The sequence below is a fragment of the Photinus pyralis genome, unplaced genomic scaffold (genome assembly GCF_008802855.1).
Source record: "Photinus pyralis isolate 1611_PpyrPB1 unplaced genomic scaffold, Ppyr1.3 Ppyr1.4_unclustered_Scaffold4909, whole genome shotgun sequence".
Taxonomy (NCBI): Eukaryota; Metazoa; Arthropoda; class Insecta; order Coleoptera; family Lampyridae; genus Photinus; species Photinus pyralis.
This window is the reverse complement of record NW_022171676.1, coordinates 29,212-101,300: the sequence shown is the minus strand read 5'-3', so window position 1 is coordinate 101,300 and position 72,089 is coordinate 29,212. Positions and strand designations below refer to the sequence as shown.

At 35.7% G+C, this 72,089-nt stretch overlaps 2 protein-coding genes across 3 annotated transcripts; both read right to left on the bottom strand.

The window, feature by feature from the left end:
- Positions 1 to 27,623: 27,623 nt before the first annotated feature.
- On the bottom strand, positions 27,624 to 43,703 carry LOC116182355 (sodium-coupled monocarboxylate transporter 1-like). Of its 2 annotated transcripts, none has more exons than XM_031502885.1 (9): positions 43,590 to 43,703; positions 43,269 to 43,546; positions 43,006 to 43,225; positions 42,817 to 42,957; positions 42,556 to 42,774; positions 42,241 to 42,511; positions 42,045 to 42,196; positions 41,877 to 41,998; positions 27,624 to 27,733 (listed from the first exon to the last, which is right to left on the bottom strand). In XM_031502885.1, exons 1-9 carry the CDS (start codon positions 43,625 to 43,627, stop codon positions 27,723 to 27,725), a joined length of 1,452 nt encoding a protein of 483 aa, XP_031358745.1. In that variant the 5' UTR covers positions 43,628 to 43,703; the 3' UTR covers positions 27,624 to 27,722. The 2 variants fall into 2 exon arrangements, with proteins under 2 accessions (XP_031358745.1, XP_031358744.1); XM_031502884.1 differs by having other exon boundaries at positions 27,645 to 27,733; positions 41,881 to 41,998.
- Positions 43,704 to 47,876: 4,173 nt separating this feature from the next.
- LOC116182354 lies at positions 47,877 to 49,607 on the bottom strand. The gene is made up of 2 exons (XM_031502883.1): positions 49,099 to 49,607; positions 47,877 to 49,056 (listed from the first exon to the last, which is right to left on the bottom strand). The coding sequence occupies exons 1-2, from the start codon at positions 49,605 to 49,607 to the stop codon at positions 47,877 to 47,879; spliced, it is 1,689 nt and encodes a 562-aa protein (XP_031358743.1).
- Between the last annotated feature and the right edge of the window lie 22,482 nt (positions 49,608 to 72,089).

The following is a 72,089-nucleotide window of genomic DNA, read 5'->3' as shown; positions in this document are numbered from 1 at the left end:
GTACCAAAGAATACTTAATTAGATATACTCTTTGCCCATAAGATAGTCGGTACGTTTTGAGAACTGGTAGGCGCTTTTACTAAAGCTAACCCGCTTAATAATAACAATATTTAAGTGCCTTCATACACTTTTTCATTATTGTATCCATTTCTCAAAAGTGAGGACTGTTTGTGGCACTATACTTTTTAAAACGCCTTTCTGCGTGTACTATTTGCGTTTCCTAACGTAAAAGGATCCGTCCAGCGAGAAGATTCTATGCAAAATATACGTCTTTCTTGCATTCAAAAAATATATTGGTATTTAAATATCTATTACATTTGCAAAGCTGTTTCTAGTCCGCGTCCTGCGACTCACAATTACATTGTATTTTAGGTATCGGGTGTTTTACGATTTTAAGCTTACACCCTCATTAGAAGATAGGGAGGGTAAAATAGACAAAAGAATCATAAATTATAAAATTCTTTCGGTACTTTTACCAATATTATATACAGCCTCCGTTTCAATAGTCTCATAGAATGCCAATATCATATTTGACAAGATGCTCAGTTCTGAAATTCTAGAATTGGGAAATACTTTATTTGGCCTAAAGGTTAATGTGACATCCTTACATTGAATCGTAGGCAGGTAATAATATCTCATTTAGTCATCATAGGTCTCTCAGAAATAATTACATTGTGATTCAAAATAAGATAAATTGTTTATACCAGTATTTGCAAATTTCCAGTATTAAGATTTTCAGATAAAGTCTCGGATAAAGTAAATCGATTCAAATTTTCCAATACATAATTCAGCACTTTAGTACTGTCAATACGTATTCCTATATGAAAAATCGATTGTGTCCATCTGTGAAAAAGGTACAGGTTCACAAAAATAAACAAAACGATGTAATCTTCATCAAGTATAATATTGTTGAAAATATGAACAATTACCTCGAGCACATGTTTCGACCAAAATACAGCAGGCCATTTTCAAAGCTGTCCAATAGTTAATATTTGCTATATTGTTGAGTCAGTGGTGTCATGGCAAATTTGGCAGTGTCAGTATTTATTATACGAATAGTTTTATTCTTACTCTATGCCTGAGCGTACGCGCTTGCTTTGACATGAGCTAACCATTTGTCTGTTTAATGTCGACGAACTGTAGCCCTTAGTTAACTGTTTCCGAAAACGGAATTCAAAATTCGCCTTTGTTTCCGAATTATGGCGCGGTAAAAAGGACGGACACAAACGTAATTCAAGATTATGGAATTCAGAACGTAAGGTATGAGTTGTTCCGTATAGAGCTTTAAATTTTTTTTATAAGAAGGTTTATTATCTGACATTAAAACACAATGATTATGAAATTTTTGAGTTTTCGTACCATTTTTATACGAATAATATTTCAACACAGTTTTGAAGCAAATTTTGGAATTCTGATTCGAGTTTCGGATCGATATGCAGAAGTTTTGCTCTAAAATGTATATGTATTAAGTAAACTATAAATCATAATAAATATTGAAAGCGACTATCAACACGGAAGGAGATCATACATATTTTTGTCTTATGTATGAAGGAGAGCTGGGGTCTCTTGCCGTTATTTCTTTCATAAAGCTAACAGATGTCATTGAAGTCGTCATTATTTGCTGAAACGCTTGGACTCCGCCTTATCATTTAATACGACTACCTGCTCGAGAATCTGAGTCATATTTACATGTATCTTTAGCCGCCCACACTTTGTGAAATTAAATCCGTCTACATCCGTATATAAATGATAAGATTTTAATTGCATTTATTTCAGGTTACGTAGCTACCTTCTTATTTTTACGTTCGTTCCAGTTTTGTGAATTGATATTTTTATATAACAAAATACTTAGTGCTTTCATGACACCTTATTTTGTTTACGTATTTACGGACTTTCTTACTTAAATATTAAATTTAGCGCTGAAGCTGAACTGTAGTTTTTTATAATCACCACGTTAGTAAAAGCATTGTAAAAGTATACATATGGGGAGTTAGGTATTGCATTGGGGTAAAAAATGACCCCACACTTTTTGGGGCATCAGAAATCCGAATCAAACAAAATTCTTAGACATAAAAGGAAGAGCTGGAAAGCTTTTGGGCAGAATGGCGTATGCGCAAATGTGTGAAAGTAACAAATAATTGTCAATTTTTGTATTATGACTAGACTAATTGCATTGAATGGAATAAAATTGGGTGCGTATGTTCTATAGAAAGTTTATTTTTTTGAAAAACGGAAAATTATAACTAAAAGTATGAGCAGATGCAGTATTTTTTTCTCTAAAAGAAACATATTTAGACTTTTGCTCTAAAATAATTAGGGGAGCTAGTAATTGACTATAAAGAAATTACCATTGAAATCCTTATGCTGCGTCGCGCTAGGCACCACCCGGTATATGGTTGGAAAGAAAAAAAAACATGTATCAAACTATGAGCATTGAATTTATAAGTTATAAATTCAATGCTATGAGTAAAAATCCAATACGGCATCCATTTACAATGATGAAGTTGATGACAATATCTCGAAAACCGCCATTTTGAAAAATTTTTTCTGCGTGCATTGAATTTATCCCATCGAATCTTGCAACTTTTACTCTTTGTTACTAAAATATCTGAACTTTTTAAAAAATAACGATTTTCACTTTTTTTCAAAATATCGCATCGAAATATCCCTCCGCATCAAAAACTACACAATTTTGCCAATTTAACTGAATCTGTAAGTATGGGTAATAATAACAAAGATAGATATTATCTTACTCAATTTTAGACACCCTATATAGAACTACTTTAGGTAAAAAATTAGTTTGTGTAAATAAGAGTATAGTACCTAAATAAGCGATCATTAGATATATATTCATAAATTACAAGATCGTATAATGTTAGAGGTTCCTATACCGATAGCAGGTACCTATCTACCTATGCACCAATAATAAATAGGTTTTTACATTAACTTTGAGATAAACTAAATATGGTAATAAAAATATCCAACAGTTTTATTCGCAAATACGTGGAGATCAAAAATGATTAACCGTAAAGAATCGATTTTAAAGAATTCTACATGGTGCAGTATGTACGGCAACGACAAAATTATAATGGTCCTTCGATGCTTAAAATGATAACCATACCTTTCTAATTACAATAAAATATCGATTGTTGAAAACCTCATCTAGAACAGAATTGTTTCCGTTCTCGATTTATCGTATAATCTAGACCAGGTTAGGTACATAGAACGACATAAGAATTTGATTTTATGATTTCTTTGGAAACTTTTTGGTAATTTGTAATTTTTTCATATTTGCGACCGTTGTCGAGAAATAAAAATACAATTTTCGGTAGGCACCTACTTAGCCAAATGAATGTATAATTTTTAAAATGACCTTAGCTTTATTTGGATAATCTCTTGATTTTATTTAGAGTCTTGACAGTTCGCATTTGAAATTGTATCTTGTGTTATATACAAATTACAGGTTTAATTTATAAAGTGTACGGTGAAGTTATAACATCCTGTAGATCAGTAACGAAACGTTTGCGGAACTATGAATGTTTATATAAACTTTTAGTCATAAAATAAACCAAGAATTAGCCCCTTCCGTATTTGCATCACATTTAGGAATACCTTATGCAATTATACGTACATTGCGAAAATCAGGTAAAGTACCGATGAAGTAACCGATCTCGATAAGGGGAGGTGGATGGTGTTTGGTAGAAATCAATTCTTTTCGTTGAGACTTTTCATTAGAATACCTACCATGGATAAAATTACTTTCCAAAAAAATGCGCAAAAAACTGTTAAGTAATCAATAAATCGATTTAATTCAATCAAACGCCATACTATAACAAAGTTTGGGTTTTCAATTCGGTAGTGTGTCTTTTCATTTCTATTGATAGCCTGATACATAAATATAGAATAAGGATCCTACCAACGGTAAGTACATAGGTATAAATGAATATAAAGTATAATTGTGTTTTATATATTATATAGGAAGTAGGTGGGTATTTCTGTGTAATACGAGTGCAACATGTATCTCCACATGAACTTTACATATCATTGGACGATGTTATAATTTATTATGTAGATAAGAGTGAAGGTGTGAACCTTTAATTATTAGAATTTGCGTTCCTAATTTTCAGGAAAACGAAACGCCAAAAAAAGTTTTGGTTTTCATTGGCGTAATGTAGGTGAGTAAACTTACATATTGAAGTTTTTTTGAAAAAAAGCGGTTTTTTGACTGTAATTCCCAAACCAATTGAAATTTTTTTTTCAAAATTGTTCATTTTGTGTAGAATTATATTAGTTTACTACACTATAAATTTCAACAAATTCGGTTCACTGGTTCGCCTGAAAATTAGGCACGCAGTATCTCCATAACGTTATAAATGCAGACTCCAACCTTAAAAGTCTGCCAACAAAAATAATCAAATGTGTATACAGAATTTATTGTAATCTTATATAGCATGACATCATCGCATACCCGCGCTCATGAACAATAGCTTCATTGTGCTGTGTACCTTGCTATAAAAGAGCGGTAATTTAATTGTATCGTTCATGTTGCAGATTTCTGTACAGTAGTAGCGTTGAGTAGCGTAATCATTTCGAGTGAAAGCATCTGTATTTTTTTACCGACAATCTTTAGTGGATGGTAATATTGACACGCACGCGACATCTATAACTCTTAAATATGCGGTTTCCAAAACGTACATGGAGGTTGTCTCACTATTCTATTCTTTACACTAAGTTACGGGTCAATCGAACAGAGCAACATCACACCGATAATCAACTCCTCACGAATAACAGAAGTAAATACTTATTTAAACAAAATAATGGCATAATCATCTGTACAGTATTACAAACAGGATTCATCTAACGGTACACGAAACAAATGCATGGAGTACGCCATGATTCAGATATCGTAGTTTATGCAAAATCAGCAAAATGTAAATAATATCAAATTGAGGCAAGAATTCAATGATTAAATAGCTAGTACAAGAATGAATAAAATGGTTACTACCTGTAAATACACCTTCAAAACACCATCACCCAAAATAATCAAGAATAATAAAAAAAAAACCGGGAAAGCGTCTCCTTCCGTCGGCCTCGTCGCCATCTTCTCCTCATTCTCCCCTAGCTTCGTTACCAAAATCCCCTAGTATTTGGCATCAGCGCAAAACGGTCGTTGGTTATATACAGAGCATATTATATTTTTGTTTCGGATGTAAACGTGTGTTGCCTAACCATCAGGGTGGATTATCACAACCTTTAGGCTATACTAACTTGATCGAACATAAAATTACTTCTGAACCTATTAAACAGCGATATTATCATCTTTCTCCAGCTTTACTACAAGTTACAAACAAGTAATTAGACAAGATGCTAGAGTTAGATGTAGTTTAACCCTCCACGAGTCCTTGGTGTAGTGCAATAGGTTAAGAAGAAAGATCAATCCTATCGGGTTTGTGTTGAATATAGAAAAGTAAATGCTACATACAACTAAGAAAGATGCATATCCTTTACCCCATACCTTAGTTCCATTTTAGATCATTTGAGAGGCTCTAAACTTTTGACAAGGATCGATATTAGTCCCCCTTACAAATACCTTTATCCCCTGATTCTCGACCTGTGTCAGCTTTCACAGTACCTGAACACGGTTTGTTTCAGTTCACAATTCCCCTGAAATCTTCCAGAGATTGATTGATCGTATTCTTTTAGGTATTCTTGGTGCTGATCTTGAGTTATTGTGAAAAGGTTTTACAACGATTACCGTTTGTCGTTTTTGTCACTCAAAAATCAGAATGCACTTACTTGAGCTATATATGTTGTCAATAGCGACGGTTTGTCTGCTGTTACCATACTCAATATTCCTCCTCCATTTAATGTTTCTGAAGTACGACGATTTGTTGGCATGGTAGGATCGTACAGACGTTTTATTCCCAATTTCTTTACCGTGATTGGATTCTTATCTGCTCCTACTCGGAAAAACGATACATTTATTTGGTTTACCAATTGTGACTCTACTTTAATACTTTGGTTGAAATTGCATTTTAATGTGGAACCGTCATTTTGAGTTTCGATTTGGAAGACATCACGTGATACATTTGTTCCAGTGACCTACATACAAATTATTTCCATTTGAAGTATTACGATACTTTTTGAAGATTATTGCTATTCTAATTTCCGTCACAGTATCCGTAAATAAATTGAATATCCGCATATTCTTGATCTGAAAACGTAGCCATATCACTTTAATGTTAAAATTACGTCAAAGAATATACGATTGTTTGGTCGTCTCTTGTAAAAGAGAAAAAATGTTAATCCCGTCGGGATCAGCCTTGCTTGGTTGGAAACTAATTTGTGACATAATTTTGTTTTCAAAAAACGTGTTTTGCATACCAGTAAAGTGCTCTTTGGGGACGAGATACGCCTCGAGATACGCACAAAGAGAAGTTGTTCAAAATGAAACATGCAAAAGGTCAAAGTCCCAGCCCTACTTTGATTTTTTCATGTTTGTATTTTTTTCCTTGATTTTTTCAGGAAATCCCAAAAAATGTAAAAAAAACTGTTCAAACGTTACACGTTTACGGAGTTCTCTGCCGCTATTTAAATGCCGAGTCAGTAGAAATTCGACCAGTTTTGTTGTAATAAATCAGATGTTCTAAAAGAACTCACATACAATGTAAATTTATCCGTGACCAATGCAAGGTTGAGTTGAGTCTAGATGCCCGATATAAATAAATTTGTTGATTGACATAAATTGCGTGCACGCGAATTCAATAAATGATAAACTTTTGTTAATTAGTTGTTTCTTTGGACAACGATTGTTTAAATTGGTCCACAAATTTGATTTTCAACATTTCATGCAGCTTTTTGTTTACGTATTTCGAAGCTTTTTCATTTAACAATGAAAATATGTCTAGAGCTATAGTAATTAGTAATTATATAATTATATTATATTAGTTTTCCGAAACGTGGTAGTTGAGCCAAGAGCAAGTTTCACCCGAATTTAGAGGAAAAGGTGACATGGGCAATTTCATTACTGACTGTGCCACTGTTAGTGTGAAGATATTGATCACTTAGAACCAGGCTTAGAACATTTGAATATTTAATAGCTACTTTTTCGCCATCATGATAATTGTAATAGTGCTTAACAATTACACTCTCAACTGCTCACTTTATTTAAACAGATGAATAGGATGTGTAATGAACTTGGAATGGTTGCACTCGGGGTATACTATTCAGAATTTTACATCGGGTATGGTGGGGTAAAGTGGCAAGGGAAACAAATGAAAATCACCATCAAATATTCCCCATGCCACATGTTCATATGTTTAGTGAAAACCGCATGACGAGTTAGGTGCATCGAATTAAAAGGGGGTGTGCTCACTGTAACAAGAAGTGAAGAAAGAAGTAATTTAAACGTTGCTTTTATCCACCATTTACTTTTTAGAATACATATTCGCAACGTATGTCCGCAGGGTGCGAATTCGTTCTGTGGAAACCGTTCATTGATTTTGTTAAAATTAGTAATTAATTTTGGAGTTCTCCCAATCTGTATTCTGGTTTATTGTTTGATAGACATAGACAATTAAAGTGTAAGCGCCATTCGAATATTGTTGGTGGCCTTTTGTATATAAAAAAAACTTTTTCCATTTCCTGCCCTTATTTTCTTGTATTCAAGTTACCTTCGAATAAAATGATCGAATTCCATTTCCCCTCTTTGTCGTATTCGGCAAGGCAAAAGGATGTAAGCAGATTACGACGCTAGAAATAACGTGGATTTCTCTAAACACCGTCAAAAGTAAAAGGTAGATATGCGGCTTATCTCTGCAAACTCCCGTGTCTTGCTCTAAATTTCGTTTTTAAAACTCCCAAACTTCATGTGGACTATTTGTTTCGAGCGGGAGGAAGCTAATTAAACGACGTAATAAATGGATTTGTTTACGGATTAATTGCAATTAATATTCACCCTTTCTACCTTATTGCGTGAGAAACTAACACCATTATTAAAATTAATTAAAACGTTTTCGCAAATCCTCTATTAAGCGTATCCCTTTTTTAATTGCCTTCTTAAGTGAATAATGCATTAATGCAAAGTTATGTGCTCTTTGCGCTCAAGTTTTAACCACCGCAATATCTCTGTAACGATATTAGGTACGTAAGCTGGCACTTACCTTAATGAGAACTAAATTTAAAAATTATATTAGAGCAAATGAACTGATAAATATGCTACCCCTAATTACCAACGCGAAACTTACCTAAATCCCCGGGAATCGGAAAACCGATTTACGTTATAGAATCAATCACGCTTCGTGGACCCATGTTAAAAAGTTCTACACGCAGGATACGCCATACAATACATTCGTTTATTGAACGTCGAAAAAACCGCTGTGCGATGGAAAAGCATAATTATTGTTTAATGTAATGTTTCCTTCGTGTATATGGCGCCACTTTCCCAGCCTACTCCAGGCTTGTTCGGTTTTGTATGGACGCTTTTAGAGTGGATTATTCGGTAGAGTAAAGTACATCAAAGAGGAAAATTAATAATTATTCATTGAACTAATTTACATTTAAAACACTTCCGCCCATAAATTAGATACTGCACTGCAGTTTTTCAGCAGTATTCGCCGGATGGATAACAGCATCTGATTTTTCTATTTTCTGTAGATTAACAACACGATTTATTGTCTTGCTAGACGTCCCAGTTTGACCGGGACAGTCCTGGTTTTCGGGCCACGTCCCGGCCAGTTTGTTATTTGCCCCAGGTCAGAAATTAATAAAACAAAAACTTTTTAATTAAGTTATTTTTAGTGCATTTTTGATTCTCAGAAAGGACCTTATTGTTTCACTAACCGTCGGTGTTCGGTCGCCTTTTGTAAATCAATCGGGATCTCGGCAACGGAATATCGTAGAACTTTCGGGTTTTCGGAATTATATTCGTACTATCGTGTTATTCCTGCATTGTTTAGTCTGAAAGCTGAAGTTCATAATTTATAAATTTTATTTTAAACGTGTTAAAATAAGGTGTATGAATGTCAATTTTTTGGTTTAATAAAATAGTTGTCTGATCGTATCTAATTCACGTTCAAATACATATTAACAACATATTAAAAAATGCAACAAACCAATTACCAAAAGCTAAATAATTCGCCATTTCGCACTAAACATTTTCAAATTTTCCGAGTGGTGGTAGCCAAACCACGCCCCGGAAGTATTCCAACGCCGCCCCCTCTCACTACTAATTTACACATTCTCCATAAGCAGTGATAAACGACATACCTACCTTCATCACTTGCTTCGATGATCCACTTGGTTTTGTGACAGCAGCTTATTAGAGGTTGATTTTTTTTAAGATTCCGAAAGAGGTTCTCAACTTTTTGCGTTATTTCGTTTTCAGCCGCAGTCGAGTTTGGTTGGTACTCGAGGCGCAACATTTCAATATATTCGGGAAGAGGCGTTGGGAAAAGGCGTCCTGTTAAATATTAAATACGATTCGATTCGATTGGATGGACAATATAGTATTTTATTTGTTACTCAGTTGTAAACGTTGATTAACAAGACAAAACGCAAACGGGTAAACGTCATGTTTAAACGCTACTGACTTGTAAAACTGACAGGACAGCAGACCTGTAAAAATTTTACAAGTTAGTAATCTAGTAATTTCATTGGCCAGAATTAATGCGAAGTCTCTGTTACATGGATCACATGATATTTTAGACATTTCTTCAAGATCAATTTAAGAACTAATTATTTACGTTTACAAATGAGTAACAAATAAAATAGTGTACATTATACGCCAGGTAATAGTTTTTACTGGCTCTAGGAGATGACAGGCTCGCCTAACGGCTCGCCAGTCAACTTCTCCTATCGCCAGTAAAAACTCACTTACCTGGCTAATAATGTAAAATACTATTATATTATTAGCCAGGTAAGTGAGTTTTTACTGACGATAGGAGAAGTTGACTGGCGAGCCGCTTTGTTTCGTTTCCGTGGAGCACGTGTTTTTTTCTTCTCTGCCCTTAATTCAAATGGGCCATAATTTACGATAAAAGTGTCAAACATAAGGCGAGAAGAGGGCAGTTAATGATGCATATCGACCGACGACCGCGCGTCGATATTTACAATTTTCGTCTAGGATTTGGGAAAATTGAGGGAGAGGTATTTGTTCTTTTTTTGAGGGCAGAAGTAATTTTTATGTTTCGAATAGTGAGTGTAGCTTCGACAATTACAAAGGTGACGTATTCCTTTTTCTCTTTACGTCTATTGCAGCTATCTATTAATTATATGATCGTGTTATATTATTTGCCAAATTAACGGCGTTCCCATACAGCAAGGGTATTGTCATTTATAACTCATGCTTAATACAAATTGCCCTGATCATACTTTGAATTAAATGCAAGGTTCCATTATGTTTTCTACGTAAGTATGTTGTTTTTCAATTTGCCGTATCCCTTTGTTCGTAGTGTCGATTTTTCCTGCTAACCCGCAATATGAATTACTGACCGATTTACGTTTTTTATTTATATTTAGATACAGTATGTTCTCTTAGGGATGATATTCAATACGAATATTATGCAGAATTAAACGATATAATAAATATTATAGCGATTCGTGGATGGGTCTGTATTTGGAAACACCGATACTACATTTTTAAATTATAATTGAATTTCTTGCAGCACATTTCATTTTTTTGCATGAATATGTTACTGTTTATTTACAGGGTACTTCGTCTGGGGGCGAGTGACGTACGTTTGGGCGTTGATTGTTGCGTATTGCACTTGGCATTGAGAATTAATTACTTTATAAGTACTAATGTTTTGCCACGACATGTTCCTTTGTTTTGTTGTAATGTGTTAACGTTATGCTCCTGCTATGTATTTGAACCAGGGTCCAGGTGATTATGATGATTATTAATATTTGGCAGGGTGACTTGTTTCGAATGTGTACTGTGTTATATTTGATACCGATATTTAATCTCGAATTGACGTAGCAGAGACTGGCTAAAGCTCAGAACTGACATACGCAGAGATATGTTTTATGTACTGTTTTTTGTGTCTTAGAAAAGAGCCATCTTGCCGACATTGCTAATCAATTCGTCGAGTTGGCCCTTTGACATGTAGGTAGTGACCGAATATTGTGTTTGTGTCAACCAACCCAGGCAAATATGTCAACTGGCGAAGCCTACATAAATGCTATATATTTTTTTGTTTATGATTAGGTATGCGTGCGAGTTTACCGATGGTTGCTCTGTTATTTTTGTTATGTTATGATTTGTTTTTTGATCAGTTACTGTCAGTACTCATGGTGGAGAGTCTGGAGTTCGGTCTTTTATAACCCGGCACTTTATAACTGGTGGGTTCTTCACTGTACGTACGTATGTTGGTTACAGAGGACTAAGATGTCTTAAGGTTTCTTTAGATAAGAGTCTCCAATTGATGCCACGTTGAATTAATCTGCAGTTTTGGTCCCTAATTGGCCAATCGATGTGTATGCATTCAATTTATATACGAAAACGTCGGAACGCATTGCGTTATTGTTAAGCACCTTCCACTTTGATATCGATTGATAAATTTAATGCTTTTAATAACGTTTGCCAAGGGTTAAGCATTTTTGTTTATGTGAGGAACAGAGACAAATTGTTATTACAGAAAAATAGTTGAATTTAGATCCGAAAAATGTGGTATTGGTAGCTACTTGAGAAGGATAATAGAATTTTTGTCAGTATCTTATCTGTAAAATTTGCCGATCATTTGACGTCAGGGTTTTCTGCCCCAGAGACCGTTCTCAGCCAGTTTGGTACTTGGGCATGTGTGCAGGAAGGGCATAGAGAATAAAATTAACCTTGAAAAATGTTAATTTCGTAATCCAAAGAGATGTGATTCATTAAATTTATGGAGATTTATTGGTAGGGACTTCGCGCACCAATTAGGTACCGGTAATTAACTAAGGAATGTTACCGGTAAAATGAGACAATGAATGTGTTGTTTTTTCAGCATTCATTGTAACAATTGCTAAACTAATCAAACTTTTCTTTGTGCAGCTGTTTTAGGAGACTTCGTATTACTTTCTCTAATCAAGAGATGCCCGCTGAGATTAATGAAGTTGCTCGGTTAAAAGAGGGTTGTCTTAGCAGAAGAGGGTCACCGAAACCTTTTAACACAATAGGTACATTACGTTGTTAAACTTTTTATCTTCGGGCAATCTAATCAACTCGACTACATTATGTTATCATTTGAAAGTAAAATCTTAGTCAGCTTTACTATCATCGTACCGTATGCAATGGGTACAATTACTGAACGCACCTTTGTTTGTTAAATTGATAACTCGAGATTAAACGTGAATTTCCGAATTGCGTTTTCGGCCATATAGCCAATGGCATACAATTTATAAGCGTATACGGAATATTGCATTACTTTCGAATGTGGAATATCGGTAGATTTACACAATTATTATTATCATTAGTTCACTATCACTAGGTCACTAATTCATTATCATTTCACTGTATCATTTACCACACCACCGTGATGGTGGGTTTATACAATCATCAAAAAGTTCACTACCATTGTGCGTCGCTAACCAACGAAACCATACCTTTGTTTCTATCGAGGTTTCTATTGACTATTTATTAATGATCTAATGATAGCAAACTAACAATAATGATCTTTTCAAGAAAGGTTTGGAGGTGGTCGATTTGGGAACGACATTGTGAAGCCCATATTATTTGACGCATCTCTTACTTCCCAAGTGTTTTTAAAAATGTGGTAATAACAATCGATGAATTGATTGAAATTCTACCTCTTGCTGAAATTGTCAATATTTATGTTCAACAATATGGCGCCATTTCGAGATCTATGAATTAGGATCAGTGGACCAAAATTTAGACGACTTTAAAACATTAAATTATAACTGCAATTAATGTTATTATTTCCCAAAAATGAAATGCCCTTCGAAAAATGGTAAAACCGGAAGTAGCTCTCACATTTTTCAATCCTATCGTTCAGAAAAGTTTAATTTTTATCTAAAGTCTTTTTAAAATGTGAACCTGGATAGCAATTTCGTTGTTACCCGGTATATTTGAATGAAACCGTATATAAAATTTATCCTTTTAAAACTAAACCGTTTATTAGACGGATATATGTGTTGACTGGACGGACAGGACGAGTGGTGAAAGTGTATTCTTTACCACAGTGTTAACAGCGTACTTCGATTGGTTTTTACCAACCGCACGTTAGTAAAGGAGGTATTACATAGGGTTAAAAATGAGGCCCCTTTTTTCTAACGACTATACATGTTTTGAAGCACCAGGATTCCGAATCAAACAAAATCTCGACACGACACAACTGACTTTAAGTCTGCACGTATCTATGAATTGCTTTACTGAAAAGATGCTAAGTAGAAATTAAGTAGAACACACCCCTGTAAAAATGTGTAAACACATAATAGCAAACGAACTCATAGAAAGCGCTAACGAGAACCGTCCATTGCCAACCGTTTAAGCTAGGGAAAATGCAAAGGAAATTTGACATTTTCAGTTTTTCGGTGATATCTCAGTTATTTTCAGATTTTTCAAACATTTCAAACGCGCTTTTTTCAGTCACAAAAAGGGGCAACATTGCGTCCATATAACCTACACTGTACCTTATATCATTACGGAGATCTCAATGGTGAGTCACGAATTTGGACCACTCTGTACATCACTAGATATAGAAAGTACCGCAATCATCCGCCATTTTTGGGCAAATTTGCTGCCAACTTAAAAAAATTGACAAATAAAATCTGAATAGCTGTAATTTTTTATAACCTAACTTCATAGTACTGTCATGTTTTATAAAAATATATACAGATATCTCCAAACAGGTGGAACAATTTCTAACATTAAAGTTACTAGAATCTGGTAACTTCCGCCATTTTTGGGCAAAAATCATGCGTTCTCTCTCTAACACACGAGCCCAATGGATTGCGGTACTTTCTACATTTAGTGACTTTAACATACCCACGACTACAGTGCCCTCTATCCGTGACCACCCATTTTGTATTGAAAGCATAGGGCGAATAGCAGTCCATGTAATATGGTCTAAGCATTTTACTGTTAAGTTTTGCATTACATTTTTCCCGACATCTTTTTTTTTATATTTATGTGTCAGTGTTGACAGGAGGCAGGGCAAGTAGTGGGGTAAAATGTTAGTGCATCATGAAAACAAACATTTCATAACAAAGTAGGCATGAATTTCAAGAACTTCGTATCACCTGCTCAGTTTCTCGTCTTTGATGTAGTATGAATAACCCCTATAATAGCCCCATTAAAAAACTATTGTACCATGTACGCTCATAACGCGGTGGAGCGTAGACATTGCAATATTATGTTGCACTTTATTGGGAAAATTAATTTGAAAGTTACCAAAACATGCGAACTGCTAAAGTAATTTACGAGCATGTTAAATTAAACTGAAGCTGTTAGTTATCTCCTTTTGTTTGCTTGTCTTGTAATTAACTTTATTTTGATTTTATTATTTATTGATTCATAGAGTCATTTTAATTAATTTTGCAAGGTGGTTCTAAGGATTAATTACAGTTGACAGTGACGCCAGAAAAGAACCTCGACTTTGGTTCTGTGAATCACAGAACATTTTATTGCAACTGTTGGTGTGGCAAAAAATGAGCCCTCAAATGTTGGTTCTGTAAAGTGGAAGACATTCCCTAGTACCAGTTCCGCGTTCCTGTGGCCTTTCGGTCTCGATTACTGTCAGTTAGTAGACCGAAGAACGAAAGGGAGTGAGCGAACCCTTACCTTCAACTCCACACCGCCCGGGAAACATAAAATGGCATACAAAGCCAATAAAATCTGGCCCCAAAGGTGGAGGGTTGAATGTCGTTGCGGGTGGTTCGATCGTCGGGTTAATCTATCGAGGTTGTGCAAGTACTGTAGAAAACGCTTGGTAAGCACCTACCTAAATAAGTGACCAAAATCTCAGAATCATTGTCTACGTTCGAAGAAACCTAACACGATTTCAGGCACTCTGGTATGTAACCATCGCGATAATTTAGAACGCGTAACATCAGGTTGTATTGTCTATCAGGTTGCCTTTCCTTTTAGGCGAGTGCGTGGTGTGTCACTTTGGCTTAGACTAAAGCATGAAATGCAGTTCGGTACAATGCACTGACTCGTTTAGTATTTATTCATTCAACACCTGAACCTCGATCCGTGTTGGAAATCAATAATCCTGTAAGCCCACGAATCTATCCTTTGAATACCAATTTGACCACAGCTTGTTCAGTTTATTTTATTCAGATGAGAGCTACTAAAATTGGTCCTCACTTGAGTAATATCTTTGAGCATAAAGTTTTCCAAATGACAAAAGCTTGAAATTCTTTAATTTACTATTCTGGAACACCTGTACGCTTTCTAATAAATTGCCGAGTTAGATAGTTTCTTCCTCGGTTTCTTCTATGATGCATTTTATTTCAAAGGGTTTGTATGGATTGTAAATGGAAAGAGTTTATTTCCAAAATTTTAATTACGGAGTAAACCTAATTAACTCTTACGATGTCTTTAATTTATCTTATCTCTGTGCTATTTCAAATTTTAAAAAAACTGGCAAAACACGACCTCTAAAACTGTAACTTAAAAAATACCACAATAGACACAACGTAAAATCTAGGAGGCCTGAGTCTGGGAGAAGGTGAGTGGTACCTTAAGCCTCAGTCACATTATGCTACTTCGCTAGCTGCTACTCGATAGCGGCTAGTAAATAGCCTAGTGTGACATAGGCAGTAGCGGCTACTGTTACTAGCCGGCGAGTGAAAAATGAGTAGCGGAAGTTTTTGGACATGTCCAATTTAGTAGGCGGCAGTAGCCGACCTTGAGACAGTAGCCGCGAGTGAATAGCGCCCTAGTCGCCCAATGTGACAAGTACTGCTAATGGAGTAGCAGCTAGTTCATCCGCACACCTGAGTTCTGTTTGTACGTTGTTGTTTATTTTATCTTTTTTTTTAATGAGAGGTGTCACTAATTCTAGTAATTCCTCAAACTTGTGTACAGGTAATCTCATCATGTTTTTGTATGATTCGGGGTCCTCTATTGCTAGCTCTTTTAACAACGTTTCTGAAGCACCCAATCTATTCCTTCTTCCAATTCATCCTCGAACCCACTTCCGTGTTTTTATTACGAATTTTATTTATCAACTGTTCACAAAGTTCCAATACACCCATCTGCAAAATACAAATACATGTTAACGTTTCGCGTTGTATTCCTACGGACGATATTTTCTTCAAAGCACTAACGGCTACTGAATAGCCCCTTCCGAATAAATGTGACTGAGGTTTTTAACACAGTAGCCGCTACTAGTAATAGCAGCTACTTAGTAGCGGCTAGCGAAGTAGCGTAATGTGACTGAGGCTTAGTACCTATAATAATCGATGTAACTATCTTTGTCTCACTATAGTATACTTTAGTCAAAATGTAGCATAAAACCATAATGGCACATCCTGTTAAAGAAGTAATCCAAATTTTAGTTTTATTCCATTATCATATAACTAGAGGTGTGCTGTCTTTCATGTTGGTTTTAAATTTAACAACTTTAACCTAATTTAGCGATACAACGGAGCTCTACGGATAGGTAACTGAGATATCCATAGTGAGACCCGGACTACTTTTTGCTGGATATAGCATTTAACTTATTTTTGACCTTTATTTTTTGGTGGGCGGGGTTTCAGCCAAGATTGCTCTACCAACCTAACCCCATATACATTTACAAATATCCATGGCCCATATCCATCGCCAATAAATTGATTAGGTATTATATCTTGAACATATATGTCAATAAAGACGACTAGAGACATCTGCTTTATGTTGTAACCTGTTAGGTACCTGTTTCGTATTTCTTGTACCTACTGCTAAACTATATTTTTTTAATTAATTAATTGTGATTATATTTAGTTAAGTTATCCATTAAATTGAAACCACTATTGATTTTAAATAAGTGGCATTTGACATTCTACCAAGTTTGCAAATGTTTTGTTTTAAATTAAAGGTGTCCGTTATCATTTCCGATCACCTGGTATACCGCAGCGCAATCTGTTTGCGACGTAAAATTCATAGTATACATGGAGGCTAGAAATAACGTACCGCGTACGTGAACGCTATAATTTGGTAAACATAAGTAACCGGGCGAAATAAAGCTTGTAAGTTTTTAGCGTATTTTCCTCAAAGTGAAAAATCGCTATTGGCTGCACTTTGACGTCCGTCCGCCTGTCCGTCACACGTACTCCTTCTAAACCACTCAACCGATTTTGGCGATATAGGACTCATTTGAAAGGGCTTGGTCCAAGGATTCCGTGCATACGATTTGCTTATGCGCAGTGTCAAAAATTTGGCGATGCGAACTTTTTTATTTATGAAGACATTTAAATGAAATTTTATACATAGGCATTTGGCATAAAGACAAATCTAACACTATAGCGCGTTCGCACCTCCAGATTCAGCATGATCAAATTGACATATGATTAAATTGAAGTATTAAAACAAAACATAATCTCCTTATGCTGTCATTGTCGCGTTTGGCAAGCATGTACTGTATGTCCATAACCACCATACTGAATTTGGAGGTGCGAACGCGCTATAGTTGCGAAATTTGGTTTTGCGCATGCGCATTGCCAACTTCCTTATTTACTGACGCATTTAAATGAAATTTAACACATAGGCACTAGAAATACAAGCAAATCTAACACCAGTTTATAAATTTGGTTTTCTTATTTATGAAAGCAGTGTAAAGTGTAGTTAAACGAAATATCATATGTAGGCACCTTGAATGAAACTAAAGCTAATACCGGTTTCAAAAATGCTGTATGTTTTATTTATGAAGGTATTCAATGAAATTTTTAATGTAGACAATGCGCAATGCTATTTACGAAAGCATTTATAAAAAGTCGTATATGTAGACACTTCGAATAAAAGTAAAACTAATGCCCATTTCAAAATTTGTATGTATTTGTATACGCTCCACTATTTTTAATTCAACTGTATAGACTTCGATGATAGGCGGCTCATTTGAAGGAGAAAGGGGCAAGGATCTCGTGCCTACCGGTATTTTTTCCTGGTCCTAGCATTAATATTGTAGGAAAATACGCTCTCGTCATTTATGTTTGCATAATGGCTTTTTAACTTGTCTTTTTATTCCGTCTTTCACCAAGTGATCGTCATTATCTAAAACAAGTTAAAAAGTAATCGTAAACGATTTACATAAAGCGCATTTCCACTTGCATTCATTTCCCATTTGTAAGATGCAACTTCTGTTAAAATCGTAAAAATCCGGCCACAAATATGAAAGATAGCGTTGCACATGGGCAATCCATTGTTGACGTGCTACTTCAATTTCAGTTTATGAGAAGAATTTCATTTCAATGCTTTTCTAAATAAGAAAGTTGGAACTGCGCATGCGAAAACCTAAATTTTAAAACTAATTTACTATACCTAACTAATAAACTAAGATTTTCCTTTGTTCCAAGCGCCTAAGTATCAAATTTCACTTAAATAGTTCCATAGATAAAAAAGTTGGCACTGCGCATGCGCAAAATAAAATTTTGAAACTGGCGCTAGATTTTCCTTTAAACCCAGTGCCTATGTATCAAATTTCGTTTAAATTCTTCCATAAATAAAAAAAGTTGGCACTGCGCATGCGCAAAACCAAATTTTGAAATTGGCGTTTGATTTTCCTTTATCCCAAGTGCCTATGTATCAAATTTCATTCAAATACTTTTATAAGTAAAAAAGTTTGCAAACCGAGATGCGAAAAGGGCACTGTGAATTTTGAATCGATTCGATCCAACTTTTGGCATTGCGTATTATATGGCTAAATCTATGCCCATATTGAATTTCATGCAATTCAGTTCATAACTAACGGAGATGTAAAAGCGATCGAACATTTCTAAACAAAGTTATCGTTCACACGGACAGATAGATGGACAGACAGACAAAGGAACAGACGGAGAGACCAACCGGCAGGCGACAGATAGCAATGCAAAATTATAAACGATCTCTAGGATCGTTAATAAACGGCATAAGTGTAAAATTATGGAACATGTAAAAAAACGGTTTTTTGTTTTTTTTACAATAATTTTTTTGTAAGCGGTACAGAAAAAATTCCTTCCTTGGTACAAGACTCGACACCATAACGAACCAAATAGCGAAAAAAGTAGAACAATAGCTCTTAAGATAAAAAACTAGTAGCGTCGCAAAGTTAGCGGACGGACGGACGGACGGACAAAGTGGCCACAATAGCGCATTTTTTTTTTTTTTTGTGGAAATGCGCTAAAAAGGTGGCAAGGTTAGAACGGTTTAGGATTAATTTTCTGCTTTCGACGTGTGCCTTACCACTCATCTAAAACAAAGAATATTCCTATACAATAAGGAATGTCGCCGTATAACTTTTAAATTTACATTTAGATTGCAACTTCGTACTTTACTCTAAGTTCCTATTGTGGTACTTTCTACAGTTTCTACCCACATTCCGCATAAAACAAAGTTGAATCGTTATTCAATAAACTTTATAGACATATTGCAATAAATCTCTTCCCTTAGGTAGCGACGTTGGCAAACGTACTACATTGAAAATGCGCGGCGACGTGACAGAAGTAATTACCCTAATGACGCTTTTACATTTGGTTTTACGTCGTGGTTGTGGCGGAGGAAACAGAAATAAATGCATCTGGTGTTTTTATGGTTACGTTCAATAACGAAATTAAGACAGAGCCCTTCGAACTTCTCGGTTTTCGTAATTTGCTACGTAAACTGAGGGGTTCGTGCAGATTCTCCCAGTAAATGTTTTAGTAAATCTCGATGCTCGTCTGACTTTTGTCATAGTGCTGTTCGTTATCACACTAATTATGAAGTTATAAGGTAATGTCACGTTGCTTTTATATACTAGGGTACCGAAATTATTGGTTCAAGATAGTACAAGTGTGGGATAGATGGAAGACTGTAATCCAAGAAGCACAGGCGATGATTATTTAAAACCTTTCACGAATACTCAGTTCATTAGATATTTATTTTTGTATACAGTGTGCTTGTTAGATAAAAAGTTAGAAAATAATCAGGTTGAATTTTATTTAATTAATATGAGAACTAAAATAGCGTTCTCAAAGGAGTAGGTATTCATATTAGGATTGTTCTTTAAATTTAAGACCTTTGCACTTAGCTCCAATTTTATAGTAAGTACGTCATAAGACAACTGGAATCCCCAGGCTGAATGTTAAACAAGTATAAATTGTGCAAGTAAAGTAGGTAGTTCCGATACTCGTTTCCGAGATATTCTTTTCATCCTCACCAATAGTTATGCCTCGTGTAGACGATTCATTTTGCCTTTACCTATGTTGAGAAGGAGAACTGCGGTTGGTAGAAATTAATTAATTTCGTTGAGACCTTTCATTAGAGTACCATAAAGAGACGTGAGAGAAGAGTGGTAGCTCATAGAAACAGTTCTTTTTGTCCAGATCATTAATTCGAAGAAATAAAAATTGATGAACCGGGATATTACGAATGAAAAGAATTCGAAAAAGTAATAGATTATAAACAATCTTATTAAAGAAAAGAAAAGCGATAGAATCCGAAGCATAGGAAGAACCTAGAGAAATTTGAATTTGCGCATACATTGTTCCCAGAAGCCTGCGAAGGAAAACTAGAGTCACAATCTTCCAAAAAGTTTTGTCTGAATCTGAATCTGAAGAAACGATAGAATTTCAAAAAGAAACCAAGAATTTGAAAAATCTGAAGGATGTGAAACATCCATAGAGAAATCGAGACCATCTGAAGCATTAGACTATTAGAGGATTCCCAAAATTAAAACAATGCCAACTCAAGAAACGGAAGAGTCCCAAGAATTTGAAGTCTGAAGAATCTAGATTGGGATTAATTCGAAGAATGGCTTCGCAGTATTTTATTTGATAAGACGTTTAAATTAAAGGGTGTTCTTTGTTAAATTTCCTTATCCTTTGAGATTATTGTTTGGTGTCTTATCTAGGGCTGAAATGGGAAAGTGCAAAATTCGATGGCCGTTATCTAACTGATAAGAGCAAACAGGTACAGCTACTAATTACGATGGTAATTTATACAGGAACAAGCTCTTGTAGTTCGTAAACCCTCGAACTGGGACTGGTATTTTTCAGCGGGGATACCCGAAAAACCCTATAAAAGTACTATAAAGCCCAATCGCACCTTTCCCTACTTAAACGAAAAGCCCTAGAAACCAATTAATAACGAGTAACGATGGACAAATACATTAATTTACGTCGGTACAACTACTAGATTGCAGTATACTCTAAAAAGAATTCACCAAGATAACGCCGGTAATCCAAACTGCAGGTTCTCGATTATATCCTCATAAACTAGATAAGTGTAATTCGATATGTAACCCAACCATCGAAGTGACATAAATAGAGGTGAACCGTCAAAGATAGAAGCGCTTCTAATTTAACACACAATCCATCTTTTTACCTTTGGGTGTATAGAATAGTTAGATCACTTTTTGCCAATTTGCACAGTACATTTTGGGATTTTATCACCGTTCCGTTACCTTTAAAGGTAAGCATTTCTGCAAGGGAGTATTTTTTCACTGCATTTGATTCCTCTAGCTACCGCTAATTCATTTATGCTTTGTTACTTGCGTTCCAGTTAGGCCAATCGCTAACGTAAGTCTGTCTTAGTTTATTCCGTGAACGTATTCTTAAACCTACTGCCTGTGGCTACCGATTGTGACAAAACCTCTGAAACCGTTTCGAAACCACCGACCTTGACCAGAAGGTTTTTTATGTTAAGGTGGCGCTCGAGTTCGTCTAACGAAGGCGGTAATATGGCTTCGACGAAGGCGATGATTCTTTTAAACAGCCATAATTCGTCTTTACAGTTTACGACATCTTCATCTTCATCGAAGATTAGACAATTCCCAGAGTAAAAATGTAGTGCAGAAACCTGACCTATGAGATTTATTTTATGTAGTGCCAACGTAGGCACTTGATAAAAACATTCCCAATAATGTTCACCTAAGAAGGCACTAAATAGATCTAAAAGTAGACATACAAAATTACAGAAAGTAAGTACTGTTTGCAACGTTCAATTTCCCTGTTCCTAAAACCTTGCCTAAAATTTGTAGTAATCAACCGTTACAGGAATACCAAGATGCGTTAGACCCTTAAGATTAATCTGAGTGTATTATAGCTTCATAGCGAATTTATATTTAAGATACATTAAACTCTATGTAGCCATTCTTACACGCTCCAGAGCCCAGAGGATAACGGCTCGCCAGTAAACTTCAGTTACAAGTAAAAACCTCATGTAAAATACCATAACAGCCCCCTAGCAGCAATGCACCGTTAATATTCTGATAATTTCATTTAATCCTTGCGAGAGTTCTCTGTTCAAAGCATTGCTACTTCCTTTGTCGACATTATGGACGAGATTGATACAGATAAAACCAAAAGTAACAGAATTGGAACAATACATAACCATAATCTGGTCATTGTTGCTGTAGGGGTTTCGTGCGGATTTGCTGCTTTCTTTTTTATTAGATAATGCATGTTGTTGTTATAAAAAGTCGGTTCAAGTTCTCTATAATGTTGTATCGTCCCTTACATATTGCACCACAAGCAATTAGTTTGTTGGGTTGAATTAATGTACATACTAACAAAGTCGTATTGTTTACGTCACCATTAAAGTTTAATGTTTGTTTCAGGTGAGTCTGTTTCCCTTACGAACCTAGTATATTTATGGCTGTTGGGTAAGTGGCTTATTAGTTAATAGTTACAACATTCAATTATGTAAATGAGTACAACCGGAGCAATTTAACTGTTGTATAAACGAGATCCCATAACACAAGGTTACTACTATACATTCACGGAGCCCTTCAGGATAATATCCAGCATGTTGACATTTTCTTTTGCTAATTGCTAATGACACAATATGGACCTTAAATAAATCTGTTGTTTTTGCGCTTTACTCGATTAGAGCTTTTTTCATCAAGAGCTAGGAAAGACAAACCAATCAGCAGCAAACAATGTATTAGAAAAGTGTACGTGCAGTAATTTTTATTACACGCTGGAGAGCATTGTGCATCTGACAGGTTGGAACTGAAACAAAACCTCGTTAAGTAGAGTTTTTGTCAGAAAGCCGCGATGCACTTTACTTCATTATCCGCTCTTGTCACTCAGCATGAAGCCATATTTCATCTCTTAACGCCACATCCAGACTATCTTCAAGATCCCTCTGAAACTGAGTCTGATCGGCTACGCTTTATCTGTCCCTACATATTACTGTCACTTACAGGATATGAAGCCTCTCCGGCATTCCTTTTGGAATATGTTGAGAAGAGATCGACAAAGTTATGTCGTAATATGTTTAGAATACTGCTTTAGTTGCGGAGTAGGTAGAAGAGCTAACCCTCGAAGCGCTCCGTGTTCGTTACGGTTTTACTAAATCATTTATGGACGACATTTTGTAGATTTCGCTTCTAGTGTACATGGATGACCGCCCTCGCCGTCATTAAATCTTACTCCCCCATCTTTGTATTGTGTCGGTAACTTTGCCGGTCTAAAATTACACTTGCTGCGATATTTCACCTTGCATTTTACCGCTTCCATAAAAGTTCGTTGTGTAACATTTATTAATTCTTTTACTGCATATAAAAAACAGGTATCGTAAACAGTCAAGTTTTACAGCGTTCCTTCTAAATGTGTTTCATAAAATTAGCTCTAGGTTCTAGATTAGTTGTACGTAAACGATTTGGTGCCATTGTTGTACTCGGTGCCACATAACAATAAACAGTAAAATATGTCACTCTATCTCTATCCGCGATCATCGCCATTTAATTAGCTAACTCAACGGGTCTCGTGTACCGTGGTAGCGCTGAGCTCTCCTGGATCTCCGAAACACTCTGAATGGAGTAGAATGCGTCGTTGGAGATGAGATCTTGAAGGAATAGGGTGGAGCTCATACCTGTTTCAGAGAGGGTTACTCTGCGCGCGTATGTTTTGTTGTAACGTTTCGACACTGGGCTGCTGAACACTGTCGTATAATTGCCTTAACTCCAACTTGCATTGGAATTGGACAAGTGGGATATTTCTTCCTTTTCTTACGTTTCTTATCCAATTTCGCAATTTTCTACTTATATTTCTTTCTTCTTCAAATTTTTCTTCAATTCGGTCTCTTCACATTTGTCTGAACCAAACTTCTCAACGCATCAATATCATTCTTCTCAACTAATTTTAGATTCTCTTGAATGTCATAATTTTCTCTCCTTTTACCTTCAATTCATCTTCTTTATTCTTTAATTACTTTTCTAATTCTATGTTATCCTCTTGTAATTCTTTAGGAAATTTCAAGTTCTTCTTCTAACTCGAACAACTTCGAGTATTCTACTAAATCTACTTGTTCTTCATAGTTCGTCTCCTTTTCTTCTATTAACTTTAGTTTATCTTCTGTTGAATCACCATTCTTTCTTTCGTTCATTCTTCCTTGACTTGTTTAAAATTACCAATCAAATTGCTTAAATTTTCTTCTTCTCCTCGCTCATCTTCTTTAAGTTTTCTTCGTTTCTTTTTTGATTTTAATTTGCTAGAAATAATTTTTTGGAATTAGTGGGGCTCCCCGTCTTCGTAGTTTTCGGACTGATGTAGAGAACTGTATCCTTTTCTAGTTCTAGTTCCTACTCTGTTCATATCTTCCTCTTTCTCTCGAATTGTAATTATAATAACCCCCTTTTAATGAAGTTAACTTGTCTTCTATTGTAGCTTCTCTCACTCTTATATCTTCTAATTTCTTGACCTCTTCCAGCTACATTGGCTCTTGGTCTTTGATTTGCCATTTTTCTTTCTAAGGTGTTGGTAAGTTGAGTTATAGTGTTGACTCCTAGCCCAATCAGGACATTTTCGACTTCCCTGGGGAAGTGGCAGTGGCTGTAAGTGATTTGCTTTGCTGACCTTGTACCAAACGAGGTCGCTGCATTTTCCAAATTTTGGTGGATATAAACATGGGGTGGCCAATGATCTTCAGACCTATATTGTTTGAAGAATTCCTCTTTGAATATTTCCCAATTTTCACATTTATTTTTCTTTGACTCGGCCATAGACTTTTGTGTTTCCTTCGACCATTTCTTTTGCATAGGTTCAGTTGTTTGACTCATTTGGTTCAAAATTTTTTAAATAGTTTTCTGAACTTTCTATGAAGCTGGCCTGATGGATGGTTTGGATGTTGCCATTCAAATTTCTTCGGCATTTACATGATGATTCTTTCTTGATTCTTCCCATTGGGTTCTTACTTCTTCAATATTATTTTCATGCTGGCCGATTCCTTCTTCGTTCTTCTTCACTCTCTCTTCTAATTCTCCAATTACATTCTTTATCCTTTCTCGGAAATTTCCATGCCTTTCTTGAATTCCTAATATTGTGTGGTCTTGGTCATACAACCTACTTGTAAATCGGGTGGTGCAGATTTCCAATTTCTCTCTCCACTGATTGCCGGCTTTCTTTTGCTTACGTTTCATTTCTGCTCGTACTGATTGGATTTCTAAACCATTTACTTCTCCCACCTTCTCTTGGCCAGATTTAATCTTCTTTTCGAATTGAACCTGTTATACTCTGAATTCTTGCCGCACTTCTGTTCAAGCAACCCTCCTATTTTCTCCTGGCCTTCTTGTACTGCTTCTATCTTCTCCATTTTATCTTGGCCTTCGATTTTGTTCTTCATTTTATCTTGACCTTCTTTCTGTTCCTTTCTCGCTTTTTTAAGCAATACCTTCATCATGATTGGTAGTTGCTGTATTTCTCATTGAATATTACTGGTTTGTTGTTTCTGAATGTATTTTTCTATTGCGTTCATTATGGCTTCTTTATGTACTCGGGGTTGTTCCTGTTGCATTTATTTACTCCCTCCGTATTTCTAATCTTCTAAAGATATTTTGCTTTCTTGCGAATACATGATGTCAATTTGAACTTCTGTAATTTCTGGTGTTTTTCTTGAATTAGTTTTCTTGGAAGCTTCTTGAAACCTGACCGTAGTTCCCCATATACAATGTAGAAAAAAACCTACTTTGGAATCCACGCGAATTCAAAAAGTGTCAGAAATATCAATCCTAATCCTAGTGACTTGTCGGATGTATCGTTCGGTACGCGAAATAGCAGAGTGCGACATCAACGAAAAAGAAGTTTTAAAAAAATCCAATAATTCTATCGGGCCCAATTGTGAATCTAAACCGTAGGTGTACACACAGATACTGAAACAAAGATTTTCATCAAAATCCGTCCAGCCGTTTAGGAAGAGTTATGTCACCAAGACACGTACAGAAGAATTTTATATACATACAAAGATGGGAAAGGAAATTGAATAAAAAAGTCATAACTTTGTGCGTAAGAAAAGACCAGTTCATATAAAATATATTACGCACATAACCAGGCGATGTCAGGGAAACCTTCTACGAGACAAAAACCCCGGTATAATCCCCACAAATGCACGAACTAAATTAACAAAGACAACAAAACCAAAAGAAAATCCCCAAAACATAAAAAGCAGGTTACGAATTTCAAGATTCTAGGAACGTCATATTTTTACCAAAAACATCAACGTGCATCGTTTCAGCTGCTTGTTGAACGTCACAAGGGCGATAAACTTTCGCCTAATTTGTACGCCGATCTTCCTGTTTTCGTTCTGGTGAAAATTGAACCACGGCCTATTTACCGAAGGCGCGATCATTTCGAATCTCTCCATGTATTTTAAAACACCTCAGGCGCCGTTCACTAGCCATTTTGTTGACTTCAAATCTTGAAGTTGATATCTAAATAAACCGAAAAACATTAATCTGAATCATCAGAATATCACCTTCATCTTCCAAATTAGTTATTGGTGGAGTTACATCTTCTCGATCAAACTTGGTCTTTCTTTGCCATCAATCTAAAGTAATTTTGTTGGTATGCTCTACGTTCTCACAAAGGTTTTCCTGCAGTTTTCCCAATTTGTGAGGTTAATACCGGAGTAGTATAGAACAACTTAAGACCTTCCGCAGGGGCACCTCCAAACAGAATTATGCGAGTCACTCTGCAATTGGGCGAAAGCCTGTTGAGGGCTCAAAGGAAATAAATAAATAAATAAACAAATAAATAAATATCAGGTGTAACTGTATCAATTGCTTGTTGCCATATATTTAAACAATTTTCCCTGCTATCACCCTTCACGCCAATGTGTCGGTCATCATGTTTACATCAGGTTGCTAAAAAATGGTAAACAGGTTGATATCATGTGGGGTCTTGTACTCATGTCGTAGATGGGGGAGTTCAGAACGCTATCTGTGCGAAACCATCAACATCGCTAACGGGTTTCTTACATTGCCTTGTTATTTTAGGACTTTCTAGAGGTTTGCCCGATTTAGAAATTTCTGAAATAAAAGTCTCTGTTTGCAGGCTAAAATTTAATGCATCCGAAAATCTCTGTAAAATGAAACTTGTTACGTATACGAATTTTTATATTACTAAAGTAAGCACTTGCCTCTCTTACTTTTGCGACTGGTAAAAATGGACTACCATTATCTCTTTCTCGTTCAAAATAACGAATAAAATTAGAAATAAGTTACTTACCTTTTCTTGGTTAACCCGATGACATTTTCGGGTTATTTAACAACTTTTGGCGCAGAATATCGGAGTAGGACTTACGGAAGTTATGGTTCTGTCGCAATGTAAACGTAAACTACCCCAATCTCGCTTCACAGGTAACCTGAAAACAAAAGAAAAACCCCTGGAAAAACCTTTTCACTAAAGATTTTTGGCTTTGATTTTTAAAATAACGCACGACTGCCTCAACAACCTATATTTTGTCAAATACATCGGTCAGTCTACCCTAAAGACGTAATTCCAACGTTTATTGTGGTTTATAATGATTTTTTTAAATTTTATTAATTCGTTAATATTCCCCAAAAACAATTGATGACGTGCGCGGAAACTAAGGGAAATTCTACTTTACAGTTAATTATTATATTTTAATTATGTTTAACGCTTCGCCCGATATATATCAGAAAATAAACTCCCGTAAGTACGTGTAATTAGTATGCTGAGCGTTTCTCCCTTCAATAATTAACGCGAAGTGAGCCTTCACACACTCACTTTCTGCCCGAGGACAATCTTATAGATTCCACAAACATCCTCGTTGTAAGTCTGAAGATAAATTATTTCAATAAAACCGAATTGGCCCCCTTTAATCTAGTTCGAAATCGTAGACATAATCAAGGCGAACATCTGCGTCTGATTTTGAAATATACCTTATTTGGTCCCATTGATCTTTTTGACACGTGCCACGAGTTTATTGTGTAGCGACTGAGGGACGAGCGTAACTTACTTTTGTTGCTCATAAATTGAAAGCTTCCTTTCTCGAAAAACAGCCCCATTCGACGTGAAAACACTACCCAGTAGTTTTACATTCACGTATTGCGTTTTCTGAACGTTACCGGACTACATAATGAGCTAATTTTGTAGTAATGAAAACGTAATATAAAAATTCTCACACCAAAATCGCTACCTAATGCGTTATATTTCATTTCGCATATACGTAGCGACGTTATTAAAACTGTTCAGAATTTCTAATGGCATCTACATTAAATAATTTTAATTTATTCCAACATGTGGTCAACAATGAAAGCTTCGCTAAAAGCAACTAGTGGAGTCAATAAGGGTCGAAAGCAATTAGCAGAAATTTAACATGGAAATTCTACGAAATTACGAACACTATTAACTTTATTATTAACCCCATTGAAATAAATATCAGAATTCTGTTTTGTGCCAATCCCTTTGTGTAAATAAAAGGGCTCCATACTATACAGACTCATATTGATTACACTGGTTATTGACGTCCAACGAGGTAGGTACAATCAAACGTATGTAAAACCGTTTAGATCAGTTACTCCCTGCACGTTTTGAGACATCCACCAAGGTTCGTTGATTGTATGACTGTAGAAATTAGTATAATTGATGAACAGTTAGAAATTAGACCAGCTTGCCTATTCAGTTGGCCGCATTCTTTTAATTGCTTTTACACGTGTATTTGTGTAGAAATCATGTTGTGGGTACTTACCATGTCCTAAATTTAATAAATCTGTATTTATCTTTTGCGACATATTTGCATCAAGTTAATTAAATATTTTCTTTTATCATACTGTTACATGTTTAATTGAGCGGATATTATTTTGGTGTACCTACATCAATCCATAAATTATTTAAAAAAAGAAGCACCAAAGTGATAAGTTTCATAATTTTGAAAGTCCGCGTAGGTATTTTTGCTAAAATATAGATCGCTGGGTAGTTAGATACCACTCATTCATCCTACTTACAAAATGTTGTAAAGTAGATACTTTCATGTGTTATAATCTTACTTCCTCATATCGTTCCGTTAGCTTTAGGCACATTGTATACTCGTAAACTCTTATACTCGTGCATGAAATTAATTCGTTAGCAAAAAGCGTAGGTACATCGCATATGAGCATATGTGGGGGTAGTACGCTACCTCTTGTATTAAAAACACGGTGGCGAAGCTAAAGCTTACATTATTTATGCAATGTTATTTTGAATAATTATTCTAGTCGATTATGTTTCTGGTAGATATTATTTTACAATTGCAGGTTACGATGCTAAGTACTCTTAGCACTAAGATAAGATTTTTTCCTGTTCTGACCTGCATGTTACAAATGAAGTCGATACTTTCCTGCGGATATGCGGCGTTGATTTAACTGATAAACAATAAAATTTTTACCTACCAGGTGGCCAAATTTAGAACTTTATATTTTCATTAAAAAAAAATAAAAGTGCACAAAGTTGTATTACCTCAATTGGGCCTTAGCGATAACTTTACTTTCCCTGCAGGAACTTTGGTACTGCACAACTGTTAGCTTTTTACTAATTAAAACTCTTCACGTAATTTTCCCTTCAGGGCCCGAAACTTGAATGGAAAATGTTGCCCGATGCCAAAAAAGCGGCAAAAAAAACGTATACTTAATTGTTCTACTTCAGGACAAAAAACTTAATGGTTCGCTCTCAACAAATTTTTCGTATTTTAAAACTTCTCGAAAAAATAATGTTTGTACGGTGTTCACACGACGACGTGCTCCCGGCCAGTATTTCACCGTACGCCATAGGTTAAATTAGGGACTATTAGTTGTTTTTTTTTGCTTGCATATGTTTCTTCTATAATGATCTTGTGTAAGACGTTATTTCGGTCTAAACACCAAGAATAACGACGGGACACCCTGTAAATAAGAATATTTCAATTGATTAAGTGAATCTGTGTTTTTTTTACATAAACACAAATTTGGTTTATTTTACTTAAATTTGTATTTCGGTGTTTTTTTCCTTTTAGAAATTTGTAAAAATGTTTCGTTTTTATTTTATCGATTTTAAATTGTTCACTGCGTGCGGGGTACTTAATGTGTCCAAACAAGCTTTGTAAACTTTTCTTTCTTTCAGGGATTTGAATTTATTTTATTTTCATGTATTTCGGAACAAATTTTAGTCATTGCCAGCCAATCAATTAATTGTGTGTTCATTCGAACGCAGAATAGAGTTTTCTTATCGGATTTTTCTGTTCGTGCCCAAGAATTATGTCAGGTGTTAATTAAAATTATGGAGTTAATTTTTTAGAATTTTTGAAGTTGATCGAGGCTACCGAGTCGCCCAAATTATTAATTTTCAGTCCATATTGAGATTTTTCTTTGGCAAGGGAGCCGAAAGTCTCCGAAGAGAATAATTACAATTTTCAATTTAAAGGTTGTTTTGTTTTGAGCTAACTGGGTAGTTTGAAAACTAAATTTATCTATATTCAATTTTGAAACTAGATCCTGTCCAATTTTTTACCCAAGTTCTGTACTATTTTTGTCTTTAAGCATGCGCGATGGGTTGCGTCGTCAACAATATATTGTAAATTCTAAACAGCTGTTCTGTGACAACCTTATTTCATTAAAATACTGTTGTACCTTGCAAGTGGATTGTACGAACATAAGCAGCTTACAGTCTTCCAGTAAAAGTTCGTTATTAACAAAAGAACAGGCTCCCAAACTTAATCTGTCTCATCGGAACAACCACTTCTTTTTTTATGTAATAATTCATAAATAGCAAATACCTGACCAAAATGGCAGGCACCTGAGTCCATATCCTTATATTGTTCGGAGTTATCCTCGCAAATAATGACTCAAATGCTCTTTGATCACTGCAGTTTCCTACCCTTCGGATACTACACTACAGTATTACAATGTATAATTTGTTGTAAAATGTTTTAGCGAACTTACATTTCATTTATTTAGTTCCCATTTAGATTACATGAGTAATATAGTAGTAGAGCCAATGTTGAACCCTGTGGTGTACACATGTCGTATGAGTTAAATTTATTGTTGATTATTTCACCAGTTACATCTTAAATGAAAGTCACCCACACCTATGGAAAATTCTACTTCAACTACCCACGTATCAAAAACTATAATATGCCCTAAATTGGATTAACACCCTGTACTAATCTTCCACCTTCCCCTAAAAATGATAAAACTAACCCTGATCTCAAAATCAGATAAAAATTAATTAAACTAAAGGAATTTTCCTAACTCTCAATATCGCTATAACTGAATACTGAAACGACATTCGCAATTAAAATACTACAGTGGTGCAGCATGCGTTTTGATCCTTTAATCAAATACATAAAAGCGGGAGCGATACAAATTAAAAAAGTATGTTACATCGCAATACGTAAAGAGAATACCGTGACGGTAATACTGAATAAAGTTTGAAATTTGAAATAAGCGTTTTAAGTCAGCTTGCTATAGAGGGAGGGTATGAGCTTTGCACGAAATTATTCATTCTGGTTTGAGCGGTGAAGGCGAAGAGATTCTGGTTTAAAGAGTCAACCAAGAAGATTCGCGTTTGGTCAGTACGGCGTTTTCGTAAAGCGGCTTTTAGAGCCTCAGTAATTAAATTGTGCGTTCGGGAAAACCTAGTTTAAAGAGAGGGAGTTAATCTAGTTCCAAACGACGTTTAGTGTCCATTAATATCCAGTAGTTTTCGAAATGTTTTTTTTTTTGAATTTATTAGGAGGTACCTCAACTGCCAGGGTTATTGGCACCCATTTACATTTAGTTAATATACCTACATTTGATTACTATAGTACAGTGAAAATTACAGAATACAGTTATGTTAGGTAAGTACACTATATTTGTTTGGTCATTTGTATTCCGTCCAGAAAAGCAATTACTGTTCTTCCGTCAGTCTTCTCCGGATTCAGTGTCACTTCCAGTGCGTCCGGCAGGTGCGTTGCTGTTCTTGTGTTCTGGTAGTGAGGGCATTCGATCAGTAGGTGCTTTATCGTCAAGTCCACGTTGCATTTTTCGCATTGGGGTGTTTCTGCCATTTGTAGTAGGTGTTTGTGGGTGAGCTTGGTGTGGCCCAGGCGTAGTCGTGTTAGGGTCACCTCATATTTCCTGTTGGATAGCCTTTGTTTCCATCTCCTCACATTCGGTTTAATTGGTGTGAGTTTTTGTGTTGTCTCTGTCCAATTACTCTGCCATTGGTTTAAAAGGCTTGTTTTTTGCGCAATTAGTATGTCCTGGATGGTCATTTTACTTACGGCGCTTTGGGGATGACGTGCTGCGATTTTTGCTTGCTGGTCAGCCGCCTCGTTTCCAGTGATTCCACAATGCGATGGGACCCATATTAGTGTAGTGGTCCATTTTTTGTTGTGCCTTTCGGAGATGGTGGCTTGGATGTCTTGGACAATCGGGTGTTCTACGTATAGCGTTTTTACGGATTGGATGGACGATAGTGAATCGGTGATGATGTTAATATTGTGTAGTTCATGATTTTTGGAGTAGTCCAGGGCGCGTTTGATGGCAATGAGCTCTCCAGTGTAGATTGAAGCGCCTTTAGTGTCGTATGTGATGTGCTCGTTAGATACGATTACTGCCACTCCCACTTCCGCTTTTATTTTTGAAGCGTCAGTATATATGTTTGTGCCTGACGAGTATTTTGAGAGAATTTCTGTGCATTTGTTTTTTATTATTTGGTTGTTAAATTCGTGTTTGGGCAGCTTGAGGAGAGATAGGTCAGTTTGTGGTGGCTTGAAAGTCCAAGGTGCAGTAATAGATTCTTCATTTGAAAGGATTTGCGTTGGTTTGTAGGTTGGTGATAGCATGGTTTTTATGCGTATGTGAAATGGCTGAGGTAGGGATTTATTTACTGAGTAGTAGTTTTTGTGTTTGTCACTGTGGATATTGTGGTAGGAAAGGTGGTTTCTGTTGAGGAGTCTTTTGTAGTAGTATCGTGTGGATAGGAGTTTTCTCCTGATTTGTAGAGGTGGTTCTGCTGCTTCGCAAAGGAGGCTGTCTACAGGTGTGGTTCTAAATGCTCCTAGTGCGAGTCGAATTCCAGCATGGTGGATGGTGTCTAATTTTTTTAAAGCCACGTTTTGCCGATGCATATATTATTGAACCGTACTCAATAGTTGATCTGATCAAGGTTTGATAAATTTTTAGTAGACTCTCAGTATCAGATCCCCATTCATAGCTTGATAATATTTTTAGTAGGTTTAGCCCCTTCATTGTTTTATTCTTGATATTGTTGATATGTGTTTTGAAAGTTAGTTTCTGATCGTATGTAAGTCCTAATATTTTCATTTCTCTACAGTAGGTTAGTGGTGTATCATTTAGGTACATGGGTGGTTGTTCAACCTTTCTTGCTTTCGTAAAGTTGGTTATTTTGGTTTTTGGGGCTGAGAAGTTGAATCCTGTTGTTGTAGTAAATCGAATTAGTGTGTTTATGGTTGACTGCAGATAGCTTTAATTTGCCCCGGTGGAAAAATTACGCGAAAAAGCGAAGTTACCATTTTGAATATAATAGAACAAGTGCATGTTAGTTCGTAATTCATTCAGATAGAGACACTGTCTATACTTATAAATCAAATGCTCTTCAACAAATTCAATAAACATTTTACTTGCCAGAAATTGGAAAAAATACCCCGTGTGAAAGTGAAATTGCGATAAAGAAAACTGTTAGCAAAGTCCGATTATATTTAAGTTTATATTTTGAACTATTACTATTATCGCTAAAACTGTAAATGAGAGATAAAAATGTTGAAAATTGTGTAAATTATTGTTGTATCCATTCGTATTATTATCAAATGAAACCCCTGAATTTGTGACCAGTCTTTCGGACTTTTTTATCTTACCGAATTCCATGAATAAGGGAACCAAATTCAGAGGTATTGCACAATTTATTTTGTCAATGTAAAACGATTAGGTTGTCGTTAAAGTGTAAATTGGTAGCAATCCTAATTCAAATTATTGGACGATTTAACATTAGTCAAAAAGATAGCCATCTCTACCTAGGATTCATATTCCAGGTAGAAGTTTAATATTTAGACCATTTGATAAAAAGTAATGTAATCAAGGAGATGCAACCTTAAATATCTCCAATATTTTCCGTGTTTATTTTTATTAATACACTAAACTTAATTATTTCCGTTGTTGTCATTGTGCTGGACAGTACAAGCTTCAAAGAATCCCTTTTGTAGTGACAATTTCAGCTAGAGGAGATCCCTTAAACAAGCCCAAGTAAGACAGGTAAAGTAAAAAGCGAACCGATTGAGTTAGTCGCCGGCATAATTAACTTTATTATTATATTGTTTATAGTACAGTGTTCTGGTTGCAATTTTCACCTTATGCAAAAGAAAGGTAGTTTGTCAATCAATAAATGGCAGCAGAGTTTTAAAATAAAGCTCCAGATGCAAATGGCACCCATCGGTGGGGCATTAGTATTACCGTGACACTCAGCAACCATTATAAGAGAGTGAAGCCTAGATTTCAAGGTATGCCCTTTCCGATTATGGAAAAACGTTGCCAAAATGTTTATTTATTTATTTACCTTTATTTTTGAGAGAGCGGGATTTTTTCGAAATGTACCTACATACTTATATGTTACGCCCAGTATAGTCAGTGTTAAAATGGTGCCACAAACGTTCTACGCGATTTTAAAGCACACGGAATACCAGTAACGTGTTACTTTGTTGAATTTTGAAGCTGAATAGAACTCGAATTACCATGTACAAGTTCGAAGTACTCAAAATACATTTAGAGGGTACTACGATAGTTCTCCCTCAGGACACTTGACTGACAAAATAGTAAATTTTAGTTAACACTTAAAAACTACCCAATTGCCAATTCAATTACTTACGTACGAATTAACCGTATTTCTAAATTACATTTTTTTTATAAAACTATCAAGTGGCAAAAGAAGGCATCTGAAAGTGAGGTACAATTTTAACCGTGCAAATTTGTGTACGTAATTGTACATGCGCCTTTATTATAATAGTGGGTGCAGTTAATGTGAACATTACCGATAGAATTGAAAGTTTAATGCGTAACGTGGGAATATCGAAAATTCTATTTACATATTTAAATAAACTAGCGAATGTCATTTGGGATGAAATGTTGTTTTCCAGTTTTGACGGTTTTATTAGAGACATGGGAAACATTTCATTACTCTGTGGTTCGGCATCCGCTAAAAGTTTTACCGACTTTTTTTTAATGCTTTTGACATACGAGTTTGGATTTTCTCATATACCTACCGAAATCACATCCACATGCTAATAACGTAAATAGGCAATTAACCTTTTTAACCTTCGCTTAATTCATTTACGCCGAACAATTCAATTTCGCAGTGAAGTCAAACATGTCAGTCTTAATATTAGAGTTGGTGGAATTTAAATTAACTGAAATCGACGAATATTTTATCCCAGGGGTGTTCTACATTTAAAGTTACCCCACACATCGCCAAGGCAATTTGATTTTGCTGTGGCGAACGATGGCGAAGAATATTAAATAGCGCGCCTCACGTCAGTAAGAGTTTTTAAATAATTTCAATTCGGGTGGGCACGTCAAGTTGTCAATTTGCATAACAAGTGCTACAAATAAATTCAATACTGATATAAAGAATTAAATCAAACTTGAGGGTTTAAAATTTCGAAAAGAATGTGACTGTTTCAATATGAATGAATAAAAGAAATTAGATATATCCTCCCTGCAGTAGTGAAAAAAAAGATTGAAATGACGGAAAATTAATTTAAATTATTTTGTACCTTTTTTTGCGAAGTAAAATGATAGAGCGCATTTCATTCGTTAATCAACCAACGGAGTATCGTATTTACTCGTAATGAGAAATTCAGAATCCTTAAATTGAATTTGAAAATGTGTAGGGATGGGATAAAGAATTAAGGATTGATGTTTTATGATTTATTTTTGGGTTTACAATGAAGTACAGGATTTAAGTAGTCACCAATAAATTGATGCCTCCCTTACTTTAGAGACGCGGTAAGGAGTAAATTATTTGGAAAATTTTACCCTTGTAATGTAGAGATTATAAACTTTTGCATTTTATATCATTGTCGCATTTGTTTGTTAGAAAACTTTTAATGAATTAAAGTTTGAAATTGTTTGCCGGGTAGTTTTTCAGAATTTCACTGTATCATGCGGCAGCTGCTTCGGGTATTATTTAAATTCTCTGAGAGTTCCGCAAAGTCATCTTTCTGAAGATGCTTCACTGGGAATATACATATAATAAATTCTACAGAATCCTGTAGCAATTTCTTATGTCCTATCGGTACCTATAAAATTATTGACGAAACATACATAATGAAACTTGTGTATAAAGTATAAACTGTCATACGCAGTTGTTTTAGCCACTCGTTCCAACTTTTAGGCAGTGCACGCCTGCACGGTAAGTACCAGTCAAAATTACTATGTAGCGTACATTCATTTGATTTTCATTGAGTTTAACCGGTCTCCTGTAGTTGGCAAGTTTAATTTTCGTGTTATCGCATGCGAATAAAATTTAAAGTCACCCTTTTCAAAATTTAAAGCAACTCGAAGCGATGCTAATTAAAACTGATGTCTGAAACGAACGTATCGGAACAGAGCGTATTTAATAAACACCGCACTTACCTAGAAACTTAATTAGTACCTACATAGGTACCTAGTTTGAAACAGCCAATATTATTGCGCACCTTTAGAAGCGTTTTTCTTGTTACCGTTAAGACTATCTGATAGATAACACATTTATCTCTATGGTAATTAACCTTCACATAGGTAATACTAATACATTCAGGTACAACATTGCTTTGATTGAGATTTTCTTCTGCACAGCAAAGTATAGGTCAAGAGGAACTGATGACTGATGAGTATGATCTATTCATTAATGAAAGTTCCCTCTGACCTTTTAATCTACATCATGTTTCGATATTAAATCTTGTAACCACATGGGTAGGCGACGTATATTATTGAAACACCATTTACCTACATTAAATAATATACTTCCTGATAAATGTTACATATTGTAACGGGTTTCTCCAGTTCCAAAATAGAATATTAAGAGACAAGTGTATAATCAAGTCTTTAAAGCACGCGCAACTAGTTTAAGGGCACGATGCGAAGCGGAGTACCTTTAAACGTTGCAAGTGCTTTAAAGACCAATTATACACGTGTTTCTTATAGTATTTTTTATTATACCTGCCATTTAATTTAAAAATAAGGAAAATACAATGAACTCATATTGACGTTATACTCGAAAACATGTCCATTAAATGGCTTGTAAAATCTAAAGAAAACTTGGTAGGTGTAAAATCCAAATCCAGTAAAGCTTATTATAAAGATTATGAATAGTTCTTTTCGTATGGATGAATAGGAAGCATTTACGAACAAAGTAATGCATCGATAATTCTGGCATATATGCAGGAAATATCAAAGGTTCTCTCCTTTTGTGCATTCATTCAAAACTTCAAATAATGCTATACGATTAAAAAATGGAACAGATTTGGCAGCATACCCTAAATTACGCGTGTTTGTGAAAACTTCAACAAAAGATAGGTACAAGAAATGTTCTACATTTACAGAAAGCGACCTAGGAAGATTTTTTATTTCAGTCCCAGATGACAGTTTCAAATGTCATACTTGAAGTATCGTTACTTATCAACTTTAAAGGCCTTATTTTGCACGCATTTGAGTGTTTAAAGCGGAGATTGTGATCCAGGTATAATAAACAAGAATAAATTGTGCACAACTCTTATGCAGATAAAGCACATTTTTTTAACCGAAATAACTTTTGTTTTGACATCACCAATGGATATATATCTTGCAGACGTCTCAATCGCCCTTTGTGAGTACCCTCTTCCGACAATCCGATTTTGAGGTATAAGGGAATGAATATACCCGATCACTCTAAGAGGTCGAGGAGAAGGCCTATGGTTGGTAGAAATTAATTACTTTCGTTGAGGCCTTTGGTTGTCGTATGTAAAAGTTATGCACGTTTTACTTTCAAAAACAGCATCTCAGGAAATAATTCGTGGGGAGGGGAGGCCCTTTTAGACAGCGAAATTTGATGGCCGTCTGGCACACATTCAAGGTATAGGCACCTACTGCAAAAAATTCCAAGACTCTAGGACCATTCCCCTAGAAGTAGTTCGAAACGGACGGACGGACAAAACGCAAATAATAGCATATTTTTCTTAATTCTTAAAAAATGCGCTAAAAATTCATTCTGTTATTACCTCATTTAATATTGGCAGCATGCGGCCGTAATCTTTATAACAGTTGATGGTAATGAAGTTTCCCAACAGGAAGTGGGGAAATGTCAATTCTCACTGTTGCTGTCACTGTCATCTGATTTTATCAACGAAGTTAATCAAAAGCAGCAGTGTCAGTGTATTTATTTTCTTAAATTAGTTCGGCAATCCAACTTGGTTTTCTTATTCTTAAATTTAATGAGCAATTACATCGTTACATCGTAACTTTCAAAACATTAAAATATTATTTAGTGCTCATCAAACTTCTAGTGTTAAATATTGAATGTACTGGTATTCAATATTATTCAATATCTATAATATTATATTTTAAACTAGCTTTATATAGAACATTTATTTAGGTTTTTTGCCTGGTTTTTTGTAAGCACGATTAAGTTTATCTTTCTTTATCCTATTATTGGATTTTTTTTCTGTTGGACAAGTAAATACATTATTATTATTAGCACAAATATGTATACAGGCCATGGTGAAAAATTTCCGACTACTTTCGGAGATATCCAGAAAAAACCGAAATTTTGCAAAATCGTTTTTATTTTTTATTGAAGTTATTGTTCTAATTCCTTTAAGTAGTAAAATTTATTTGCAAGAATAGTACATTATATATCAAGGTAGAGAAGTACAGTATTATTGCCTGAGCACCAAGATTACATCTCGAGGCGCGTGCGCCGAGGGGTGTAAGGTGCGAAGGCAATAATAGACTTCTCTACCGTGGTATATATACTATTTTTTTCACTACTAGTCCTTGAAGTCCTCTAAATTAACATATTATATTGATAAGAAAGTGAACGGTTGGACAGAATTGTTTGTTTCTTAATTTAACATGTCAATCAAGTACGTTGAAGTACAAGTCAAACAGGCCGTATTTTGTTCTGTCATTGAGATATTTTCAAAGAGTAATTTCGTTCGAATTTTTTCAAAATGTAATAATTTTAGGTATGTAATTTCTCTGGAAATGGCGGATGGTGGCAATTATTCATTTTAGAGAACTTGTCTAAACGTTTATTGTGCGAAATTTCGGGTTGTGTTTTCTAAAAGTTCTCATTATTGACTACTAGTTAATAATGTCCACATTATTAACCACTTTGAACAAATGCCGAGAAAGTCTACTTTACAAGTGGAAAAAAGGTTAATAATCATGTCATCAGACGCTAGTAGTGAAAAAAATAATCTTTGACGTCTTCTCACTAAATTTTACATATGACAACTCTGCCTAGCAACCATAATTGCCCAGCCTTTGATCAAAAACATAACATTATTTAAAAAGATATTTTAAAATAAATGATGATAAATGACATTATTATGGCCACTTTTTTCCCTCACAAAGATGCTACTTTTAAATTTTAACTTTGACGTTTCGTGTCCGCCTTAACCGTCATCAACTTTGTTTTTTCTTATGGAAGTAACTTTTATTTTATGTCACTTGATAGAGAATTGTTTTTTGATTTCAAAAATGCATACATCACAATTTTTTTAATATTATTTAAATATCTGCTTTTTTGCCTGTAGTTTCTTACGTTTTTACGAATTATTAATAGCTCTATTTCGTATTAAAAAGTAGTGATGTTTACATTTTTGAAATCAGAAAAACATCTCTACATCCAGTCTTTATTGCAGGAAGGCTGGTATTATGCCGTCCAATCCTTATGATTCGAATGCTGACAACGACTTCACCGCCCAGGTCACCCTTGCCACATCAACCCTCTGACAGGCAACAGCCTAGTCATCCTACGAATGAAGGGGTTACCTCTAGCCAGTTGGGATATGGCGCTGTGGTGACTCCGGGAAAGTGTGTGTGTCTCTCAGTACCTCGGCTGTGTCTGATAGGTTGTCCATTTAGGAACCAACCTCTCGTCTGAGACTAGCTGGGTTATAATATGAATCTGCTGTCAGAATTTTATTTAGTCGGGATGCAGAAGAGGTGGATGCTATCGAGTTGCAAAAACTATTCAATGCCTATCTCTGACGCCTCCTAATATCCCACCCGCATTCAGTGGACACTTGGACAGTTAGTCCTGGCCTGCCGGTCATTATCAATTGGCCGTCTTTATTGAAATTGAGAGGAATTGGCCGGCGGGCCGCCTTTACGTGAATTTACCAGAATTTGTTATAGGCCGGTTTGATAGTCCTCAGATGACATGCCTGTTCTAATGGCTCCATAATGCAGTAAGAAAATCTACTTTGTAAGTTCGCAGGTCTCGAGAGTCGTCCCTCGAAATGGTTCTCTCTAAGTTTTTTGAAGAGAAGATGGTTGTAAAGGGGAATATCCGCTACCTTGAGATTGCAATAACCCTTTGGGACGGCTCCCATGCAGTTGATTTCAATTGAAATTCTTCTTATGATCTGACATAGGCGTTTCAGGAGTGACTTGCCAGTTCGTGTGGTGAGAGATACTTGATGATGCCAGACTGAGATCAATTATAGTCTTGCTTCGGGTAGTTACGAACGTGGGTTTGCTGCTCCGATTGGGAATCTCTAGATTTGTACTTCTCAGATATTCAAGTAATGACTTACCCCTAGGATTGACGTTAGTGCGCCCCCACTCTATAATGAGGTGTTAATTGCTTTCTCAGTGGTCTATCAGTTCTGCCATCTGGGAGGTAGGTTGACAGAATCTGACGGGAGATATACTGATGCTATAACTGTTTTAGCTTATGTTACAACTTAACATAATCGTGATCACACGGACATAAATACATGTTTGTCATGCCGTATATGAAAGAAAACGGTTCCTTTTGTTCCTCCAAGGCCAGAAACCCTTGATTTAACGACCCAGGGTTCTTGTGTCCTGTCCTGGCTAAAGTAATATATCAGTCGCCCTACAGTGTTGCAGGTTTATTTGTATAAATTTCTTTTTCGTACTTATGTATCGAGGCAATACCTATCTATCGCTTCACGCCCCAAACTCACCCCAGCACCAAATCGGCCCGGGTGAATTGCTAATTCTGGAGCAAGCACTGACCACAGGTTGACTTGGGGGCCTGGGCGGTGATGCTTCCGTAGCTTCTTACAGCAGTTGTTCTTGTAGCAGCTGCTGGTGTTGTGGTGGTTACACTGACGTACTCTCCACCTCAAGTTAATGCCGTTTCGGCACCAGGGAAAATTATGAGTAGAAGTTGTTTCTTTGCTATGTGAAAGTAACAAAATAGCTTTTCCTTTTGTATTACAAGCACTAACTAGAAATTATAGGTACATTCATCACAGTGCGTTATTGCAGCATTGTACTTCACAGGGGTTTTACAGTTGTTATTACTAGAGTTCCACTTACTCACTTTGGTCAAATAGCTCACTGAAAGTCCAACTAGAATTACCACCATGGTGCTGACAAAGGGGTTGTACCAAAAAGACAGTCGGAGAAGTACAAATGGTTTTTCCGAGTCTAATACCGTGCTAAAATTGAGCATTATACCAGCTAAAAGCATAATTCTGGCCTTACCGTGCTGTTGTAATATTAACATGCGCATTACATCCTTCAAGGGAGATTGGCTGGGCAAAGTTGCCAAGTCTACCTTTAAATGAGTGCCACTGATTCAGACCTGCAATGGTACCAACCACCAAGAAACTGGATAGTGCTCCAAGGAAGGCGCCCTAGGATTTTTCTTTGTACATGAGTGCTACATCTGATGGCTCACCTTTGAGTTGGTAACTGGTGCAATAACACCTAGGGCAAAGAGACCAACAATTATTCCGTAAATTAATCCTATGGAGGCGTTCACAAATGCCAATAAACTTCCCATGTGATCTACAAAGAAGGTTAATCCGATGCAGATCGCACCAGATGTTATCACAATCAGCTTCAAAATGCGACCTTCTTTGTCTTGTTTTGCTTCCTTGGAGATAAGGAGTGAGACCAAGTCACTGTAAACCGTTGCCGCTAGTGAATTGAACGTGGATGAAAGTGTGCTAGGAAGAGCGATCATTTTCAGGATTTAAGGAGACGCCTATACCTTAACGCAGCACTGAAAACTCCACCAATAAAAATTCCTGGTAAAACGGGAACAGTTTGACTAATATCCATGACGAAATAAGGTAAGATTTGATCGACTCGAGTTACCTTGCCAGTTGAAATTGGGTCGCATGTAGCATATTTTGCGTAAACTGTAATCCCAATCAACACGGCCAGAACGTTGACCACGATCAACCCGCAGCACTGAAAAAACATCACCCTGGGAATGTGAAGTAGTTGCGTTTGCTCAAGTATGAGGTACCTTTTGATATCGCCCGATTTGGGGAGTGAAAGGTACTTTTGAACGGCAGCGGGTTGCAACGTGAGATTGTAAATCCAGTGTGTCGCAAATCCTATAGCCATCTGCCAAAATCCATCGCGTTGCGTAGGGTCCATACTGAAACTTTAATTATTTTAGTAGGTATTATAGATCTGTTCAATGAGGATTTACTTGAAATCCAAGCGATGACCTCGCGAAGCCTTTTTGTACACCTCACCGATTCCTCCTACTGATTGTATTCCAAAAATGAGCACTGCAACAATTGATGTAATCGTCCCTAGGAACTGAAACACATCCGTCCAAATTACCGCTTTAAAACCCCCAACGCATGTATATAACACGCAAGTAGCGCAAACAACTGGGATAATAACATGTGGATTAATGCCGGTTGCTAAAAAGGGGAGAGTATTATATGATTTAAACTGGCTGTTTACCTTGCGAAAACGCTATTGCTGGAATATACGCCACCACTGGACTGTACAGTAAGATCTGCAGGGTATACATGCACGTAGCCATGACTTTGAGTTTTCGATCAAACCGCAATTCGAAGTACTCAAAAATAGTAGGGCCCTGCAACTTTAATATCACGGGTATGAAAACGAAATAACCCACAATGGACGCGATCACGATCGACAGACACACCCATACGGTATTTGCGCCGTAAACATAAACATCGGAGGGAACTCCTAAGACCGTCAGTCCGGAAATGTAACTGAAAATTTAGCGTAAATTTGCAAAATTGTATGCATTCTCACCTTGCAACGAGCGACACTGAGATAGGAATAACCTGCATCTCTCGACCGCCTAAAAGATATTCGTCTGTAGTTTGAGACTTTTTCGAAAATCCGAAATAAATCCCGATACATAGGCTAACGATTATCGTCCCAGCAAATAAAATATAGTCGATTGTTGCAAACATCTCGAGTTCAGTATTGTACTGTACTGTTGCGTTGTGAGTGTTGCAAAATGCAGAAGTGGAGCGCTCGTGATAAAAAAAGTGTCGGAATCACAAATTGCAGTGCGTTGCAATCTTGCATTATTAACAGACTATTTTAAAGTGGAACTCAGTGGCGCAACAAACTTGTTGCTCTCCCCCCCCCCTTTTTTTTTTCTCACTTGGCGTTGGCGACACCGAACACCGCACCGGTGGACAATTGGGCATTCGGAGATTAATTTAAGACGATATAGACGCTCCAATATTTCGTATTGTCCTTTTTTGTGTTAACGTAAAGAAATAAAGTGTGAAAAACTTAAATTAGTTTACATTTATACTATTTTAAACTAATGTGCAAAACTAGGTAAATAGGTATTACCTTAGTGTAAATAATAGAATTACACTATGGTATTACTAAATTGTCGAAAGTCACGTACTAGTGTAAGCGTAAAGATAAAACCAAAAGATTCCATTTTGCAAAACAACAAAAAGGTAATTTACATTATTAGCCAGGTAAGTGAGTTTTTTACTGGCGATAGGAGAAGTTGACTAGCGAGCCGTTAGGCGAGCTTGTCATCTCCTAGAGCCAGTAAGAACTATTACCTGGCGTATAATGTACAATATTTTATTTGTTACTCATTTGTAAACAATAGTAAACGTAAATAATTAGTTGATAAATTGATCTTGAAGAAATGTCTAAAATATCATGTTATCAGTAGTAATAACCCAAGGACATTGATAATTGTACGAAAAAATTTCATAACAGACTTCAAAAGCTTGTTGCTTGGAAACAGACCGAGGCAGTAGGCGGAAATAAATACAAACACAATAGTTATTTATATAACAAGAGCGGGAAGTTCAATTTCGCGCATTGAGACTGAAGGTATTTTGACGAGGCGAAGCCGAGTCAAAATATCAGTCAAAATCGCGAAATAACTTCGCGATTTTTTCTACAACTGAACCGATTGTTAATTAAATTTGCTGTTTAAGTTCAACTTTGTCACGTGCACGAAATACTTTTTTTCACTGTTGACGATTTCGCGCACGTTGTCAATAGCAACCTTACTTATTAATTAAAAATTATTTATTTAAAGGTACAATTAGTAAATGAACAATTCGAAAAATTAAACGAAGACCCAGAGGTGTTAGTTTCAATAACTGACGACGATGTATTTTCACGCATGCTGTTAATAATTAGGTTGTGATGTTCTTGGTCAATATTTAAGTAAGGTTTTATGGAGTTAGCGTTGTTGTGGCCTGTAATCTTTATGAGCTGCTGCTCTTGAACCCCATTTTTTGCCAGTTGACTAACTGCGGTTGATCTGTTCGAGTGATTTGTAGGGTGGAATTCATAGACATTACTTAAGTTAGACTTACACTTTACTAAGTGCACACTTAGTTTTGTTTAAGTGGAACTTATATTTACTGCTAGTATCTGTCCGAATTTCGCGCGTTACTATAGCTATAATGTCATGCGTCACCTTAACTATATCTTTGAATACCACTAAGTACGCGCTAAGTATGAGTAAAGTGTAAGTGTAACTTAAGTAATATCTATGAATTCCACCCGTAATCTTTTTCTCTTGAGTATTTAAGCCAATTGCTTCTGCAGATGATTTTGTCCAGTGTTGAATTGTATTTTTCCCTATATAGGCATATTGTCATACCAGTGATCGTTTTTCGATTTCCAGTGACGATTTGGTCTTAAAAACAATCTGTTTGTTTTAATGTTTGAGCCTCTTTTTGAAATTAATTTATTATACAATCTGACAGGGCAAATGTTGCGTCATCGTTTTTCACTAAAAATTTGCTTTGTGTGAACATTTTTGATACACCTTGGCAAGTCTTGCTAAATATAGGATTATATTCAATTCGATTTGTTTCAGACCCATCGTTACTTGTTTCGATACAAAAAAAGTCCGTTAAGCATGAAGCAGCTTCCCCACCTCTCCAAGCTAATTCTATCGCGGCTATATAGTAGAATTTCCGTTGCAGCCCTTCAGGAGTTTCTTCATCCCACAAATTGATCATGTTTGTTACTTCTGTCAAACTTAATGCTACAGAACTTTGTTTTCTTTTAGTAGGATCAGACTGCAGTTTTCGCCGTGCACAATCGCGGGCCGCTCGCGCTTGTGAAATACAACACTTTTGAACGGGTCAATTATAACATTACTTTCCTTAAAATACTTTTCTTGTAAAAGCTTACTTGTTACATTCCACATAGTTTTGACCGAAGCTTCTTTAAACTGCGTACCATCTTTTCTTCTCATATTCACGGCCCAATCTTTTAAAATTGACGCCAATTCTTCTACCGTTCGGCTTCCATCTAATTCATAATTTCTAATACTGCAAAAGTCCATAAAAGCTTTCCAAACAAATTTCTTACTGTATACAGTATTTCTGGGTGTATTTGACTCGATAATTTCGTTTCAAAATTTCAAAATTGACATTCATGCGTATCTGTAGCAACGAAGTGAAAACAGCCCATGGGATCTGTTATCAGTGTAATGTTGCTGTAATTGGATATTTTTATTCACATGACCTCAAATATACAAATTTCATTGGATTTCTAAGTAAGCAAAAAATTTTCCATGTAACAGAGACTTCGCATTAATTCTGGCCAATGAAATTACTAGACTACTAACTTTTTACAGTAATTTTTACACGTCAGCTGTCAGTTTTACAAGTCAGTAGCGTTTAATATGACGTTTACCCGTTTGCGTTTTGTCTTGTTAATCAACGTTTACAACTGAGTAACAAATAATAGTATTTTATATTATTAGCCAGGTAAGTGAGTTTTTACTGGCGATAGGAGAAATTGACTGGATAGCCGTCAGGCGAGTCCGTCATCTCCTAGACCCAGTAAAAACTATTATCTGGCGTATATTGTACAATATTTTATTTGTTACTCATTTGTAAACGTAAATAATTAGTTCTTAAATTGATCTCGAAGAAATGTCTAAAATATCATATTATCCATGTAAAAGAGACTTTGCATTAAATCTGGCCAATGAAATTACTAGATTACTAACTTGTAAAATTTTTACACGTCAGCTGTCAGTTTTACAAGTCAGTAGCGTTTAAAGATGACGTTTACCCGTTTGCGTTTTGTCTTGTTAATCAAAGTTTACAACTGAGTAACAAATAAACATTTTTACAAACGTTGTAAGTTTTAATCAAGCGTTTGCCGCTTCGGACAGGATATAAATTTAGAAAAGAAATATTTGTTAAGTAACTATCAAGAGAACCGCTATTCGGATTATATCTTATTTTGAAAATTATCATCTTGCTTTTTACCAAAAAACCAATGTTGCCTTGGAGTGAGCGAATATCTACCTATCTTATATATAGGTAATCTAATAATTTAAATTATACTTAACATGTTTTTTTCAAATTTTTCTCAACTAGGGTGACCAAGGAGGGGTCCCCATAGGCCCCCCCCCCGCGCAAGCTTCATGCTGCCCGGGCCCCAATTACGCCCCTGCTGGGGCTCCTAATGAAATTGCAGTAACCAGAAAATAGTCAAGGTGTTTCTTTTCGAATTTATAAAATCGTTCTATGCAGTTCAGACGTAGAAATAGCTGGTTACCTACACCCTATATGGCAGAAGAAGCGACATCATTTGCTTGTAGAAATTCGATTCCAGTACTTTCAAAAAAATAGCGACAATCGAAATTGGTATGAAATTATGTCGACCTGGGTACCCTTCTTGGGTATTAGAATGACAAGTTTCAGTAACTGAGGAAACTCTCCAGTGTTATTAGAGTAAAGATGGCCGTCAGGGGTTCGACGAATAAACCAGCATTATGCTTCAAAAAGTTAGCATTTAAACCATAAATGTCACGGCATTTGCTGTTAAAAACTAAGTAATATTGAAAATTGGACACTGATATACAGAGCGATCATTAATTATTGCATGTATACCGCTCTTATGAAATATAACATTTGCCGCAACACAAATGATACTCCAGTTATACTAATAATAACCTTAAAATGTTTAATAAAAGCAATTATGTAAATAACATTTATTAGTTTTTTTTTTTTTTTATTAAAGGCATCGACAGCTAAGGTCATTAGCCTATTATATGTCTAACCTACGCAAAACTACTTATAGTTTTCCGAATACATCAATTTCCTTTAAAAAAGCTATTAATTTTCTGATATTTCCAGCTGTTCGGGTCATTTCTAGTGGGTTCGCAAGTAGCTCAAAACGTCCCCTACTGATCGCCAACTGGGGACACACATGTAAAATGTGTTCGACAGTGATCTGTTCCCCACAGTAAAGACATAGGGGAGGAGGCTCACCACGTAATAGGAATGTGTGAGTGAGATCAGTGTGGCCTATCCGCACACGATGTATTTTTACTCGTTCCCTTCGAGTTAACTCTAGGGGCGGTTTCCATCTTTTCAGGACACCTACTGCCGCTCTTAGAGCCATTTTTAGACCTACATGTCTTAACTCGCTGACATCTATACGATCTCCTCCTGCAGCTTGTTTAGCTGCTGCATCGGCCGATTCGTTACCCTCTATACCTACATGGCCGGGTACCCACGCAAATACGATTCTCTTATCCATCTCACTAAGATCCTTATATAGGGCCTGAATTCTCTGTATAAGAGGATCACGGGAGAAAAGGTTTCTTAAACTGACAAGGACACTGACGTTATCACATGCTATTAGAAATCCGCGTCCTTTCTGAAAAGAGGAGTAGAGGAGAGCTTGCCACAGCGCATACAACTCTGCTCCATAACTTGAATACATGGGAGAAAGTGTCCACCCATACGACGAATCACCGACGCATATGGCACTACCTGCTCCTGAATGAGTAAGTGATCCATCTGTATAGATCGCAGTTAATTCGCGATATTGGTCCAGCAAAGCATTGAAAGAATTCCTAAATATTGTCGGCGACGTAATCTCCTTCCGGTACTCAGCAAGCTGGAGATTAACTTCAATTTCTGGCATCGTCCAATATGGAACCTCTCCATGTCCAATCGGGGACACATGAGGGACGTCAATATTCAACTTGTCAAGCAGTTCCAACGCTCTCACTCCCGTCGGCCTAGTAATGGAGGGCCTGTCAATGAAACCTCGCTTTTCCCCAAACAAAAGATCATAATTAGGATGATTCGGTTGGGCTCGGATTCCTGCCGCGTATCCACTAATTAACTTATCTCGTCTGCGTGACAGTGCCGATAATCCAGATTCTGTATACAATTTATTCAGGGGGCTGGTATGGACCGCACCCAGCGAGTACCTTATCCCCCGGTGGTGTACAGGGTCCAGTCTGGCCAAAGCCGACTTGCGAGCCGAACCATAAACTTGTCACCCATAATCCATCTTTGAGAGTATCAAGGATTGATGGATATTTAGTAGAGTATCAGTATCGGCACCCCATCTAGTACTCGAGAGCACCTTAAGCACATTGATTGCCGCCTTGCACCGATCGACTAACTCGTTGATGTGTTGGTTCCATCTTAATTGGTCATCGATCACCAGCCCCAAAAACTTCACCGTTCTAGTTATTGATAGAGGAACATTTTTAAAGAAGATAACTGGGTCGTAATGCGGTCGTCTAAGTCGGCAAAAATGCACGCACTTCGTTTTATCTCTTGAGAATCTAAATCCGTCTTTCTCAGCATTTTCAATTATTTGATTTACAGTTGGTTGGAGCGTTGTTGTTATTCGGCCGACCGTGGCACCCGAGCAGAATATCGCTAGGTCGTCCACATAAAGGCAACATTTCACATTTCGGTCAATATTCGCCGCGATGTCGTTAATAGCCACCGCAAACAAAGTAACACTCAGAGGCGATCCCTGGGGAATGCCATTCTCCATAACCCTACGTCGTGACAAGACATCCCCACACTTGAGCCTAAAACTTCTATTTCGCAGATAGTCTGCAAGAAAAAGAGGCAGACGTCCCCTCAGACCCCATCCGTGTAGCTTCTGTATGATGCCATAGCATAACGTAACTTTAATTATGTGATTTATTTATTTACAATTTACTAATAATAACAGTCTTGAATGGGATTAATTTATAACAGTAATTATTATTTGTCACTCACAATTTATACGAGTACACGAGCGGGAGCTTAAAGCTTCACTTCGCATCGATGTTAGAACTAACTGAAACACAATTCGATTTGCTTATATAGCAAACAACAATCTTTCTAGAATATCCTCGAGTGCTCCTGAACGCTACAAATGTTCTCGGTCAAACACATCACATTTCCCGGAAAGAATGTGCTTCCTTTTTTATCGCCGATGACTAATCTGGATGTCTATGGGAATTTCTAGAATATTCGCTACGATACATTAATTAAATGGAAAATGTGCCGATATTGTATGAGTCCAAAAAAATTTCGCACTGGAAATAGGGTTAAAAATTATAACACAGAGATTACGACAAACTTCCCTATTACGAAAGCAAGCAGGCTTTTCCCATTTCTGCCATATCAACCGTTTGGAGTGTAGCCACAAAAACATTCGTTCGTTTTCAAGCATAGAGTAGTAGTAGTATGTATATTTCATTAAAAGTTCGGAAAATGGCTTTTCCGTGTGCGCCTGGCATATTCCCGAAATCTTTGAATATAAAATTTTATATTCAAAACCGAAATGGATAACACAAAACAAAAATTCTTAACATTTTTATCTTAAACAGTTATAACAGTTATAGATGCGTTTTCATGTGTTACTCTCAAATCACTTTAAAGGTACCTTTCAGATAAGGTTGCCGAAACACAAAAAAAATATTACAAAAATGTCAAAGAAATTTATCTAAATATTAAAACATTTACTAATTAACACAAAATAAATATAAGTATTGCACAGTGTGTCCAAGATAAGAATGAACAGCACGGGGAAATCGGAAACCATAAGAGATACACGGTCAGTTAAATTAGAAAAAAGTACTGTATTAATGTATTGTGTAGCATTTTTTATTACCAATATAATGATGATATACCACAATATGATTCTGTATGAATCAGGTACCATGAATGAATCAATTTGACATTTTGCGAACGCCTACTACACCAAAATGTTAAACACCTAATAGTAAGACTTTTTTTCTCACTTAAATAATTTTTACAACCCTAGCAGTAAATAATGTAATGTTAACACTATGACAAGTATTAATCGCAGTTGATTTTGGCCCATTTAAAAAATTGATGCTTCAAAAAATTATAAGCCCTTCTGTAGGCCATGCAGATCTCAATATCTACAAGACATTTGCCTAGGTATCCAGATAACATGTCTCCATCATTTCTTGTATTTTAAAACTTATAGCGACAGGTGGGAAAACATGTTGACTACACCTTATAACTCGTGACAAACTTATACAAAGGAAACAAGTAAATTTAAGTTCTTTGAAGTATATCATTATGACTATTAATAAAAAAGTGTGAGTATTCTCTATCAGAAAAACAAAAATTTTTATCCAAAGAAACATAATAGTATTCGTACAAACCATGCAAGTAAAATATTGAAAGAATTAGAAGAAGTAAAAGATGGTTTCCTACTAATTAGCAAAGAAAGTTCTCTTTCTTATTAGTTAGTAATATTATTACTTTGCAATATAACTTACATTACTTTGGTACCACTCTTTTAGCATATCTTAAAGCTATTGTTAATCTTGTTATTTTATGCAAATTATCCTGCATAGGCAAAGCGCTTCGTCGTGTATCCTTTCAATAAATAAACTACAGGATATATGCTGCATTGAAATGCACTTTATGTAAATCTTAAACAATTATTTTGTTTGGTTGCGTTCAAGATATACGTACTCAAAGGAGTTACATCTACTTTCGACTACACAAACACCGCTACTTATTTATTCAAATTATAATTCTCATTCTATCTGAAACTTCAATCCAGAATGCCACCGCGTAAAAAAGAACGTTTAATTGGTAATTAACTTAAAACTCACGCTCAAGTTTAAATCACTCTAATAGATATTAATTACTTAATTTATATTCCGATACGCGCTCATGTAATACAAACCCCTTTTTAATGGAGTTTATTAGATAACTTAGAACTAAATTTTTAAATTGCTAAAATATTCAGCATTCAAATATGCTTGCTTGCCTAACCCGATGAATGGGGCGAAATATAATGCTAACACAGCTGTGTTCGTACGCTGATTTATCAGAAAATATTGTTGAAGTTTGCAAACGTATATAATGTGGACGGTATCGGGGTTTTCTGTCATTCATCTTCTCATAATATAAAGTGTATATTTTCGTATTTAGCAAGGAGGAGAATTAGGCAAAATTTTTTCTCGAATGTTAAGCAGATTTGACGACGTGTTCGTTTAATTAAAGAGGGAATGAAAGAGCTCGTTTGGTTTATAAATACGCAATTTTAATCCGATTTATGGAGAGGCTGTGATCAAAGATTAAGGGGGAATACCACTTGATTTTTATTTCAATTTGAAGTATGTTTAGTTGCCTAACAATCTAACAAACGCTGCAACATCAAAGCAAAATATAGAGACAATGACAACATAGGTATCTGCTTGATTACAGAAAGAAAACAAGGTTATTTATTAGTCACTGCAAAGATGTATACGTTAAGAGATCGATGAAAAAGTGTAAATATAGCTCTAATTACGGAAATAAAATTTATTCCTCACACAATTATACCACTTTTCCATTTTTTTAAACAAATATTCCCAGTTTTATTAATTTTATGTGTAACTTGCACATTTTCTTAATTCTTTGTATGCGTGTATACCTACTTCCTGTAGTGGTTACTGTTACCATATTTATAGGTTTATAGATTTCTGTTTCTCTTCCAAGAAACACTCTAACTTTCGTGATTATGAACCGATTTCGGCCAAACTTTAAGGGTTGGTGTAATATCTCGGTCATGTTCGTGAATCAGCTAAAGAAATCTACGTACACCTGATCGGCAGAGCCGAACGGGATTTTTAAACGTTCTCTAAGCCCTCACCGATTTTAATAAAACTTGAGCCATTTTTACGAGCCATCATATAAAAAAAAGAAAGTTGATTTCTCCGAAACGAAACGTTGTTGGTTGTATTGAAAATCTTCTAGAGCTCAAAAAGTGGCAATGAGAACGTGTATTTTATTTGTTTTGTATCTGTTCAAATAACATTACAAAAAAATAAAAACGAAATCTGCAAATTTCGGATTTTCTGGGATTTTTTCGGAAGTAATTGGAATTTTCTGGTTTTTTTACCGCATGATAATAACTCTTGAATTCCGCAACTTTTCTCTACATCTTCTGTGGTTTTCAACATCCCCCATGATAGACATCCTTATCTTGGACACAGTGTATAAAAATAGAATGCGTATTCGCACATTCAACTTCTCTATAGTACCTAGATCAATTTTTCTGAAATTTTAACAAAAGATGATCCTTATAAAAGAATATTGAAAACGTGTGTCGGAAAATTGATTGCGCGTAGGGAGAGCCAAGGTTTTAGCGCATCTCCACAAAAATAAAAATTGTGCTATTCTGGCCGTGGGTCCGTCATGTATAAACCCACTGTAACCTTTCAAAAGGACATAAGATTTGAAACCTTTCATGTTTTTTTTTTAAATTTCAGGGTTGGATTTCTCCGTTTTATACGGTGGCTAAATAAATGTCATTTTTTGTATTACTAGAGATCAGTCCTCTAAGATCAAAATTTCAAAGCTACTTTTGTAGGTGGTAGATCAAATTTTTTAATGTACAAGGGTAAATTTCGAGGTAAATTTCGCCTCTTCCTACGGTCGCTAAGTGAATATCAATTTTTTTTGGTAATACTTTAGATTAATCGCAACTTTTCTAAGTTACAAGAGTGGATTTCACCCCTTTAGACGGCCGCTAATTTTTTAGCGCTTTTTTTTTAAAATTAGAAGACTTAGAATTAGATATTAATTTTATCTTTCATGGTATTCTAATTAAAGGTCTGAACGAAAGGAACCGTTTTCTACCAGCTCCATCCCTTCTTTCTGGCCCCTTATCTAAACAGGGGGTTGAACTCGGTTTATCCTTCATGTAAATACTGGAGTCGAACAACTAAAGACCTTCTGCAGAGGCACTTCTAAAAAGCATTATGCGGGTCACTCTGTAATTGGGTGCAAGCCTGTTGAGAGCCCAGAACATGTAAGTAAATATCTAAATACATAAATAAATAAATGAATGAATGAATGAATAAATAAGTAAATAAATTCTTGAAATTATAATCATTTATTTGACGATGATATCTCATCGGGGTAGGGTATAATTTTATGCATAAATACTAAAATTCTAAAACAAAGTCCAAATGAAAATATAAAATGAAATGTTTTCAGTTTCGACTCTTAAAACCGTGGATACCAACCAAAGATATCCTTTGGTCGCATCTAAGTGAAAGATTTTGATTCAAAACTAGTGTCAAATGTCAAAACAAGTTTATGTACTTTCTTATACAAAACTTAGGAGTGTTTTCAATTTCAAGACAAAAATTTTATTTATAAAATGAAATTTTTGAAAATATATATTGAGAGCACCCCTTAATAATCAATAATTACGTGAGCAAGGGAGTGGGACTAAGTTTTTTGGGAGGGTGAAAAGGGGAGAAAATCGTATTACGGCAATATCCGGCAAAAGTGGAGGCCGAGAAAATTACGGAGAGCAATTTTTCGTTTTTTTTTTAATTTTTCATTTCAAATGGTGAAATTATATATTTCTATTTTTTAAATAACCACAAATTTGTTCAATATAAAAACAGAGAGGTTTCCGAGATATTCGTATATTTTCGGTAAAAAAATTTCTTTCCAAATGAAAATTGTGATTTGAGATTTGTTGTATAGACTTCTATTGGGCGCCATTTTCTTTATTTTTATCCGCACTTTCTGATGAAATAAAAAAAATATAGTCCCCATTGAAGAAGAAACTAAAAACTAAAACAACTAAAAAAATGTTTAGAGTTATTTGAAAGGACTTCAAGCACTTTAAATGGCTTTCCGAGGGCTTAGTGCTTTATATTTTCAATTACTTCAGAAAGTGCTTCGTTATTTCAACCTCTGTCATTACATAAAAGTGGTATGCAGGTTTTTCACTACAAAGTGCTCGGTGCCGAGTGCTTCAAGCTCTCTTCCAGAGGACTTTACCCAGTCTTGCGTGCATAGCAATCCTCTACTGAAGAGGTTGCAAATTGCGTTTCGAAATATTTTTACCCGTTTGATTATTTTTAGCGAGACCACCAACTACCAATGCAACTTGTACAGGGTGAAAATTTGGCTATGTGAACTATGAATGTATCAATTTTCCAAACTTTTTTACATTTTTTGTAAAGAAGCTTTTTATGGCATCCAAAATTATAGAGACATTTGCTGCCAATATACGTACGTAATAAACTTAATAACCGGCGTGCGTTTTTAAAATTTGTCGATTTGTAATTTTTGATTCCGTAAATTGTGATCTAGTAAAATTTTAATTCAATTTGAATTTGTCTTTTAAATTTGATTGTGTAATAACGTTATATCCAAACAAGCGTACTCTTTAATCATATTATGTAGGTCATGAAAACTAGTAGTTCCTGTAATTTCCTTGACCATGAGTTCCGTGACCAAATAAAGTACGTCGAGTCTAGAATATCATAAAAATTTTAATTCAATTTGAATTTGTCTTTTAAATTTGATTAGTGTAATAAACGTCTATATTCTATCAAACAAGATATACCGTACTCTTTAATCATATCATAACATGTAGGTCATAGATTTTTTTTAAACTAGTAGTTCCTGTGGAAAAATAAAACCCCCATTTTTTTCAATAATCTGTGATGCCATGGAATTTTATAATACAAAAACTACGCCAATATCCGTCATGCCATGGAATGTCTGCTATACAACAAATCAAATTCTATCAAAAAGTATTATATTTAGAACAGCAAATTCAACATAAAGAAAGACCAAATTACTAAAAACGGTTTCCTAATATAACAATTTACAATAAATTTGCAAATAAGTCACCATTAACTGCAAGACAGTAACCAAGGCGATCATAAAAGCCATTTCGAACTGCTGCTAATTGATAATTGGATATCTTTTTGTTTTAGAAAACCCCATGGCATCGCAGATTATTGAAAAAGATGCGGGTTTTATTTTTCCAATTTTCCGTCTTTATTATGCAAAAAATTGAAAACTAATACGGTTGATTGACGTAAAAAAAATTTTTCTACAAAAAACCTTAATACATTTTTGCTCTAAAATAATTTGGGGAGCCAATAATCGCATGTTATGAATTTTACATTGAAATCCCTATTATGCGTTACGCAAGTCACCACCCTGTATAATAGATATCGAAAATCACTTTGGTTTTCTAAAGGTAGAGTGAGGTACCATTATAATAAAGCAACTAATGCGACACACATTACACACGGTGCTTAATTAGGGTGTCATATTTTCGTTCAGTATTTTTTGGATGTATAAAGATTATAAAATACTACGCATGGAAGAGAAAAAAATTCAAGGTGGCGATCCGAAATTCCGTACAGGGGAGGCAATTTCATTAATCTTTCTACCACTTTTGATGTTTCATTTTTCATTACAGATCAAACTTCTGATGATTTTTTTTTGTTATAAAAGTACACTCCCAAAATATATTAGTTAATCTATCTTGTATGTCTACGTCAAGGCTAACGTGTTAAATCATTGTGGTATTTCAGGTAGGTATGGCTTGCAAGTGCAGCAATAAATATAAGATATAAATCTTCTAACGACGGTGACTTAAACAAAAAAGAAGTTGCTTAATCAAACCGCCGCATTGAAGTACACCTGCTCTACACCTGCCCGTGATTTAAGCTGATGCACTTTAATGTGTAAATTTGAAAAACCCCAACGCGATGCTAACGAATTTTGATATGCAATTTGAAATTCCGCTCCTAACTGGATGCAGTCCAATCGCGCTACACGGGAAGCACCGCATAAAATTGCTATAAATCTTTCTAAAAATTTAGATGGATGTCTTATTCCTGTTTACAATTTTACTGACGATTTGGTTTCGTCCAATCAGAAGTCGGTCTAGCTGAAGGGGTAGGTGACGCGTCTATCAGGACCAGATAGGATTTCGAATGTAATCAAATGTCAGGTTAGGACTAGTTGAATCTTTTACAGAAATATAGATGGATCTACAGCAAATTTGCATTTGGGAGAAATAGACTCTTTGTTAATTTAAGAAACCATCATTGTTATTTAGAGCTTAACCCCAATTCGTACCTCATTAAGGCACCCCAAGCTAATATAATTTCATTTATACGCACGCCTGTTTCCATAACTTTCAGCGAAAAACGTGGAAAGAAGTGGCGTTGGTATCGCCTAACCAATAAAATCACTGGAAACAAAACGGGGCTAATTCGATAACAGATTAAAAGAAATTTCGAATGAATATTACGACGTCGGAGCGGCATTATTCCTTTTGTCCAGTAAAAAGGGGAAAGTCGTAAACATCCGGTTGACATAACATTTCGGTACTAAACATTTTATTGTACATAAACTCGGGGATAGGTCAATTTACGTTTTTACTTGGGTCAGTTTCTATTTACAGGTTTCACAAAAATTCCGATCGTAAACGTTTATTTAATAAAACATATGATATACTCCATTGCAAAACCGATAAGGTGGTTTTTAGACTATTGATTTTCTGACCCAAATGATGCACAGTGTACAAACCCGTAATTTTCCGCAATTTCTGGAAAGTCGATAGTGTCTTTTATTACTGTTACCTAAACGGCGAGTAAAACTTGAACAAACCGTTTGGCACATTTTTATACTGTAAAACTAATCTATAAGTTAGAGTTAAAAAAGAAAGTTATTTGAGAAAGCTATGACATTTCCATAGTCGGATGCAGAGAATTGTCGTTTAATTCTTTCAGTATTCACGGTGGAGTTTTGTGCATTTTTTAAAATAAACTTAAACTATACTCACCGAAACAACAGCACTCTCTCTATCCTCCGTTTAGGATTGGACCTGAAAATTAGCATTCGAATTAAATTAAATCAAAGTGTACATAATTAAAAGATAGCAGTTGATGAAAATTCTATCAATCAACGACTAACAAAATTTCGATTTAAAAACTTTGTGCATCCACTCCTTATTTAAATGGGAATATTTACATGTTTCAAATGAGTATTATTTCCTAAATCAATTACTAATATCATCCGAAATCTAAAGGAAGCTTATTTATTGCTATTGACCATTTTTGGAACCACCTTTATGTGAATTAAATGGACCGGGATGTTAAAACGTAAAGGCTTTAAATTTACTTACGTTATCTTTATTGTTAGTTAGGGTAAGACACGTTCTATTCGGTTTTACTTTGTATCGTTAATTTACAGTGGGACGAGGTTTTATTTAAAAGTTACTTAGTGAAGCGACGATCTTAGTGCAATAAGGTGATTTTTAGCCGTTTTTAATCTAATTACCATATGCATGTGTGATTACTCTGTAAAGACACGCAAATGCTTTAGTATAAGTATAATTCTCTTAAAAATAAAATGGCAATTATGGAGAATATATCAAATTTAATTGATATTATTATTATTGCGTAATACTTCATTGGAAAATCTAATACCGTGTCACTTTGAAAACGGTACACTAGAAATATATGGGAAACGTAAACTAATAACAAGAAATGTCCAACTGTTTTGAGGAGTAATTGCGGAAACATAAAAATCATACAAGGGCAGTTTGATAAGTCAGTTGAATCAAAGATATGTTTTCGGCATAAAAGCGTTTTATCCCTCCACATAGTTTCCTTTCAATTTTATACATTAAGGTCCACTATTTTTCTTTTCTTTTCAAATAATAGGTTTTTTCCAAGTCTCTCAAAATAGACGTTTGTTTTAAGGATGAGTCACTGATTTATCAAAGTGTTCTCGTATATCACCCTAATACAGACTAATAAAACTTTGAGGAAAATAGTTACTTTTAAAAGAAGTGTTAATTGTGATTTGTTGGGTATTTTCCATAATAGCACTCTATCTATAATTATGAGTACCATTAAAAAGTATTTTTACAGATCTTTCCAAGAACGTATATCACAAACAAGGAGGTTTATATCTTGTCGTGGTTCGCGCATCCGCTGTTGTGTCTCGTCATGCTCTTTGAGGTAACGAGTCTGAAGATGTATGATATCATTGTCCATTTTGAAATTGAAAAATATGTTTAGGATAAAAATGTTGTAGTAGATAGTTTAGGGATTTTAATTTTTATACATGTTTTACTTTTTAATTTAAGAACAATCAATTTTAGGGAAACAACCATCGGTTTATGAGGAAGTTGAGAAAAGCTAGGGGGTGGGGTAAAGGAATTTGAGAAAACTTGCAGTGCATTTGAGGGGAACTTATACGGAAAAGGTACGGAAATAGAGGTAGAATTGAAATTGGAACAAAAAATTTTTGCCTAAAAGGAGTTAGGCATTGAGAAAACCTGAGCGAAACTTGAAAAAAGTACTTTATGACCAAAGCTTCGGGTAACATACGAGAAAAGTGAATTTGAGTAGGTAGGTACTTCAGATAAGTTTAAAGGGAACATACGAAACTTGAAACTTGAAAGGACCTAAGAAATAAAGACTTGATCGTATTGGAGCTTTAGGTTAACCTGGCTTAAGGAAAAATAGAAGAAATTAATAAATGAACGTCTTTTCTGTCAAGGCAGGTATTTGACCAGCAAGTAATTCACCGCGCGAAATTTTCACTAGACGGACAAATGACCGAGAATCCTAACATGATTTTTTTAAAGTTCATCAGCACCCTTTCAATATTAAAGCAAAACAAAATCTACCATGACATTTTGCTGTGTGCGTACAATGGTATGCGATCAACTATACCACCTACAAAACATCCGTCCAGCTAACTTAAAGCACATTGAAATGGAAACTTGTAATTCTTATAGTCTTTACACGTACACTTCCGGCACAAAAATTCAGATCGTAAACGTTTATTTAATAAAACATATGATATACCTGCTACATTGAAAAATCCCAATATTGACTTAAATTAATAATTTGGGAGACTCAGTAGCCTCGATTAACTACCGAAAACTCTAAAGCATTAGTTACACAAATTTTCATTAACACCTGACACAACTCTTGGACACGAAAAGAAAAATCTGACATGAAAACTGTATCCGTGTCGCACAAAGGATTCGAATAAACACACAACTCATCGTTTGACAATGACAAAGATGACAAATTCCCGATGGCTCTTCAACCTTTATAACAAGAGAAACTTAACAGAAAGCCTCATGGTGCATTAACTGCTTGCTTTTCGACTTGACACTTTTTTTAAAAAAGACAAAACCTCTTTAAAATTCCCACTTCCTTCTGCACAACATTATTATGGTTATCACAAAGTACGTCTTCAATTAATCAAATCGCGCGGACAGCCCGAATAAAAATAGCGTAAAGAAACTATTTTTTGAGTAATGACCTAATAAAACCACGACAAAATAAATCTCTCCGTTCTTGCTCAAAATTTCTAATGCTTAAAATTAAAATATGCGGTTATGTGCTCCTCACATTTATCTACTAGTACCGGAACGGAAGAAGGCGAAAGATGACGCATCCCCACTATTCATCTTCTATTAATTTCACCTACTAGTGCAGCACTGTGCCAGTTGGCTCGGCCTGTAGACCTTAAATTGGTCATCTGCGCATGGTCATCTCTCTCCTTCTTATGTGCCGGTACCGGTACATCTTTTTCCGCTCAATATCAAAAAAAAAACGGAACACTCTTTATTTGGTTAGCCATGCAGTGTTTTCGAAATTCAATATTGGAGCTTTTAATTTTGAAATTTCCTAGCATTTATGTTTGGTGGAATAAACACGAGTAAACCATATAGAATAAATTTATCGAACGCACTTCGCCAACAAGGCTGGAATTATTGACAAATAGTTAAATAGAAAGCAAAAACGTCCTAGTTCGTTGTTCCCTGACTACAACAGAAACTTGTACCTACCCTTTGATATGGTAATATATTCAGGGAGTATCATAAGAGCGCCCTATTGATCTTCAGCACAGCATACAAGTATAATAATGTAATAATGTTAGTGGCACTTTGATATTTTTCCAGTCATCAACGCTAGCATCATGTGAACTGTAATTTTTCATGGTCAGTGAAGTCAAGGGTAACCCCTGTGAGAATGCATTGGTTTCCATAGAAATTAGCTGTAAGATAGATGTAAAGGTAACACGAATGACCTGCCTCAGTACCGTAAAAAAATAGAGTGCTAATCATCAAATATCCTATAATAAGTTTTCAACACTATATTAGAAATAATTTTCAATTTAGAAACAACAAACTGTGACTTAAACTCTCTAAAAAAAACGGTCTAGAAGACATACGTTATATTTGCGTAACACCCGGTAAAAAAAGTTTTTATGTTGTTAGTTTCATTGAAGATGACATAATGACAACTTGGTCAAGTGTTTAAAATATGGACAATTCCGTTAAAAAGTACATGTAACAGGATATTCCGCCCTACTTCCGCTTTTATTCCATTCCATGTACACCGAAAGAGGGCAAAGAGAAACGAAAAACCGATCTATTGATGTAACTGCCAATGACAGGTAATCTCAAGATCTTAATTAATCAATTCCCTTTCAAAAATAATTGCGACGAAAATTAAAGCCGGAATTGTACAGTTTTAATAATGGTTTGCGAGTAATGAAAGTTCTTATTCAACACTTGTGATCGGTAATGAATAACATTTTATTAATTGTTGTCAAGTCTAAAATATTAATTTGCCAACCGAAAGTTTTGTAACGTTCAATTGCAGCTGTTCGATAATGACAGCGTTGTTGGCCTCGTGTTGGCTCCTGTTTTAGAACGTAAGGGATGCGCTCGAAGTGATCATGCCATCAATTAAAAACCGGCAAAAAATTGGGAGAAAGTTGGAAGGGAATTTATTCGAAAAGTTTGAAAATACAAGAACAATACGCATTATAACACCGGACCGGCAATAAAGTTATCAAAATTTAATTATCCTCAGGAGCCAATAAAGCTAACCTCAGCAAATAGCGGGGGTTGTAAATGTAGGAAATATAATTCACGGCAATTTACACGGAACCAAGAATGCAGAATGAAACGCTGATCCTATTATGCGATTCTACAATATCTCTTAATGGCCCCTGTAACACGGCCACTATCAGTAATTAAGGTCATCTTTTATGCTCTCTTAGTAAAATTGCGCTTTAACCCATTTAGCAATTAACAAACCCGTTTCCTTCGTTATGAATTAACTAGTAATGCGGTCTACTTAGAAATTTTTTGTAAGAAATTCCTGGACTTAACGTCATTCGTAACCGCACTATAGTAGGTTGTAGCAGCGCAGATGAGTTTGTTCCAAAAGCTATTAACGGCAGGTGACTTCTCAAGTTCTATTTGCGGTTTCTACAATACTGTATTTAGTACAAGTAAATTTACAAACTGAGTAATGGGGGTTGAAGCTTAAATTAGAAAGGTGGGTATGAATCAATTTAAGAGAAATTAAATTTAACAGCACACGAATGTAATTTCTTGACACCCTTTTTATTAAACGAGGATCATGTTGGGAATGTACAGAATAAATTTATTGCCCCACATTATTACGTAAATGAGGGGAGCTGTGTTCAAAAATAGATGTCAAAACATACTTGACATTGTTTTGTCAAAAAAAAACGAAGTGACATCATTTAGAGAATTTATGTTGAAAGCTATTATGTGGCAGACGGAAGATAGGATATCAAGTTCAAATTTAGCAGTTAGTTAAAGAAGTATAAGCGCTTTCTACTTACGTAAGGGGTTAATTTCGGATACCGACAACGTACCGCACGAATTTAACAAACCACAAATACTACTTTTAAAATTTTTGAAAAAACTCGGTTTGGAAGGAAGTGAAATTTTACCTTTAGGGCAAAAACGTTAAGCTAGAAAATATGGAAGTAGAGCATGGCAAGAACGCATAAATAGGTCGCGTTAAATTCAGAAGTTCGTAAATAATAAAAATTTAAGACATATATGTACTATCACTTAATAGCTTTGAGTAATATTTGTTTATGCTAGAAATTTATTACAGTAAGTAGATGAAATTTAAGATTTATCTATTGTCTTTACGCTATTTTTATATTGCGTAAGACTGGAAGTTCCGAGTCATTTTCTTTGGAAAACCAGTGTCTTTAAATCAATTTTGGTAATAAAAAATTAATATTTGTCTAAACAAACCACAAGCCTTGCCTATTGTGGAAAGATTGTTGAGAAATTCATACCAAATTTTCTATGTAACCTACAGGATAGAACGTGCGCGTAGACAAGGACAACGTGCCCTTAGGACACCATTTAGCTGGGTTCTCACTCACATTTAAAGATTTTCAGAGGCGTAGCTCCAAAACGAAACACTTGGGACCATTGGTATTGGTTTAATTGTATTTTACTGTACTATATTTTTCTTCCCCCTACAACCCATTTTTAGCGCATTTTTGGAAAAAATACGCTATTATATTCGTTATGGCTGGCAGGCCGGCTGTCCGCGTGAGATCTCCACAACTACAATAGCTAGAGACTTCAAATTTTCACTAAAAGCTTTCTGCTATAGTGTAGATGTGCAGGCACTAGTCTATTTTGAGTTAGATTACTTGTGAGATCGATAATTGAAGAAAATAATTTCGATATGGGTTTCGGAGGTGCTATAATTTTACCGTTAGATAGCGCTACCAGTATAAAAACTTATTATTTACTTTGTGATTTGTTTTACAAAATGAAGACGTACCGTCAATTGAAATTAAATAAAATTAATTATTTAACGCAGCCAAAATTACTCGTGAGATCGATAATTTTAAACTTCGCTAATAAAATACTGACCTGCATTACCAAAAATGCGCTTTAATCATGCACATGCTGATTTACAACTTGTTTTGTGTATTCTTACGTGTATAATAATGGATTCGTTTGACTAGTAGTCACTGCGAGTTTTAATTTTTAATATCAATTAAATTAAATGTATATTGTCTAATGCTTGCAACGGAGCCTCTTTGTCTGTTTGGAGTAAAGGTCCATATTGTAACGAGAGTACTATGTTTGATTTAAATTTTTCAATTTTTTCGCATAAATCTGTAAAACTGTCAAGGTCCTGAAGTGTATTTCCAAACATATATTGGACTTCATTGAAATAAAAAGTTGTATACTGGATGATTGCAGTCAACGAAATATGTGTCATTTCTACATATCCATTTTTTGTTCCTTAATTGCTTTAGGCATCAAAATTGCGGGAATATAACTCAAATTGCACCCTTTTCAGTAAAGACCTCATATTGCCTTTCTGACCAAGTGTTTGATTAAACATTGGGGTAGAAAAGTGCTGAATATCCATTTTTTGAATTGAGTGGAAATTAAAATTCATCTGGGATGGATAGTAACAACAGACTTTAAACAATAAGCAATTACACATCGCCATTAGAAGTAATCTGCCATTTAGTAGGCGGTAATTAATCATGTAAGGAAAAGGGGGAGTACATTTTTTCCAAGAATTAAGGCATTCGTGTTTTAGCCTTAAAAGCGACCATTTGGTTCCGATAATTAAAGAAATTCGTCTGTTGGTCAATGAGGTTGGCATGTTTTATCATAATCGACCGTCTTAATGTTTCTTTTTCTAAAAATTAAACGATTTTGACCGGGAATCATACTTTCCGATATTTACGGAAGTTACAAAGCTCATAAAGAAAGTTAGTGTTGCATTTGGTGGAAGCATAAGAAGTATAACTTTCGTTTTTAGTGGACGTTCTGGGGTCTTGACTGAACTGTAAACTCTTCAAAACAATTACAAAATCTCCGAATGGTAAAACTGTTCACTTTTTTACTTAACATTTAAATCATTTTGCTGAATTAAATATTCGGCAACTTTGTCTCTGGGAGATGAGTTAGGTTTCACTTGAATTTGCGAAAAACGAAGGAACAGTGCGGTTTTTTGACCATGTAGCAAGCTGAGTTTACTATATTTTTTAGTTTTATACTGCAGTACGTGCTTATAATGCGCCATTATAATTTACTTAAAAAATGAAAAAGAATCTGGCTCACCCTTCGTTTCACTACATAAAAATACATGAAACCGAATTATACTAAATACGTGTCCAATTGATTGCGTATTTCACATGAAACTAATATCAATTTCTAAAGTAGCGACGCATCGTTACCCTCCTGCAAGATGTCACAATTTTAAGACTTTCAGGAATGTCTTTGTGTATCCATCAGTTTTTGAGGTATTGTGCTCAAATTTGAAATATAAGTTACATTGAAGGGCTTACATCATTGGTCATGTCAATGGTAGTGAGACTCTAAAGGGTGTTGTTTCCTCGGGCCATGTTCCATTTTCTACCCCTGAACTTTTTTGCGGTGAGTCAGTGGTACATTGTGAAACTTGTAATTTTTTCGTATCCGTGACCGTTATCGAGAAAAAAATATTAAATTTTACGTAGTTAGCTAAATGAAAGCATAATTTTTAAATTGGTTCAGTAGGCCCTGCATTTATTTGCATAATCTTGTGTTTTTATTAGTTTTGACAGTTGGAATTGAAAACTGTTCTTGTGTTTGCATATGTTTACAAATTAAAGGTTTAAATTGTACGGTAGAACTACAACACCCTGTAGATAGGTAACGAAGCGTTCGCGGACCTATATTTATGTGAACTTTGTCCTTCAACGAATAATTCCATGAATGACTAAAGGCTATTGTTATCTACAATGAAAACCGGCACATTATCTAAACACAGTCTCTTTTTGACATTTTCTATAGAATTCGACCATGTTACATCTTTTACTTTGGAATTATGACCTGATTCCTATGTGTACCCCCATTGAACGTTGTCTAAATTACGATAATACAAATACAGGCACGGATTACTCACTGCCTCTATTTTTCGACTTTAGGCATCAATACAGGTTTCACCCGTTTATTGTGTTAGTTTCAAAATATAATCCCAACCAACAAAATATATTTAACTGAATTTATCATGTAAAATACGAATTTATTTACAGCGAACCACCCTACAGTAGTTAAAGCAGAGACGTGGATTGCTAGGATCAATCACCAAACTCTTTCTAAAATCAACTATTTTTGACCAAAATAATTTCCATTCATTTTCAATCACAAAATTAAATATTCAATTGTACGTCAACAGGATTTTTCTCGAAGAAACTCTGTTGCTTCGATTTTGAGATGATCATGTCCATGAACTTGGCAGGCCTACTACAGCAGACCATAGTTCTACTTACTCATATCGTTAGTGCTCCGTTAGTGCACGTTAGTGCCGCTGAAGAAATCGTTAGTGCATAAAAGGAAACTTACTATTTTTAAAAAATATTTGTGGGCCTGCTAACTTCATGCCAGCAGACCCATTTGAGAAAATCGATTCAATCTTTGCACTAGTTAAACTAGCAGCGTTAGTGCTCGTTAGGGCCGCCAATATAAACGTTAGTGCTCAAAGTGCAACAGCTCAAAACGTCGTAAAAAGGGGTCTGCTAACTTCATGCAGCTGACCCACATTTGTCAAATTGGCTCAGTCCTAATGCAAATTTGAAGCGGCTCGTTAGTGCTTCACATGCGAACGTTAGTGCTGCAAGGGATCCGCGTCAAAAAGGTACCAAACCACCTCAAAATTAAACTTGACTTATTGGGACCTGCCAACTTCACGCCAGTAGACCAACGAGTGAAATCCGTTTGATTTTCTACTTTAATCGACCGGTAAGTATTAGTGCTCGTTAGTGCCGCCAATATAAACGTTAGTGCTCAAAGTGTAACAGCTCAAAACGTTGTAAAAAGGGGTCTGCTAATTTCATGCAGCAGACGCACATTTGTCAATTTGGCCCTGTCCTAATGCGAATTTAAAGCGGCTCGTTAGTGCTTCACTTTCGAACGTTAGTGCTGCAAGAGATCCTCGCCAAAAAGGTACCAAACCACCTCAAAATTAAACGTGGCTTATTGGGACCTGCCAATTTCACGCCGGTAGACCAACAAACGAAATCCGTTTAATTTTCTACTTTAATCGATCTATTAGTATTCGTGATCGTTAGCGTCGCAAAAAAAAAGCGTTAGTGCTCAAAGCGCAACAGCTCAAGATTGAAAATATGAGTTTGCTTTGTGAAAAACTATATAACGATTAAATTAGTGATGCCTTTATTAGCTCTGGTTTCAATTTTTATTTTCATATTTTGCATTTTATAATATGCGGTTCAAAACATTGGTATGATTTCTTTTTAATATACTGATGCTAGTACCTTACACTCAGCGCCGCCGCTAGGCTTTAGGAGGCCTAAGGCAAAATGGAAACAAATTTTGCTAGTTGTTGTGTGGTCAGCAGAACCTATAAGTAATAGTTAATTTTTGAGATGCTTTGATAGTTTTTCGACACGGATCCATTCCATGCACTCACATTTACAAGTGAAGTCTTAACGAGCACTAACGAGGAGCTTCAGATTTGCATTAAGGCAGGACCACTTTAATAAATGTGGGCTTGCTGCATGAATTTAGCAAACCCATAATTTCACACTTGAGCTCTTGCGCTTTGAGCACTAACTTTTTTTTTTGCGACGCTAACGATCACGAATACTAATAGATCGATTAAAGTAGAAAATTAAACGGATTTCGTTTGTTGGTCTACCGGCGTGAAATTGGCAGGTCCCAATAAGCCACGTTTAATTTTGAGGTTGTTTGGTACCTTTTTGATGCGGATCCCTTGCAGCACTAACGTTCGAATGTGAAGCATAAACGAGCCGCTTCAAATTCGCATTAGGACAGGGCCAATTTGACAAATGTGCGTCTACTGCATGAAATTAGCAGACCCCTTTTTAAAACGTTTTGAGCTGTTACACTTTGAGCACTAACGTTTATATTGGCGGCACTAACGAGCACTAATACTTACCGGTCGATTAAAGTAGAAAATCAAACGGATTTCACTCGTTGGTCTACTGGCGTGAAGTTGGCAGGTCCCAATAAGTCAAGTTTAATTTTGAGGTGGTTTGGTACCTTTTTGACGCGGATCCCTTGCAGCACTAACGTTCGCATGTGAAGCACTAACGAGCACTAACGAGCCGCTTCAAATTTGCATTAGGACTGAGCCAATTTGACAAATGTGGGTCAGCTGCATGAAGTTAGCAGACCCCTTTTTACGACGTTTTGAGCTGTTGCACTTTGAGCACTAACGTTTATATTGGCGGCCCTAACGAGCACTAACGCTGCTAGTTTAACTAGTGCAAAGATTGAATCGATTTTCTCAAATGGGTCTGCTGGCATGAAGTTAGCAGGCCCACAAATATTTTTTAAAAATAGTAAGTTTCCTTTTCTGCACTAACGATTTCTTCAGCGGCACTAACGTGCACTAACGGAGCACTAACGATATGAGTAAGTAGAACTATGGTCTGCTGTAGTAGGCCTGCCAAGTTCATGGACATCACTCTCAATTATTCTCACTGCATGTACTTCAACATTATTTAGGCAAACTGTACAGTCAATAATTTCCCGTTGATAACATGTAAGGAGTATGCAATACAACATGTGCGGTGAGTCCCTCCCGGAAGATTTTGTAAATTCGCCTCCGTTAGAATTTGCACAGATCTAGCTTCAAAGAAAATCTACTTTCAAGAGACGTAAATCCCCAAATTATCGAACTTAAGAAAACTCTCTTCGAAATAAATGTTTTGTACTTAATGCTAAGGTTCTCCTCTATTTATGCGATAAACTTCGTCCGGGTAAATTCCTCTATGAAAATTCTCCCCCTGGTGTGTGAGGAAAATAATCCCTTACCTCCAAAACACTCACTCCCCGAGGAATAGCACATTTGCCATTATAGCATTGTGCTCCATTAATTATTACTAAAAATCATTAAATAAATAATGAGTAAACAATTTTAAAAAAATTCAATTTTCTCCAAAGAAACTTTTTAAAATTATAAAAAAATATTTGTGGTCAGTGGCGTACTTCTGCTAGGTAACAGCGGGCATATTTTTTTTTAATGGGAACGACTTGTTTTCATTACATACTATTTAAGGAGTACACTATATTGGATTTAGCAGTATACACAGCTTATTATATTACGTAATCAAATTTAATAGAAAAACTCAAATTAAGGTTACTTAATTTTATAAATTGCCGTCACATTAAAAAAAGATTCTTTTAATAGTACCTTACGAAAAATAGTGATTTCCACAAGTTTTGTAGACGCCACTGTAAATAATTTTTAAGCAAAATATGTTTTTCCTTATACATTTCTAATGATTTTTGATGTAATAAATTGCTTTGACATAATTAACGAAAGAATAACGCTTTCTGTTTCAACGCAAACTAGTAAGATTATAAAATTAATTAACACAACTATTTTCCTTAATTTTAGATTTTCCGTCCGTTTGTCAGTTTGTCTCCCTGTCTGTCTGCCTGTGAACACGATAACTGGCAAACGCTTGGATCGATTCGTGAACAGTCCGATAATCTCAATAAAATAATACAGGCCCTCTCTTGGTCTTGCATGGTATATGCAATCTTCTTACACAGCTCGAGCAAATGGGGAGAGTTACATTCAGGGGCGGACTGGGTACTTACGAGCCAGGTGGAATTGCAAGTGCAAAACACTTCAATTAAAACAGAATTTTTTAACAACCTAACATCAACTCCAATTAGAGAAACGTGTTAATAATTTATTAATAGTGCAAGAAACTAAATACAGCACATACTTATAAATTTCCAACGGGCCATTATGATCTACAGGCCAGGTGACAATCGCCACCCGCCCCCCCCCTCGGGCCAGTCCGCCCCTGGTTATACACAGCCTTGTTTTGAGCCCCGAAAAAAAAATTCTCAGATCGACCCGGAAAAAAAAATTTCTTATAGAATGTGGCCTGTAGAATCCATAATTTCAAACAGTTCCAAGATTGGGCTACTAGTTCAAAAGTTACAGCCCTTTGAATTTTTTTTCGAAATTGGTTTCTAGTCTATAACTTTTGATTGAGAAGTCTGATCGAAAAAGTACGAATTGTTTTGGATTCTACGCACCAAAATTAATAAGAAAAAGGGTTTTCCCGAGAAATTTTGGTGCAGTCGATTTTTGGTAAAAAAGGAAGGTTATACACTGCCTTTTTTTGAGTCCCGAAAAAAAAATTGTCTCAGATCGACCCGGAAAAGAAATTTTCTTATAGAATGTGGCCTGTAGAATCCATAATTTCAAACAGTTCCAAGATTGGGCTACTAGTTCAAAAGTTACAGCCCTTTGGATTTGGATTCTACGCACCCAAATTAATAAGAAAAAGTGTTTTCCCGAGAAATTTTGGTGTAGTCGATTTTTGGTAAAAAAGGAAGGTTATAACTTCATTAGCTTCAGAAAAAACCGGTGCGAGTAGAAACCGTTCTAGAACACCGGTTAGGATCATGGGAAAAACCCGCTGAGGGAGAATTGGGTGTTAAACGTCGATACGACACACTTTAAGGTACTCATGGAAAGAGGAACAATAAACTTAAACATAGTAAAAACGAGGGTAGAAGAGTACGTCCGTGTAATGAATTGCTTCAAATGTAACGCCTTCGGCCACTCCCAGGCCCGCTGCACAGAAAAAGAAGGCATATGGATAAGTGCGGCGTACGTTAAACAGGTCATGCTTCTGTCCCAAACTTCACAAAGGTACCACTGCTGGTGCGCAAAGATGTTGCACTTTACTCCGTAGGAAGTACACGCATAGAGCCACAAAGTGACTGCCAAAGGGAGTGGGTAACAATAACGAGCGAGTTGTAACAGCAGGCGATCTGAATGCTACACACCCAGCATGGGGCGGAGAACAATCCAACAGGGAAATTTCATTCTATGATTTTATAAATTCAATTAACTTAGGTATCATAAATGATGTTAACAGATCACTGACATTCGCCACTTCAAAGGGCGCGTCCCATATAGAGGTTACTTAGTGGCAATTGGGCAAAACAGATATGGAAAGATGCCTGCAACCCCGGACCCTGTTGCCGACAGAAATAAGTTTAAAATGATAGAGACGTGGTTCCGTGCCATGGACAGGTTGGATCGACGCTGGCCATCGTAGTTGCGTATGACTAGGTATTGGTACTGGCGGGCGCTTCTTCCAAAAAGGTCGAGGGGGGAAATGTTATGGGACACCTCGAATTAAAATAAGAGGCTTTAAAATAAAATCGTCCCCTAGCATCAAACATCTAAGGAGTCCTGGTAGATTGGCATTCATTGGTTGAAATGGTCAGGGAATATTCCGGGAGAGAATTTTTGCTGTCAAATTATCCTACAAGTGGTAACTTAATATTCTTATGATTTATACGAACACATTGCATGCAATGATGATTAAAAAATACCTAACATTTCTTGAATTTCAGCATTTGCTATTATTTACCTAAAAAACATGCCCTAGGGGTACGTGGGCTTAATACCGTTTTCGTTTTCGCGAATAAAAACACGTTCATCATTCCTAAATCCATCAAGCAAATTCAACAAACTAAACACAATTGCTATTACACTAAACAAAACGAACAAGACCTGAAAGAAGCAAAACCTTTGATATCGTAGCACATTTATTAAAAAAACGAATTTAATTTGCTATTACGAAGTCAAGTGAAATTTACTCTTTTAATATAAATATTTTGCTGTTTTAATGGAAATGTAATTATTGGTGTATTCCTTTACATGAAAAGTCAATCCAAAAGGCGATGATATAAATTAATTGAATAACAGTTATAAGTTCCATTTAACTTATTGCATCTGAAAATAAATATTTAAAATGTCTCCTTTAATTGGCTGTTAACTAAACTCCTCGTTAATTTGACGCACCTATACATGCATAATTGATGATATTCCAACACAGTACTGTAGTGAAAATTGTTGGAAATCTGCTAAGCGTCCTATGAAAAATTCACAATTCACTTTACAAAACATGGTTGTCTCTGCGTTTTGGCGAATCGTAAACGCTAGTTTGTTTGGCTAGATATGATGAACGGAATTTTTGGGGAGGTAAAGAGATTAGTAGATGGCCAAAGTTTACTTTTTTTAAGATCGCAGGGGCAGCAAATGATTAAACAAATCGAGGGTGTATCCGTCGAGCTTTCGAAAAAATTAATTCGAATACCTCCAAAAGCATTTGTGATTAATCTGTTTTTAAACAGTGCAAAATATCTTTTAATCGGAATTTGATTAAAACAGCCCGAAACCCTTTCATAAAAACGACCACAAAGCATAAAAATAATCAATCACTTTCTAAAAAGTTCCGTCAGACGCACTAGAGAGTTGTTGCATTTTTTGCAATTAACTTAATAGCGTCTTTAAAGCCATCAATCTTAATCGATTACGCAAGCAAATGA

Excerpts from the sequence above, each read along its gene's own strand:
- LOC116182355 (XM_031502884.1), bottom strand. The coding sequence starts at position 43,627 with ATGCAGGTTATTCCTATCTCAGTGTCGCTCGTTGCAAG. Across the intron at positions 43,547-43,589 it reads TCAGTGTCGCTCGTTGCAAG|TTACATTTCCGGACTGACGG; the intron begins GTGAGAATGCAT and ends CTAAATTTTCAG. Across the intron at positions 27,734-41,880 it reads CAGTGAGCTATTTGACCAAA|GTTACCTGTGAAGCGAGATT; the intron begins GTGAGTAAGTGG and ends TTTTGTTTTCAG.
- LOC116182354 (XM_031502883.1), bottom strand. The coding sequence starts at position 49,607 with ATGGAGAATGGCATTCCCCAGGGATCGCCTCTGAGTGTTACTTTGTTT. Across the intron at positions 49,057-49,098 it reads CTCTCAAAGATGGATTATGG|ACTGGACCCTGTACACCACC; the intron begins GTGACAAGTTTA and ends GGCTTTGGCCAG.